The following is a 61,303-nucleotide window of genomic DNA, read 5'->3' on the forward strand; positions in this document are numbered from 1 at the left end:
TCCTGGGAACGTCACGACCTTTACTGTTAGTAGGGGACTGGAACGCTACCTTGGACACGCATATAGACTATGTGGGAGTGGATAGGAGTAGAAGGGGATGTAAGTGCCTCAAAGACCTGCTCAGACGTTTCCATTTGTCTGACAGGTTCCGACTCGACCATCCGAACGTGCCAACGTGGACTTGGACAAACCGCGTCGGATCGTCGAGATCGTATCTAGATAGAGTTCTATGTAGGACAGCGGATAGAGATAGTGTAGGATGTCCACAATTTAAAATAGTCAGCTACACAGATCACAAGTTTGTGACGTGTACGCTCGACTTAGATAAGACACATAGGCAGGGTCCCGGTTACTGGAAACTGAACGCTTCGCTCTTAGCGCGGCAGGTTTACAGGAACCGGATTAGCGAATTAATTAAGAGGGCGTTAACAGGAGCCATCGTTAACAACCGCTGGTGGTTTGCCCTGAAAATGGCAATCAAATCGGAATCTATTAGGTTTAGTAAAGAACTAGCGATAGATCGAAATAGAGTAGAGGGAGACTTAGTTAAGAAACTAGAAGAGGCACTTACAACTGGCAGCGCAACCAACGTTTTGGCTACGAGGATGGCCCTCGACCAACACCTCAACGCCAAACACGAAGGTTGCGTCGTCAGAGCTAAAATGCGTGCCTTAAGGAACGAAGGGATCGAAGCTGCGCGAGAAGCCCGGGTGGCGGAGGCGCAACGCGGTAACAGAGCCACCATTCGGTCTCTAATCGATGAACAGGGATGTAGTCTGCTCGAACCCGAAAGGATGTGTGGGGCCTTTCAACAGCACTTTGCTCGACTGTTCGGTGCGAGCGGTGAGTCGGAACGCAGGATAGACTTCACTGCCTACCTGACCGGCCTGCCGCGGCTCTCGGCGGGAGAGGCAGAGTGTTGTGAGGGTCCCATCACAGCTGCTGAAGTAAGGGATGCTATGGCGGGCTGCGCGAGGGATAAGTCACCTGGATTGGATGGTCTACCCTACGAGCTGTATTGTCAAATGCCAGACTTGTTTGGCGACCTCTTGGCATCAGTCTATTGCAACTGGCAACAAAACGGGAGAATTCCCGGTTTCGTGAGCCGAGGTGCAGTGACATTGCTGAAGAAAGACCCAAACAAGGGGAATTTTATAGATAATTTCAGGCCCATCACTCTGCTCAACGCAGATTTGAAAATTTTGGCCAAAGTAATAGCCGAGAGGTTGGCGCTTGTCATCGATAAACTGGTCGACAGGGCGCAAACATGCGCCGTGCCGGGCAGAAGTATCCATGACAACCTCCACCTCATGCGCTACATCATGGACAGGGTAGTTAAGGATCCTGGCATGGGTGGGGCGCTGATCAATTTAGATCAATCTAAAGCCTTCGATAGGGTCGACCATCGATACCTAGCGGCCGTCCTCAGGGCAGCTGGCTTTGGTCCCGTCTTCCGCGGTTGGATCGCTGCCTTGTATAGCGGCATCCGATCGGTAATACGGGTAAACGGTCACCTGTCAAAACCGTTCGACATCACGCGTTCGGTCCGTCAGGGATGTCCCTTGTCGGCGCTTCTGTATGTATTGACGATCGAACCACTACTGCGGAAGCTGGCGACACTGAGGGGTATCCCACGAGAGCTGGGTTGCGGGACGAGCGTGTCTGCATATGCGGACGATGTCACCGTCATAGTGTCGAGTGAAAAGCACGTCGAGATGCTAGGCGAGACACTTAAAGAATACGAAACGGTGACAGGAGCAAAAATTAACCCGGAAAAGTCAGTGGGTTTGTTACTCGGCACCTGGAGAAGCAAGCCCATACCGTCCAACAGTGACTCCGTAGTGGGACGCTGGACGGACGGACCGGTTAAACTGCTCGGGGTCTGGTTCAGTCCGGACCTCCAAATGGATAAGAACTGGGACGAGATCACCAGTAGAGTGATCAAACTCAGCCAAACATGGGCTGAGAGAAAGTTATCTCTAAAAGGCCGGGCGGAGGTGGCTAATGTGTATATCGCCTCAGTCATCGATTACCGCCTGACCGTCGTGCCTTGTCCCGATGCCACCATCACGAAACTAGAACGCATACTTTTCCGCTTTCTGTGGAAGGGTGGCGTTCCGATGGTGAGGCGATCCATTTGCTGTCAACAACCGTTACGTGGAGGACTGGGGATGCCGTGGTTAATGATGCGCAGACATGCGCTGAGACTGCGGCATCTCTGGAACTTCATTGACGACGGTGAACAGGTGTGGGCGCCGTTTGTGAGGCACGCCTTCCCGCAGCTCGTCTCACTCACCGAACTGCAAACATGGATCAGGAAGAGACCGAAACTGGGCGAATGGCACCGCGAGTGTCGCCAAGCTCTACAACAGCTCTGCCGTCCGGGATCAAACTTGTGCAACTTCCAAACGACCAATGCGTTCTATAGAGGACTAGTGGAGGGGAGGTCTGACGACACTCTCGGGGCAAACCTGGGTGTCGACGAGAAATTCTTAACCCGCCTTTTCAAGACGACGTTCGGGCCGGGGCCTATGGATAATTTCCAGAGATCCCTGGCTTGGCAATGCTATCGAGACGCACTACCAGTTCGAGAGAAGATCTACAGACACGGTTCGAAAACCACCGGACCGACCTGCCCGAGATGCGGTCAGAGCGACGAAACCGTTCTGCACGCACTCGTGCAGTGTCCAGATATTTCAGAGCTGTGGACCTTCGTCGAACGGCTGTTGTCGCGTGTGGGACGAGCCCACTTATCAGCCGAGTCTATCGTGAATATTGTTCCGCCACCTTCCTTTAAACGGGAAGGAAAAACGGTTTTTGTAACACTGATAGCTATGGCAAAAGAATGCGTGTGGTGGACGCGTTTGAAAGGTCTACAAACAAACACTTTCCTCTCTGGTCAATCCCTCGTCAACTTTTTCAAGTACCACTTGAAAAGGAGGATGAGGATAGAGAGGAAGGTGTTGTCGAATGAAAGTTTCAATAAAAAATGGGTAAATGTGGCAAGAATGGTAAGAATGAAAGACGACACCATTTTAAGCATAGACTTGTAACAAAAAGAGACAAAAGAGAGAAGGTACTTACTTTCATGTACCTTTAAATAAAAAAGCCTGAGGTGACCGTGGTCTTTTCCGTAGGCTTTTCTCTCCACGGATAAACCTAATCTGTTCCCCGTTTTTTTTACATCGACTGTGATACACGATCCCTATTGATCGCCCCCTCCCCCCACGTTTTTTTTTTTTTTTTTTTTTTTTTTCCCCGCAATCCCTTTTGATCCAAATCACCCCCCCCCCAAAAGCTCTACTTTGTAATTTGTCCATTTTCTGTATTTAGCCCTGTGTGGCTATAATAAAAAGATATCTATATGTGTGTGTGTGTGTGACGGTAAAATTGCGGTGGTGTATAAATGTGTGTGAGTTTGTGTGTGTTTATGTATGTGCTTGAATATGTGCTTGTATGTGGCTATCTACACACATGTGTATGTGACTAATCTACATGTGTATGTGTATGCGTATTTACGTGTACAATTTTTATGCGTGTTTTATGTGTATGCGTGTTTACGTGTAGAATTTTTATAATGATGAATATCTATGGAAAACAATCAACGACATCCGTACAGTTAGATATGTAAGCACATATACACACACATATACACTCTCTCTCTCCGTCTTTCTGAAATTCTCATATATATATATATATTTGAAAAGCATTTATTTAAACGTGTGAGGTTTTTTTCTGAGTGTTATTTCCCATTTAATAATCGTTAAAGAGAATATATTTTAGTTTCTTGGCGAAAAGTATACTCTGAAGTATTTTGCTGAAACTCTAATGGAAATTCTTTTTATGCATTATTATTTTAGTGGAATCTAATTTAGTTTACAAAACCAAAACAGAAATAATATTAGCGTTAAATCGTTTGGCACTTGCAAAGGCAGCGGAATAAATGCACAAGCATATGTCATTCCCATATACATGAAAGAATAATAATGCTCATATATACTTATAGATAAAATATCTATCTATCTATCTATCTATCTATCTATCTATCTATCTATCTATCTATATCCAAATAACATTTTGGTTTTTACTCTCCGTCCTTCTGCACTGCTTTTTACTATGCACACACAAACAATGCACACGCATCTCTCACTATCTCTTTCTCTCTCTGTATGCTATGCATATATATATATATATATATATATATATATATATATATATATATATATATATATATATATATATATATATATATATATATGTATATATATATATATATATATATATATATATATATATATATGTATATATATATATATATATATATATATATATATATATATATATATATATATATATATATATATATATATATATATATATATATATATATATATATATATATATATATATATATATATATATATATATATATATATATATATACATACATACATATAGATAAATATATATATGTGTGTGTGTGTCGTATCCTAATAAATGCACATAGTTGCAGCTATTCACACTCCATTACATTAAAATTTAATTCCGGAAAAGCAATTCTGAAACTACTTCAGCAGTTGAAATTTTTCAAAATTTGTGACTTTTATTCTATATTTCACCCGAGTAGTCCTTTTGTGAACTTCCAGCTTTTCATGTTATTCACATACGTTTTGTTAATCGGATGTTATTTCTAGTTAAAGGAATAACTTATTTTTGTGGTTCCAATCTTTAGTTATTTCTATTTTACTTTCAAATTACTTTGTGATTTTATTTAGAATATAGTGATCATCAATTATGTCAATATTACACTTCATACGTTATCCCCACAGAGTCTGCTTCCTTCTTTAATTGATCATCTGGTGTTGAAATTATCGATACCGCCTATTTTCACTTGCTATATGTACCAACATAGGAGTTTAATTCGTTTTCCTTTGAACTTAAAGGTAAACTTGTGGCTTACGTAACGGATTTTCAAATTTCCTCCGCACATATGGATATGACGAAATGTTAGTTGTTGAAATTGTGGTTTTTGTTGGCTGGATATTCTATATTGACAAAACTGAAATTCCTGTATTTCTTTGGCAAAATCATTCCTTACGATGAATGTATGTTTATGTGTTGCAGAACTGGTTGTTGTTGATGTGCACTAACGATATTCACAGCTCTTTGCCTATAGGTTGTATACGACTTACAGATTTTAACTATTTTAAATTAGTCATTTTTGTGATGTTGAGTTTTCGCTGCTCATGTAGAAACTTATAAAGTGTGCGAAAAGGGAATTTCAAGCAGTGTTTACAACCCATGAAAATCATCAACTTACAACGGTGACACAGTAGTAGTGTTATAGTGAGGTCAGCAAATTATCTTAAAGATAAAAACAAATATTTGAGTAGCTATAAATATCTAAAAATATCTAAAAGACGATTTATTAAAGAGTTGAAATTTTCAAAATAAGAACAATCGGCACAATCAACTGTAACACTATCCATACTATCATGAATAAAAGGAAATCTCTGCCTTTCAAAACGGAATCGGCATTGCTTAAAAATGCAATGCATTTTTTGATGTCAATATGTCGACCAAAACATACATACATGCATACATACACACACACATACATACATACATACATACATACATACATACATACATACATACATGTATGTATGTATGTATGTATGTATGTATGCATGTATATAAGTAGTCACTTATATAATAAATAGCTAATATTTCAGACATCGCATTATACTTAGAGATCGAAAGACATCCTTTACTGCTAACGATGTGTACTTTTATGAGTGATATCATGGTTATTGAGCATGTAAGAAGCAAAGTGCTACCTAATTTAGTTGTACGAGCTTATGGAGCAAAAATGACGCACCCGAGAGAAACCAAAGAAATTATTTCGAAATTGGAGGTATTCAAACATCATTTTTGGCTGTGTCTAGGATGTAGACTTCAATAATGTTAATTAAAAAACTTTAGATCGAAACTAATTTGACAGAGACGAACAATTGTTTTAGAAAGATGATTAATTTTGGAAGATCTTATTGTTGCTCCAAGTGGCAAAGGTACCGGCAACATTGACAGCTGTTTGAGTGAATGAAGTGCCCTCAGTAATAGAAGGGCATCTTTTTCATGCTGCTTTTTAAATCCATGTGAAACTGGTATCAGTTGTTTTCAAGAAAGACTAAAAGTAAAACGCAATGCAGAAGCATTTGCTAAGTAGATAAGACCCATAGCACGAATCCAATATTTCCAGTGGGAACGGAATGTCGTGTGCTTATTGCTTGGACCATCATACTATTTATCTCGGTTCGTACTTAAAGGAAAAGACCGGGTAAGCAATGTACGGGAACAAATCATCAGCATAAGGCACATCTCCACCACCAAATAATACAAGAACATAATCGCTGTGTTGACATTTGCTCTTGTATGGTAAGGCGGCGAGCTGGCAGAATCGTTAGCACGCCGGGCGAAATGCTTAGCGGTATTTCGTTTGTCTTTGTGTTCTGAATTCAATTTCCACTGAGGTCGACTTAGCATTTCATCCTTTCGGAGTCGATAAATTACGTACTGGAGTCAATGTAATCGACTTAATATCTTTGTTTCTCCTTGTTTGTCCCCTCTATGTTAAGCCCCTGTGGGCAATAAAGAAATAAGATAGTTGCTTGGATAAAAGGAGAGAACGAGCTACGGTATCAAGCAGATGTTGATCAGTAGTGATGGATAAGGTGATAGAGATGGAAATTGTCAAAATTGCTTTTAGGTGAAGGGAGTGAAGAAAGTGAAAGATTCTCGTGTTCCAATATGTCAAAAGCAAACCGTAGAATCCGTAGAATCCTATCGAAATCGTTCAGTTTTTTACATCAAAAATTTACTTTACGACAAAAGTTTTACACTGGAAAGATATTTATCATTTGAGCAGCTTGCATTGAAACTAATAATACTGAGTCGAACTACGTGCAATATTCTTGTTTAATTAAGCTATTATTGCAACTATAGCAGCGTTTTGTGTTATAAATTTATTCTGATATCATTGTAAATCATCTTTGAAAGGCGTTTCGGTAACATTATCTGAATATTTTACCGTCTTTCGGTTTATGCTAACATTTTTATTAAATCCGCAAAATATGTTGAAATTTGTTTAAGGAATTTTTTTTTCTCTATTAGTATGATAATATTCAAGAACAATATTCGTATGCCAGTATTGACTATGCAAGCATACAGATATACACACACACACGCACATATATGTGTGTATGTATATATATTTACATCTCTCTCTCTCTCTCTCTCACTCTCTCTCTCACTCTCTCTCTCACTCTCTCTCTCACTCTCTCACTCCCTCTCTCTTTCTCTCTCTCTCTCTCTCTCTCTCTCTCTCTCTCTCTCTCTCTCTCTCTATATATATATATATATATATATATATATATATATATATATACACATGTCTGTGTGTATCTATGTCTATGTGAATGTATTTTGTACAATGAATGTCAACTAAATTCTAAGACAAATATTTTTAGCTATTTAATTTTCTTTAGTTTTGATACTTGTTCGAATATTATCTCTGTATTATTCAAACAAGAAATGGTGAGCTTAATTAAAAAAAGTTTTTACTTTAAATATCATCGTTATTTAAATTCAACTAACGCTTTTATTAAAGTGAGCAAATATGTAAAGATACGAAAGAATTGTTCATTATAAAACAATTAGTAGCAAGAGAAGCAATAGAAATATTTATCCCCACTTAAAAGTGGATATTGTATTAGAACAATGAATAATGTGATAGTTACCATGACAGAACCTCTCGTATGGCCTTTGGATGCGTATAAGCACTGTTGTATACATCACTAGCGGAGGTAAATCACCGCTTTCGCCGCCGCCGAGACAACCAGATCATGTGATTTTGGTCTTCCCCATACTTGTCAATGGTAGACACTCGACTGCTGGAGATAGTAGCGATAGCGCACCTAGAGGTACACAAAGAATCACAGGGATTAAACAGGCGCTGATGTCGCGAAAGTCAGTGAGCTTACCAAAAATAAAATGTTCAACATATTTCTGAGGTTCTTGAACAGAGGAATATTTTTAAAATGTTAATTTTTACTTTTAAGATTTCTTACATTCTTATATTATATTATATTATATTATATTATATTAAAGAAGAACGACAGTAATAAATTCTTATAATGTACGATAGTAACTTAACGGATGTAATCTAGTATATTATTAGGTTACATATTCTTTTCTACTTTAGGCACAAAGTCCGAAATTTTTGGAGAGGGGGGCCAGTCGATTAGATCCACCCCAGTACGCAACTGGTACTTAATTTATCGACCTCGAAAGGATGAAAAGCAAAGTCGACCTCGGCGGTATTTGAACTCAGAACGTACAGACAGACGAAACGAGGCTAGGCATTTCGCCCGGCGTATTAACGTTTCTGCCAGCTCGCCGCCATTTAGGTTATATACTATATCACTCACAAATAAATATAAAACAGGCAAATCTTCACAATACGGAGAAAATGATTAAAAATTGTAAAATAAGCAATGCTCTTTCACTTCTTTCTATTGAACCGTTCCAGTGTAGCATCCAAATGCACTTCGAACTTCTAATGCAGGGTTCTAGGGAACCATAATTGTAAAACGTACGTAGGAACTAATAATATAAATTTGTGTTTATCGTAATATATTTTACACAAACACACACACTCACACACACACTCACACACACACACACTCACACACACACACTTACATACTTCTCACACACACACACATATATGTATGTATGAATATATTTATATGTATATATTCATGTATATTTGTGCATATATATAGTCATCTGATAAAATCGGCTGAAATGGATGCGTAATGCTGTATATATGTATTCATATAGACATATATACAAACATACATATATACATACATATATACACACAGGCACACTTACATACACACACACACTCACACACGCACACACTATTTACTATACTATTTCTAATGCACACAACAGTAATGAAATTAACAAAGAACGACAAGCACCAAATCCAGTCCGAGCAGAACTAAATGAAGATGATTGTGATTGTTCATAAATTGTCATTATAAAGGGGGAAAAAATGGCAGAGACATATTTCATAGAAATTGAAGATGTGCCAAAGTTATCGGACGGAAGAAGTAGATACATAATGAAACAAAAGAAGAAAAATTCAAAGCAGACAAATATAGAATTAATAGGAGAAATGTATAAAAAAAAAAGATACATAAAGAAACTATGCTATGTAATATGCTCACCAGGCTATAATTCTAGAAGATATGGCAAGGTAAATTTTCTTCACCAGGAAAAAAAAAATGAGGAACAGAAATTTCCTGCAGAAAACTAACTCTAAAGCATATTAGATAAGGAGAAATTATATAGAGAAAATATATTATGAATGTAAATATAAAATTTTTAGCGAAAGAAATTGCTATATGAAATATACAGTTTATGTAATGCTATTTAATAACATATTACGCTGGTTTTAGGAAAAAGAATGAAAACGAAATCAAAACAACGAAGAATAAATATTTCGAGAAAAAAAATACGGTGAATCGAATGATAAACGTATGAAAATAGAGAATTCTTTACAGAAAAAAGACAAATAAGGCAGTTGCAGAAAACTACAGAAAATGTATAAAAAAAAGCAACAGCTTAAACCATTATTGCTCAAACAAATCAAAAGAAAACGAAGTCACGTGCTAAAATTAATGGATAACTATTATGTGAGACGATACAATGCAGGCTGTAGCAAATATTGTATGAGAATATTGCAATGGTTGCAAAGATAAATATTATGGTCAGATTCTATAATAGAATACACAAAATGTATTTTTCCCGATTATGCATTATAAATCTGTACAAGTATAGGCAAATGAAATTTAGTTGTGATAACTCCCGAAATAGAATCCTGAAAAATGATAAAAATTACATAACATAAGTGATACCCGAATCTAGTACCCATATATAATGCCCACCATTTTAAGTAAATAATGAATAAGGCAACCTCAAATACAAACATTTAATAACCACCCATGAGATGCGACTAATCAAATTTTGAAAAACTCAAATATCTGCTATCATGGAAATTACGGAGATGCTCAATTCGCTAGAATTAGCCGTCAGATCTTTCTGAATGCACGCCCCACCATGTTAGAAAAAATGTCATATCTGACAATGCGCAATACATAAAGAAATATATAAATAAAAATATACTAATGGAAGGACAAACGTTGATGATACTGATTGACTAAACAACAACAACAACAACAACAACAGCAATAATCAACGGTGAATATTAAACACGAAAGCATGATATACCAATGTGCAAAATTCATGTGTAGAAAAGGACAATTGTATATTATAGAGATCGACATGAAAAAGGATTTTGGAACATATACATACATAATTACTGTTGTTATTATTCATTTTACTAATGACAATAATTAATAATAATATCTTTACAAATATTTTCGAATATTTATTCATTTAGTAATTTTATACATTGACACCGTTTTTGAATTTGGCGCTAGCTTTTCAACGGTTACCAGGCACAGCGAAACGAGCAAAGTTTTTAATACTAGGTATACAGAGAGACCTGCTAATGACAATTAAGGGAGGTAAGCTCTCAAAATTTGAAATCAACTGATCCAGGGATATTTATTTCCTCATTCTACGGCTTTCTGCCAAGATAGTAGGTTAAATTCTTTGTTCGTAGCTCGATTTCTTTTGTGCTTCTTGCATTTCCGCTAATTGGTGTTTTTTTACAGGATTTTCGACTCTGATTTTCATAGCAATGCTGGCATCTAGTATGCCCTGTTATAATTATAAATTTGGATTTGCCATTTATCCGCATCTTGCTTGCTTGCCAATTATTTGTGGTTATTATTCATTATCCTTATGATAACGATTAAGAATAATATCTGTATAAATATTCTTGGATATTTATTCATTTAGTATATATATATATATATATATATATATATATATATATATATATATATATATATATATATATAAATATATATATAAAAAGAGAGAGAGAGAGAGAGAGAAAAATAAATAAATAAATAAATATATATATATATATATATATATATATATATATATATATATATATATATATATATATATACATATATGCATGTATGTATGTATGTATTTATAGTTGAAATTTACAGAAAAACAAGACGAAGACAGATGTATGAACAACAAACAGGTGTTAGTTTGTATTAGTATGACAAAATAAACAGACAGAATTAAAAAGAAAAACTTGTGGATTTAGCGATCGATCATGGTAGTATATACATAACCACATATATATTCCGAAGGCGAAATGGTCGCAGAGCAACCTGAAATGAAGTGTTCAAGAACACAACGCAATGCTTTCACACACACACGCACACACACATACGCACGCGCACACACGCACACGTATATATAATCATTTCTACTATAGGCACAATTTGCGGGGAGGGGGCCAGTCGATTAGATGGACTCCACTCTACAACTGGTACTTAATTTATATGTATATATATGTATATATATATATATATATATATATATATATATATATATATATATATATATATATATATATATATATATATATGTATATATATATAGATGTATGTATGTATGTATGTATGTATGTATGTATGTATGCATATACTCTTTATTCTTTTACTTGTTTCAGTCATTTCACTGCGGCCATGCTGGAGCACCGCCTTTAGTCGAGCAAATCGACACCAGGACTTATTCTTTGTAAGCCTACTACTTATTCTATCCGTCTCTTTTGCCGAACCGCTAAGTTACGGGGACGTAAAACACACCAGCACCAGTTCTTAAGCGATGTTGGGGGGGGGGACAAACACAGACACACACACACACACATATATATATATATATATATATATATATATATATATATATATATATATATATACATATACATATATACGACGGGCTTCTTTTAGTTTCCGTCTACCAAATCCACTCACAAGGCTTTGGTCGGCCCGAGGCAATAGTAGAAGACACTTGCCCTGTGGGACTGAACCCGAAACCATGTAGTTCGCAAGCAAGCTACTTAACACACAACCACAGCTGCGCCTATATATGTGTGTGTGTGTGTGTGTGTGTGTGTGCGCGCGTGTGTGTGTGCGTGTGTTTGTGTGTGTGTGTGTGTGTGCGCGTGTGCGCGCGCGTACATATGTACACATATGCCTATATACGTATGTATAGTTTCTAATGGCCTGATACCACTGCGTGCTACCCTGAGCATTTATCTTTTACAGGAGTCCGGAAACTGAGTGTTGAATTCAGTAGAGAGTAGTTTGCATAGGCTTGTCATATACATTTAGAAAAAACACATATATGGATATGCACGTGTTGCTCCGGTTATTACGCACTCATTGTTATATATCTATGTACACACTGATACACGCTGACACAGACACACGCGCGCAAGTATATGTAAGGGAAGCAATCAGAAATGAGTAAACGATTATCTTATAACCATTAACTTAAATCTGTTTCCACTATAACGTGTGATATTATAGCTGAGTGCCTGAGCAAGAACCTACTGTTTTATCAGAGCTTCAAATATGAAATGCAATTTACTTTGAAAAGCAAACATAGGAAAGCATTGCGAGTATACACACACACACACACACGTGTGTATATATATGTACTATGTATGTGTGTGTGTGTATATTTATATGTATGTGTATATGTATGTTTAAATATTTTTTCGATTTATATCGACAAATAAGACTAGAAGAAAAGATAGACTAACATTCTTTGTACTTTGTACGAGATTCTTTGTGATATTTATTCCACAAGGAGTTACATAGACTCCCTTGTTACATTCATGGTTAGAAATCCATGAAACCAGTTAGTGTATTGATATAAACATTTGATAAACGAGGCAACATTTTCCCATTGGCGATAATATTTAAAGAAATAATTATAGCAATGAATTCCTAGGGTGTTCACCTCCAAATTACTATCGATTTACAATTTTCAAGATGCATTTATTTGCATCACAGTTGCTTATCGTCTAATTACGTTCCTCAATTAATGAGGGTATGGAAGAATTTACGAAAGGAACAACCTATTTACTCTACGTGGATGACTAAATGCTTTGAGGCATTTCCCAAATTATGAGGAGCTATAATAGTTCTGAAAGTGATATGCGGTTAGTTTAGAGTTGTGAAATGTTTTAAGACCACCTTTATATACATATGTAACACTTTACGGGAATACACGACCACAAATAGTTACATATGTATCCCCTGGAAACAAAGCTCTGCATCTACAACGCGTCGGTCCTCTCTGTTTTTCTCTTCGTGGGCTCTCACGAAGACCCTGGCATGAGGATCAACAGCTTCGATAGCAGAGTCCTAAGAACTCATTGAGAACATTAGATGATAACATTACGTTTCCAACGAAGAACTGAGTAGCTATATGAAAGAACTGAATGCACACACGCATCAGTCCGCAGCTTCTCGTCTTGTAGCTACCTACCGTAATCGCTGGTACGGACATGCCCTCCGCCTCCCTCCAGGTCATTCTACCAAGGCCTTACTCTCATTCGACACAGCAGCGGTGGTCTTGAAGAAGCCCTGAGTCAGTCCCCACTCTAGTTGACTGGACGTGATTAAGGGTCACCTCCAAATGCTTAACATCATGGAGGATGCAGACAGGCTGACACAGCAGGACCTCCAGCGATAGGGAGTACTGGTGGGCCTGGTTGTCTCCATTTACGATGACACTTTTGGGACCACTAACGTGGGATGACCCCAGCCCCATCAATCATGAGCATGAAGCGAACTATTTTTGGGGTACCAAAACCTAAACAAATACTTGCTTGGGTTTGTTTCACGATTCTTCGAGAGTTAAACGATTTTTCCAATCCACTATACTTAATAGTAATAACAGCAACAGTAATGATGATGATGATAATAATAATAATAATAATAATAATAATAATAATAATAATAATAATAATAATAATAATAATAATAATAATAATAATAATAATAATAATAATAAATCATATTATCTCTGGCTGCCCAGTCCTGGCTAAGAAGGAATATATTCACAGACACGACAGAGCTGGGACCTATATACACTGGAAGCTATGCCAACATTATGGAATAGCAACAGAAAAAAGATGGTATAAACACACGCCAGAAAAGGTCACAGAAAACGAGAAAGCAACCATACTCTGGGATATGCCAATACACACAGATAGAGAAATTAAGGCAAATAGACCAGATATAGTTGTCAAAGATCATGAAGGAAAAAAATGCCTTCTAATTGATGTTTCAATACCAGCAGATGACAACGTTTCTCTAAAAGAAATGGAAAAACTTTCAAAATACAAAGACCTGGAAATAGAGATAACTCGAATGTGGAATCTAAAAACAGAAACAATTCCTATCATAGTAGGTGCCTTAGGTATAATAAAAAAATATTCAGACAAATACATAACAAAAACACCAGGACTTACAAATATATATAACATACAGAAAATTGCACTACTGGGTACTGCACACATTCTACGCAAAACACTTTCAATACAGTAAACATAAGAGCACCACAGCAAACCACAGCACATACCCAAGGCGCACAGAGCTGCGCTCGGTAGTGAAGTGAAAGCACGTTATAAAAATAAAACTACTGAATAATAATAATAATAATAATAATAATAATAATAATAATAATAATAATAATAATAATAATAATAATTATAATAATGATAATAATAACAACAACAATAACAATAGCAGCATCAATGAAGAGGAAACTATAAAATATACGTAAAAACTTTTTTTCACTTAGAAAAACAAAAAATATTAGGAACAAATGAGAGATAAAGAAAATCCAGCTGTAACAAAAACAGAAATGAAAAAATCATGAGTGAAGTCGTGCTTTATTAGATACTTCAAATACCAGAAACGCTTCCATGAGACTACATTATCTGAAACAGATGCCGGAACATTCCACCGTGGAATAAGCTGAGGAGCATAATTCTCGATAGCAACCATTACCAAAAGGAATCAAATGTAATCGAAGAAAATATACAAGGGAAGCCTTCAACACAATTAAACGCCACATCAGAGGAATACAATAATAGTACCGTAGTCATGTTCTATGATATACAGCGAGGAATCTATCAGTGCAATAAAATCTGTTAACAATTACGAAGCTGTTAGTATTGATAAATTCACGATTTCTGACAAAGAGCACAATTGTTATGAAGCTGTGGCAACAGCATCCGATAAATTGCCGAACGAATCGGAAGGAAAAGACAATATTGATTCCCCCAAACAACCACCTACAGATCTATGAAACAGCATCTATAGATCTATAACGTTTTGTAAAGAATATAAAACCGTTGTGTATAATACTCGAAAGGCTGAGGATTTGAAATAGGAAGAAAATGGTGCGAGCATCAGCCAGAAAAGGTAATAGAGAACAACCAGTATAAGGTTTTATGAGATTTTAATATACAGAATGACTGCGAGATTAATGCCAGACGACCAAATAACTATGGTTTTTGACAAGGGGAAAAGGTGCATTATAACATATAGGGTTATATTTGTGGATAGGAATGTAGCAGTCAAAGAGGAGGAGAAAATTTAAAAAAATACTAGGATTTGGTTAGAGAAATACGACAACGACGACGACGACGACGACTATGGAGGGTTTCTGCAACAGTAATCGCAGTTCTTATAGGTACCCTTGGTACTGTCACTAACAGACTTAACAGTTCCCTAACTGAGATTGGTGCAAGCATCGGTGTTGCATTAATTCAGAAATCTGCGAAACTTGGAGCGAGACTGTAGCACACATTGTAGCAGAATGACCCAAGTTAACACAAGAGGAATATTAAAAAAAAAAAAAAGGCACGACCGGATTGTAAACGTTTTACACTGGAACACTGTGCCAAAAACGATGATTTGAAGCTGGAAACACATGGTACAATCACCGAGTCGAAGAAACGTAAGATTTTGTTGAACTTTCCTATTCAAACGGACATGGAGTTAGAAAAGAATAGATCGGACATAACAATTATATATGAAGAAAAGCAAAGTTACTTACTGATCAACCTATCATGTCCGTTTGATTCCAGGATCGTAAAGAAAGAGGAAGAAAAAAAAAAAGAAACAACCCCATAAAATTTTAAATTGGAAGAATTTGGAACATAAGAACAGTAAAAGTTGTGCCTATAATAATTATTATAATAATTATAATTGGTGCGTTGGGAACAGTAAGCAAAGATATAGACAAATAGCTGGATGAGATTGAAATAGAATGCCCGATAGAGCTCCTAGAGAAAGTTTGTCTTTTAGGGATAGCAAGGATTATGAAAAGGGATCTAAGCACTTGAAATACAGCTGAAAACTTGTGGATACCTAAAGTTAAACGTAGTACCCGCTACCTACATAAATCCTAGCAGGAATAAGACCGAGCCTAACCCAAACCAAAATAATAATAAAAGTTAAACAGAAAAGAAATAGACAGAGCAAAATCCCAACAATGGCTGAGAAGCTCAGGACTCGAAGTAGAGACTGAACGATTTTAATTGCAGCACAAGACCAAAGCCTTCCCACCAGAAATTACCAAACACACGTAATGAAAACAAAAACAAGTAACTGCTTCTGGCTGTCTAGTTCTGGCTAAGAAGGAATATATTCACAGATACGATAGAGTTGGGACCTTTATGAACTGGAAGGTGTGCCAACACTATGGAATAACAATTAAAAAAAAAAAGATGGTACAGGCACACAACAGAAAAGGTCATAGAAAATGAGGATGTAGCCATACTCTGAGATAAGCCGATACACACAGATAGAGAAATTAAGGTCAAAAGACCGGATATAGTTGTCAAAGATCATGAAGAAAAAAGGAAATCCCAAAATGGCAGAATTTTTTTAAAAGGGTGCTCATGGGAACTGCTCATATCCTACGTAAAATATTGTCATTGTAATCCCCAAAATATTATCATCCGTAAACAGTGTCAAAATACTTTTAAATGTACATAACCGCAAACACCTTTTATTGTCATCTTAACATCAGACTGTCATCTTATATTCAAATTACCTTTAAAACAAACTTCTAATTTACTTATATTTTGACAGACATTTTCCAGAGCAATACTCTGTGCAAAACCAACTATATGGCACCCTAGTCATAACACTAACTTGAACTTCTAAGTTGTCTCTTGAAGTCTGTGTGTGAGACTTGGAGATAACTTGTTCAAAAACAAAGCAAAAACCAAACATATAATAATAATAATAATAATGATAATAATAATAACAACAACAACAATAATAATAATAATAATAATAATAATAATGAGATCCCAGCGACTAACAAACATGACGGACGTGTACGAGCGAGCTCCGTACGAAGTTGGATACAATCTGTGATCATCGGCAAACAGGATTTAAGAAACAGCAAAAATATGAAAGGAAATTGTTTCTTAATGTAAATCATTTCAGGATGACGAAATATTTCTCTCATATATGAAACAGTTGCTGTCAGGCACGTTGTCACATAAAGACAAGTGTGTGAAAATGTAAACAACACGCAGAGATGCGATTTGCCTATACAAGAATTGAAGCAATACGTTAGAATGCGATGCCGCTACAGAAAAATACTGTGAGTACAAATAATAATCGTATATGCAGTCTCATTTCTACACAAATACACATAGATGTAATGTTTATGATACAAACATGCACCCGTACATTTTGTACATAAACAAGACAACGTTATTGTCGGCACTCTGTCGCTTACGACGTCGAGGGTTCCAGTTGATCCGGTCAATGGAACAGCCTGCTCGTGAAATTAACGTGCAAGTAGCTGAGCACTCCACAGGCACGTGTACCCTTAACGTAGTTCTCGGGGATATTCAGCGTGACACAGTGTGACAAGGCTGACCCTTTGAATTACAGGCAGAACAGAAACAGGAAGCAAGAGTGAGAGAAAGTTGTGGTAGAAGAGTACAGCAGGGTTCGCCACCATCCCCTGCCGGAGCCTCGTGGAGCTTTAGGTGTTTTCGCCCAATAAACACTCACAACGCCCGGTCTGGGAATCGAAACCTCGATCCTATGACCGCGAGTCCGCTGCCCTAACTACTGGGCCGTTGCGCCTCCACACAAGAAAACGTAGAACGTAGTGTTTAAACAAATTAAAAGAGACACATAATAATAACAATAAATATAAAATGTAACACTTCTCATTTTCAATAGAGAAAAAATAAAACAGATATGCTCGGAAATAAAACTCCGAAAACAAATAAATTAAAATTATGAGCATGAGGCGCTCAAGATACGAGAACAAAAATAGCGTACTATTAGAGACGGTGGTCTGCCAAATTAACTCTGTCAGGTAGACCCTTCTCCTTATGTCACTGCCCAAGCGAAAAACCAAACCAAGAGAGAAGGGTGGACAGATGATGTCAGTAGCTAGAGCAAAAATAGCATCTCATGGCGGTTACAAAACCAGTGATTGTAGGAACACTTGAAATGACCAGTGAAAGAACTGAAAATTATTTGAGAATGAACCATGGATTACCATTCATACAAGAAGCGTAAAGGATTGTCACACGTATTGAGAAGAGTGTTGTGGCTGTGAATTTACTTTCCTTTTTTTCCCTTTAATTTCTTTGTTTACTGTTATATTTTACATTCTTTATTTTTTCTCTGTCTTTCCTCCACTTCTTTCTGTCACATGACTTTGTAAATGAACAATCTGGTGTGATTGTTTTAATGGCCTACAAATGTATACAGTGCATGTTCTTCCCTAGGTGTCAGGAAGGCACTCGGCAAGAAAAGGAAAGAGAATTGAAAGAAGATGATAATGAAAGTGATAATAATAATAATAATAATTAACGGAACCCATAACAATACCAAGCAAAAGAATGGCGGACGGATAAGCATAAATACTAAAAACTAATTGATTTAGGAGTTACACACACACACACACACACACACACACATACTACTATGCAACACGCTTCCAAAATCATTCAAGAATAAACTCATTCTGTAAATACCCAACAAAATGAATAAAACCCACATGTGTCATAGCAGGCCGATACCCGAAAGAAGTACACAAAAAGCACACAAGATAAAAACTAATACAACCGAAGACTCAAAGAAAATCCCATTGGAAAACGTACTGATACAATACAATATCCCTCACCCCGCCTCCAAACATGCAGCACGCATCAGCACGCCAGCACAAAGCTGCAGCATATTAAGCAATAGAAACTTGTTTAAAACTTTCAGATGTCGAGATATAATAGTCGTGATGAAGATGGTGACTAACGTTATCTTACCTCAGTTTCCGAAAAACTCTGCTTGTAACAGCGAAAATGAAGCTGAACCATTGAGGGAAGGCCTCTCGCTCGGCAGTGAATCAGTAAAGATACAGACGTGAACCAAAGAACCCCATCTTGGTGCCATGTATTCGCGATCGTATACTTTCGGTCATTACCCAAGACTTATGACCATAGCTAAAAGTAGGCATGAACAACGAAATGAAGATAGTAAGTTTGGCTACATCTACCGCCTAATGACCTTCCGATGACCAAATGCTAAGGCTAGCACATCACAGCACCACTTCATACAATTCCTTAATTCAGCTTCCTGCTTTTCATCACTCGTGAGACCGGCCCTGAGATGCTTGCACCTCTCCACCTGCTTCGGTGTAACTCCACTCACATGTAGAGTGCATTGCATAAGCCTGTTGAGAGGGCGTGTGTCTCAGTCTTCGTAGTATTGATTTTCATCTGATAGGTTTCCTGCCGAGTGCCGAGTTCGGCAAGAATGAAAATCAGTGCTGCAAAGACTGAGACTCGTCCTCAAGAACGCTTGAGATATGCACTTTATATATGAACAGGGTTTCACTGCAAAATAAATATAGTATGCAAATATATAAATACAGTCCTCTCACAACTGTTGTTCTAGGAACTACAGGCGCTCCCCTAATCTAGATCTGTGCACTGTAACTATTTTCGCCAGTCATTGAATTTTCATATTATTCCTCCTTCAGATGAGTAATCTCTCAGTAGATTAATTGATGTAGCGCTTGAGATTCAGGGGTTAAAATATTGAGAAAGTAATTAGAATTTATAATACTCAATATTGGATATGACTAACGTTCGTCCATCCTGAAACTAAAGTAACTCCTATTTTTTATATGGTAAAATCACTTTGCGTTTTCTTTTGAATTCCAATATTGCTGGGATTAACATTACGTTGCATCGATTTGTCATCCGTATATATATATATACACAAGCACACACACGCACATATATAATATACACACATATATATATATATACATATACATATATATAGATATATATCTACATTTACATATATATATTTACATTTACACACATACATATATATATATATATATATATATATATATATATATATTAACTTAGATAACTTAGAGATGTTTCGACTAAAGTTTATGGTACACGCACTCACATACACACACAAACATGTATATATATTCCCGAGCGTCATACTAATATATACTTTTGTTATTTACACCACCTGTCCTCGTCTGTTGTTATTATTTGTATATTCTCCCATATATATATATATATGCATGTAATTATGTATGTATACGTACCTGCGAAGTACGTCTCATTGACGTGTGTCTCATTGGCAATACACTGCTCTAAAATATGTAGACGTGTGCCTATATCAGAAATCGATGTCAAAATGTGACTTGCTCTATAGTTCACATTTTTTCTTAGGAACTGTAACATTTTTATCTTCATAGCCTGTCAATGCGTCATAATGCAAGCAACAGCCAAGCGCAGAAAATTATTTCACATAAGAACAAAAAATATTTCTAATGTAATACTACGGCTGCATTCAATAATTCAAATGGAAGCTTTCATTAACTAGAATATTAGTGTTTAAATTTTATCTTTATTTCTATTCACCATTATTTGTTCGGCAAATAGGATGCTCATAATTCCCTTTATCACTGACAGAAACACATCCATATTCATAATTCTATGCCTGAATATAGCCACCTGAGCGGATTTCTATTTCTGACATCTTTGCATTTGCCAACCATTTCGATGTCATTAGAATACAATTCACACTGAACACCTTACTACATGCTCATACACATAAACACATGGGTATAATAAATGATTATTGGGAAAACATTCACGCCAACCCTTAACTCTACACACACTTCCGTAACATTATTAGCAATGATATGGGCGCGAGGCAGCGAGTTGGTAAAAGCGTTAGAACGTAAAGACGTAAATCTGTTGGCCATGTGCCTAAAATTTGAAGCCAATTATGATATACACATACACAAATGTTTATACGTGCGTTCACACACACAAACAACGCATATGTCTATAATTACATATATCTCTTCCTCCCCCTCTCTCTATACATATACGTACATACATAAATACACGCGTATAAACACATCTATGTATCAATCAATGTATCCATCTGTCTGTCTGTCTGTCTGTTTGTCTGTCTGTTTGTCTGTCTGTTTGTCTGTCTGTTTGTCTGTCTGTTTGTCTGTCTGTTTGTCTGTCTGTCTCTGTCTGTCTGTCTATGTATCTATCTATCTGTCTATTTATCTTCATATACATCTATCTATCTATCTATCTATCTATCTATCTATCTATCTATCTATCTATCTATCTATCTATCTATCTATCTGTGTTTATTGACTACCTTCAAACGGGTCACAGCATCAATGGACAGTAGTATACCAACTTGCTGAGGCATTTTTGAAAGGCTATCAAGACCAAAGTACAGGAAAGCGAAAGCGGCCGTGTTTCATCAGCACACAAGTCCTTGGTTTTAATTGCTGCTTTGCATGACTGCAGCTTCGAACTGGTTGATCACCTTCCCTATTCTCATGATTTGGCCTCCTTTAACTTTCATCTTTTCCCCTATATGACAAAAACACTTGCCTGGGAAGCAGTGTTGTATTGACAATGACGTGATATCTGCTCTTTTTGACTTTTTTAGACAAACAGGATGAAAGCTTCTTCACTAATGGGATCCAAGCACTGCTACACCAGTAGAAGAAGTGTGTGGACTGCAAGATGGACTATGCTGAAAACTAAACTTCATTTGGTTACATTCCCTGAGAATATCTTGATCAGCCTATGAACTTTTCAGCCAACCTCGTATTTCAATATTTGTCGCTGCAAAATAATGCCAATCATGAATTATATAGCTTTCATATTGTTGTGTTAAACGCTATCAGCTAATGCCACCTACATACAACTCTACAGAATAGGAATTTAAATGTTAGATTAATTAGCAGTATTGCCAAGGATGCATCATAGAGGCAATATCGTGCGTTGACTACTGACCGACGGACTAATTTTGTAAATATCTCGCTGGGACAATTTCTCAACAGAAGAATAAATAAGTGTTAATATTTGAATGGATGCAGCTAATAAGATATCGGAATATTCAATTGCTATACTAATGTACGTGTATGAGTGGGAATATCACTGTTTAATGAAGTGTGACTTTACGATGATCTGTTTTCAGCAATTACGATTCAAACAGAGCTTGAATCAAATTCTGTTTGTCCTTAAGCAATCGTAAACATTTCGTACAATGAATTATAGATTACATAATATACTTGATTGAGAGAGTAAACTGGAATGCATCCGAGGATTAAAACAAATCAGCACATAATGGGGCTGTACAAAGATATGTTTACACTTTTAAATGCCTACAGACGTATCTATACATGCAGGTGTGTAAATGCACGCATTCATACACTCTTCCCACAAGGGAACGTATTGAAAATAGGGTTGCTGTGAGTGTCGTACGAGATTACTATATGCCGGATAAATGAATAGAATTGTTTCTGGTTGTTGGGTTGTTGAAACACAATAGGAGTGGTGGAAATTAAGAAAGATAAGTGTGTGGGTGTATCTAGCAAGATAGTTAAGAATACAAGTAGAACAACAGTTGTTATTCTACGCGCTATACAAGATAGTCTCTAGGAATGTTTTCATTTTTAAATGAAATTGAATTCCTACACGATTACAAAATCTAATCTTTTTATTTTAAGTGCATCTACTTAATAATTAAGTTCTAGATCTTTCAAACGTTAATCACTCTCAACTATTTCAAACCAATTTCACAAAAGTACGTAGGTTTCAAACTCGTTAAGAAGGTCTGTATGCTATGAAGCGTGCAGCAAATCAAAACTTGTATGACAGTACACAAAATACATTATAATGCGTTTCGTTGTTAACAAACTATTGTAAAATATATGAAGATATTTAACAAAACACTCCTGCTCAAAATGTCAACAGCTCTAAGTGTCAAAAAATGTTTAAAATAAACAATGCGACAGTTTATAATAAGAAAACAGAGAATCTTTGGTAGAGGAGTTCATCCACCGACATGAAGTCAGACGGTGGAGAGCAGAATTTTGCCGAAAAAATAATTTCTTCTCTATTTATAACCTGAGGTAGACTTTAAATGTAATCTTCATTTGTAATGCAGAACGTTGTTTACTATCTTTTTCCTATAGCTATTTTTAACCACTCAATATCATGTAATGCGAGAAGTGAATGATATGTAGAGAGTCAAATTTTGAGAATAAAATTTCGAGATCATGGGGGGTGCGTAAGACAGAGTCATTGTAATAGCGATAGATATCGTTGAGGGATGATGTAGTGCCTTTGGTGATTAGGCTGAATTATGATATTGTAGAATATTTCAATATCCTTCATTTCAATGCGGTCAAGAAATGTTAGTTTATGCGGTAGCGGCACCACCTGGTAAATATGAGCAGCATTCAATGTATTGGAATGAGCTGTATAAAAATATTTTCCGCACCTAAAGAGAATCCTAATATTTGTGAGACCGTTTTTAGAGTTTCATATGAGTTCTCCATGAAATTCACAAAAGATTGTGCAGCTTTTTATTTATACTGGTCTTCAAGACTTTAATCCATGATGAGAGAGTTGCACGAAGTTATCCTTAATATGTAATGACTGATAATGTTGTGCGCAGTTAAAAGAGAAATTAAAGAGAGAAACGCGTTTGAGACTTGTACTAGACCTGTGTCAGTGTATATACAAACAATATACACATGCACAAATATATATATATATATATATATATGTACATAAATAAAAACACATACGCAAAAACGCACACATATGTTTATACGTTACATATATTGATTATTATAATATTCAATTCAACTAATTATATAGAGACTAAAACACTGATATCATTCACTACTAATTTATCAGTTTTCTGCAATGAAGTTTACATTAAATAGAATCTGACAATATTGGTAATCTCTGTCTCTGCCGACTCACTGACTTCTGAGATATTTCCATCATACTTTTATATTTCTCTGTTTATTTGTATTTGTTTAATTATTTCACTGATTTCTAACGTTTTAGCATCATTGTAACTTTATACTAAATCACTTTCTGATATTTACACTTGACATTTAAAACTTGTAACAGCCGTATGTATTTCATATTACGTACATTCATAATTTAATAAACTCCTCTTTTCAAATGTCGTTAACATTAATTTGAATGTTCGTTCGTTTCATCCGACCGCAGCAGATAAGTTCTGCACTACTAACTAGATTAAATACTAACAAATGCAATAATAACTACACTAAAAAGATTATAAAGAGTATTGTGGTAAGATAAAATCCAGAATCGGGAGCCAACATTGTGCTATGTATCCTGGTGAATGATCTGAATCCGAAACCGCGATATTCTTCCTTTTGCACGTGTGAATTATATTTACTTAATGTTTTTTTCTTTTTGCCATATTTGCTTTCAGTTGTTATGGCTCTGACATTTTCCTTTGAATTTCCTAGAAGTTTTGATTACTCCACATCATCAAATAATATTCTTTGCGATATTTTGATCAAAATTTCCATCTCCCGAGTTCAAATCTTGATGATATAAGTATGCATTCTGTAGTCTAGATTTAAAATCATTTCCGTTCTACTCTACCATTTTATTCGATTCAAATGCAATGCCATCATCAGGATATCATTTTCTCTACAATAAAAAGCAATAGCTTCATTTTGTATATTTCAGCAAACCTAGAAATGTAGTCATTGTCTCAAATTATTCTTAAATATACTTATAAAACGGGCCAACGAGGCAGGGGCAGGGACAACAAGGAGAGCGTTATGCATTCATCTAATCTAACCTGCTTGAAATAGCAGTCAAATATTTTTTGGAAGCATACTATATCTTGCATAAAGAATTTATTCGATGTTATAGTCATAAATATACAGATATTGCGTAACTTTAAATAAAGTACCCTCGATAATAGCTCCTCTACTTTCGTAGGAACGCGGTATTTCGTTATGCAATCATAATATACTGTAAAGTATTATTAAACGCTTTTATAAGTCAGTACTGTGTTCTACTCTTGAGTCGATGTGGAGGTAAAATACAACAACAACAAAAGTACCGAGAACTGAAAACATTCATGCGAACATATGCACTGAGACAAACGAATATGTAGAAGCATGTGCACATATTTTTAAATTAGAGAAACTGACAATTGGAATATACTATACAATATGCCAATTACAAATTAATTCAATTTACTACATGATAAAACGATCAATATCGGTACACAAGTGACTCATTGGATGTCTGCTTCAATAAATGTATGATTGAGAAAGAAAGAGAGAGAAAGAGTGAGATAGAGAGGGAGAGAGAGAGAGATAGAGAGGGAGAGGGAGAGAGAGAGAGAGAGAGAGAGAGAGAGAGAGAGAGAGAGAGAGAGAGAGAAGCGTAGTTAACAGCATATTGGTGAAGATACGTACATAATTTATATTGCTAAATAGTGCCAGCTTCATATAAAATATGAAGGCTGTAAAAATACGTCCACAGACATTTCATTTCTTAATTCAGTGATTGGAGTACAGCCATGCAGGGGCAATGCCTTGGAGGCTTCAGTCGAACAGATCGATGGAAGTACTTATTTTGTTTTAAGTCTGGTACTTATTCTTTAGCCGAATCACTAAGATATGGGACGTAAACGAACCAACACAGTTACTCAAGCAGCGATTCCTATACAATATCTATCTATCTATCTGTCTATCTATCTATCTATCTATCTATCTATCTATCTATATATATATATATATATATATATATATATATATATATATATATATATATATAAACAGTTTGGTTGCTTGTTTCTCTGGAGATTGTCAAAATGATGTGGACGCCTTTGATGAGAACCCAACAAGGTTAGAAAATCGATTAAGTTTGTTCGTCGTTTTTCAGTCTCCGGAGAAATGGCTAAAATTTGCTCTGTTTGTAATTATACCATATGTCACGTATATATTATATCATACCTTGATACTGTTTGGATTAAGATCCCCATTGACAGGCCGCTGGTATTTATAGAGTGTTAAACACTTTTGGTATGCAAATTAGGAAATCCTTCATAAAGTAACTGCTGCTTTTGTTCAGTATATAACCAGTTTGGTTGCTTGTTTCTCTGGAGATTGTCAAAATGATATGGATACCTCTGATGTGAACCCATTCAGCTTCGAAAGTCGGTTAAGTTTGTTCATTTTCTTTTTTCAGTCTGCGAAGAAATGGTTACAATTTGCCCTGTTTGTAATTATACCATATGTTACGTATATATATAGATTCTTATTTTAATTTTTCTGACTCTGTATTTGAACTGGTGCACGACACCGTTACATTTTTACAAAAAATTATTTATCGGACAATCTCGTAAGTCGAACAGTTCCATCCAGTCCGTTCCAAAAGGGTTACTTGTATTTTTTTAATACATAAGCTTTTGCTTTAATAGTCTTACAGCAAAATATAACCTCATCAATAATTACGCCTTTAAAATTTAATTTTATACCCGCGACACCACGGACAATTTTCGATGTTTTCTGTAATGTAGATGTCCATCCGTGAGGGAAGATGATGGGCTGGCTCGCCTATGTAGATTTGGAGATACTTTCAAAATGTGTCGACTGCCATGATGGCGCTAGATCATGCATGCACATTTGCCAGTATCGTCGAATTTACAACAGGAATATCATACCGATGAGGTAATGAAGAGTTTTTCTTCTTCTAAACCGGAAACATGTCTATGATTAACTATGGCTAGTTTAGTTCATTATTTTTCTTCTTGTTTTGCCTATGTGAGTTGCGGGTAACTGCTATCTGTTGGAGTTTCAGCCTTTTTAGCTGCTATTTCTGAACTTCGGTATGTGGTGAAGCAACCTGTTGCTGATCCCTTAATTTTGTTTATTATATATATATATATATATATATATATATATATATATATATATATATATATATATATATATATATATATATATATATATATATATATATATATAAGTATATATATATATATGTAATTTAATCATGTCAAGGAACTATAATTCTTTAAGGGATGCTTGCAACCTAGTTCTCCGGTTTATACCAGTGTTCAGTGAAAAACTAAATATGTTACATCTTCATTGATGGATATGGGTATTTAAAATATTTACGAATGAGAAATAGAAGAATATTGACATATGAACATCAGTTTATTCAAAGATATTCAAATCAATATATGAAATTCTTATCTCTACAGCTGTTTCCATATTCAGTTGATTCAATTAGAGAAATCAAATTAAATTAATAAAAAATTTCATATTGAAATTAGTTAGTTAGATATTTCATCAGGAGAAAATTTACCAGAAAGGAGTTACATTCCAAAGTGTCGGTCGAGCCCTTGACAAACTCAGGTGTGGGCGTTTTCGTAATGTATATATTAAAAAAAATACCTTTATGAGTATATATATATACATATATACAAATATGCATGATATAGTTGTGAACGTGTGTTTGTAAAACAATAGTATTTATTGGTAATGATGGTGTTTCAGTTAGGGTGAACTAGGTGTTATATATATATATATATATATATATATATATATATATATATATATATATATATATATGGAGAGACATAGGTAGAGAAGGAGAGAGAGAATAGAGGGACCGAGGGAGAGAGAGCGATAATATTTATTGCGTAACTGTGCATGTGTTTATTAAAAAATGGAAGCCACTTATTTATTTATTCATTTATTTTCTTTTTTCGAAGATACTCCAGTTTACATCTGGATTGATCCTACTGCCGTCCCACAGGCTTCATTGCAGTTGTTTTCTGTTTCGAAAGGAAGACTTTGTTGTGTAAATAATCCTTTGAACGCATTGCCTGTTAATCTAATCTAAGTTTTTAATGTACTGTCGACATCGGGAATGATAGGTTTGCACATCAGCATTTCCTCGATGCACTTCTGTTTAGTGGACAGTGGTCGGGGATTTAACGTTACATAATCGTTGCTGTTGGAAAATGTACTAATGTGTTTGCAGCTAAGTATATGCAAACTGTTTAGGAGAGGCAAATATAACTAACTTTTACAGTGCTGCAATTGAATATTTTATGACATATGGTGGTGGGAGGTAGATATTGATGGGAGTGAGAAGTTGTCTACTACATTTATTACTTCATTCATATTACACGTGCGTGTACGTGTGATTGTCTGTGTGTGTGCGTATGAGTGTCTGTGCGAGAGTGTGTGTGTATGTGAATGTGAATGTGTGTATGTGTGTGTGTGTGTGCGTGTGGGCGTGCGTGCGTATGTGTGTGTGTGTGTGTGTGTGTGTGTGCAATATGTACTGACATAAATGCAATTGTAGATTCAAGCACATAATCTTGCGTGCATAAACGGGTATTTTGTATGTAGATACGAAATATCAAATATAGGCGAAATTTTCAAAACATCCATGAATATAGTGTCTAATAACTTCCGTTAAACAACCAATAAGAACATGTAACCTTTATTATTGAATATACATTTTATTTCCGATACATTATGCGGCATCAGGTTTTGTATATTGTGTCAATTGGAAGGAATTACATGTACATCAAAATATTTCGGAAATAAAATGTTCAAGACATTGCAGGAACATAACATTTCAGTATTATTCGATACTTGTTGAGGCTGAAGCCAAACTCAAACGTTTACTCGGAATAAAACTGACTTCCAGAGAGATAATCTCACCTAATTTCAAAGACAAGTGTTAGACATTGAGTTAAAAAATGAAATGTATAGAATGCTGAATGTTGACATCCATAATGTGGCTATAATTTTGTGTTGGTCAAACTGGTTATATTCGGTGCATTGAGTCTGCATCTCACTTAAAATTTAACGGTCACCATAAACAATTCAAGCAGAGTATTGTTGATCAAAATGATAAAGAACTTTTAATCGATAACATATACCAATGATCTACACAATGCACTAACATTGTATTATATAGTAGTCAGCAATAACTTGTCAGAAAATACTAGAGAATTAAAATTTCATGCCACTACATATCGAATTAAAAATTCAATATGTTTTATTTCCCATCGTGCCTTTACTCAGGGTAGATTCAATCATTGTCTTCTGTAACATAATAGGGTTTATCCCAAGTTAAATATAACGCTTCGAAATACAAACAACTTTAACACAATTCCACTAATACCCTTGAACATGTTCCTGTGCAAGATATTTTCAGTGCTGAGGAATGTAAATTAGTATAAAAATATTAACCTGTTTCTTGCTCTTAGTTTTTCTTTATCTGAAATCCAGTGTTTTGTTCTTAGTCGAGAATAATAATTAATCATCTATTATTTTGATTAAATTGGATTAACAGAAAAATTCTCGAGATGCAGATATTGCAATGCAAATTCAATTGTTATAGAATGGTATACACAATGCTAATGATGATATTTTCAAATGCATTAATATTAGAAATTCAACCCTATTCCAAACGATAGTGCAAATTTCAAGATTAAAAACAAAAGGATCAACTTGATACAGCAATCTACTGGCTAAGAAGGGCATACACTTTCCCTCTGGCTACATTTCTTCTTTAGTTTTTCTCGTCATTATTTTACCAAACGATTTTGTAGCCTCCTTTTAGCTCATATTTCAGCCTTTCCACACTTTTTGTTTTTCTATAAATTTTCGTCATACCTGTGTCTCATTGCAACCTATTTATAAATATATATATATATGTATTTTTTTTTTTTGCTTTCCTGAACAGAGAAAACAGTCATTTACTTGATTCTTGTAGCGCATTGTAATAGTCTTCTTTGATATTTAGTAGATATTTTGTAGCCTTAGAGTAGATATTAAACGATTTATAGTTTTCTAATTGCATTACACCACTCCCAAACTGTAATCGTGGTGAATATAATCTTTATCAGATTCTGTGTTATATTCTAAAGTGGCATCTAACGTCGCTTGCGTTCTCTTTTAAAGGCAATATTTTTGTCATAGAATTAATGTTCTGCTACTTTCCCTGCTACAGTGCGAAAAGATTAATAATAAGAAATGTTAAGGTCAACCTAGGAATAAAACGTTTAGTCTCCGTTTAGCGTCAACTGGAGATAATTGCCTGAAGTAGAAAGTAATGATTGAACAAGAATCATATTTTAAGGACTGCTCGTTTGCGGTATAATCAATAAAATTACTATTTGGTTTATCGTACGAAATATTTTACGCAATGAATTTACATGCCCGCATCGTCGATGGCATTTAATTTGCTGGATGTTTCATCAGCATCTCTATGGAAAAATATGATTTACAGTCATAAACAAGAATTACGTAAGATTATACGACTTTGACTCTGGGTCTGCTGGACAAGGGGCTACCTTAGGTCAAAAACATTTCCCTGCTAAAGAAAGAAAATTAAATTAAAAATGTTCTCTGTGTGATTTTTATATTATTCTTGAATTTATGTCACTAAAAATTTAACGAAACTTCATAAAAAAAAAGAATACTGAATAATATTAAAAAGTGAAATAATAGGAAAACAGAAGATAAAAATCAATAATGCATTATTACGTAAGTCTATTCAAGCCATCTATTTGAAATTGTATTACCACTGGAGTCTATTGAGAACGTAATGCAAAGCTTCACAAGTACTTAAGCAGGAACATTCATACGGAAGTTGTTAATTATGTGCATATAATAAGATTAACTTTCATATAGTTCTGCAAAATAAAGAAATGAATATATAAATCGATACAGTCAGACAGAAAAATAGTTAGATACGAATATATATATATATATATATATATATATATATATATATATATATATATATATATATGTATGTATGTATTGAGAGACAACAAAGGAAAATACATAGCATAGACGTTTATTCTTCTTATTACTTTGTGTCCTTGGAGAATTCTTGATTCCTCACAGTATCTCCCGCTCCTTTTCGGAGATGTTACACATTTCCACTCAGTAGACGGTCTATCTACTTTAAAAGCGGATATAATTTCACTAAATCTAGAATTTATCGTCAATGTTATTTAATATAACCTTACTCGTCCTTTGTTGTTCAAATACAAGCCCTTGGCCACTTGTAGTTATTCTCTTAACTTATTTCCGTGTTATATGTCTATATGTCTGTGTATCCATATGCACATGCATGTGTGCATACAGTATGATTATATGCATATACATATATATATATATATATATATATATATATATATATATATATATATATATATATATATAAATATAAATATATATATATATATATATATAGAGAGAGAGAGAAACACACACACACATATATACAAGTATATATACTTACATGTATACATACATGTATATCTATATATATACACACACACACACACATACATATGCATATCATTACTGTATGTGTGCGTGTGTGTGTAACATACCTGCCTATAAATATGAAGATATTGCAGAAATGGACACTCAGTTTCTAAAAGCAGATAAGTACCTCGGGCAGAAAGAAAATTATTGAAAATTTCGACTAAAAGGGAATAAATGTTTCTTATATTATGGAATCGAGTGATGTATAATGATTGAGACGAATGGAATGTGCTAATATATGTATTCACTCTTAACCTAATCATAGACATCACACCTGCTTCAGCTAGACGGATCGGAGACATGTGAATGAACAAGACTTATATATTCACCATATTCAGAGAAAATTGGCTACTTTATGTTGAATTCTCTATGAACAGAGTCACTTTGTTGCTATAGAACTACAGAAAATTTAATGTGCATCGGGAATCTAACTTACTCGCCAAATATATCAAAGTAATTAATAATAATCAAATACATTGGAGTGAGAAATTTTGAAATTACTTTAATAGAATACTGACAGCGAAGTAGTTTAGTAGGAGTTGAAACAGCAGATAATACAAAATTTAACTGCAACAGTCTGTTTTTATAGTAAAGCCTAAAAATAAATCTAGTAGAGGTGTAACGTGTTGGGTATGTATGAAAATTTGTCGAAACTTTAACTACTAAGTATCGAAGAGAGTATTTCTATATCTGTCACTAAATACCTCCTTCTAAACATACGTACACATACGCACATGCACCCCCACACACCCGCACGCACACACACTCACACACGCATACTCACACGCACTCATGTATATATACATATATATATATATAGATGTAGGTATGCACCAGCATGACCGCAGCCACTTGGCTGAAACACATAAATAAATAAATAAATAAATTTGTATGGATATATGCATATATTTATATATTATTTATATTATTATATGCATATATATATTAGGCTGTTTCACATGAAATGTCGCATTTTTAATTACTTGTTATTTCAGTCATTTAAAAACTCAATTATGTACACCTTGCATTTAATCTGAACTCCTTTTATTTCCAAACAATATCCGTATACAAAATTCGTACCGATAGACCTTTTGAAAATTATAACAACCAAACTATGCTGAGTGATTTTCTCGTATGAGTAGAAACTGGGTCACTCTGCCGCAGAATCTCTACGGAATATCAAGCGGGCCTTTGGTATTGGTTTTGTTGACATCGGAACTGTGCAGAGATGGTTCCAAATCTCTCGTTCAAGATAAAATAAACCAAGGTGTAGGCCAAAATCAGTTATTCAGCATGATGGATTAAATGCTTTGGTTGAACAAACTCCGAGAACAAAGGTTCGAAAATTTTCATTAGAACTCCAAACATCTCGTGCAACTGTTTTTGGACACCTGTGAAAAATTGGAAAAGTCAAGAAAACAGACAGGTTTGTTCCACATAAACTGAACGAGATTTTAATAAAACAGACACCTCAAAGTGTGCTCCTTATTGCTTTCACGACTGGAAGAAGACCATTTTTGTATCAACTCATTACTTTTGATGAGAAATCGATACTCTTTGACAACAGCTGGAGAACAGGACAGCAATTACATGCACGAGAGTCGTCTAAACACTACCCAAACCCACCATTGAACCCTAAAATGTTAGTGGTAACTGTATGGTAGTCTGCGAAGGGAGTTATTCATTATTCATTTTTGAAACAAGCAAAACACGGTAACAGCAACAACGCATTGCCAGAAAATTGATTCTATGCATGGGAATTTGAAAAAAGAAGCAACCCAGACTATGAACGTCCTTACACTCCCCAAGCTACGGTCCAAACGTTGCAAGCCTGAATTATAAGATTTTGCAACATCCTCCCTATTCCCCTAATATGTCTCCTACTGATCGCTTATTTAAGCGGTTTGAGCTTTTCATAAGCAATAAGACATTCTTAAATAGAGAAGAGGTAATTGAAGCATTCGGACAGTTTATCACAACAAAACAGGATTTTTTAAAAAAGAAACTTTAGATAAACGTCATAAATGAACATGAATCATACTTTGATTAAATTAATCAGTTCTCACACACTTCTGAAACATTTTATTGTTTATATATATATATATATATATATATATATATATATATATATATATATATATATATATATATATATATATATATATAGGGAGAATTCACAAAGTAAAAAAAAAACAGACGAAAACAGGTGGTATAGAAAACAAAGAGATGCATTAGTATAACGCTCGGGAATTGAAAAAGTTTTTAACGTGTCGAGCTTACGCTCTCCCACAGAAACGAACACAGTAAGAAACAAGGAGAGAAAAAAAAAGGAGAGAAAAAATGTGTGTAGTGGTCAGCGATCTATCATGGCGAATATATATATATGACTCTCTTATTCTTTCATTCTTTCTTTCTTTCTATCAGCCTCTTCACACTTACTTCGTTCTTTCCACTCTTCTTTCGTTCCCCTCTCTCACATTTCCTGGTTTTCTCTTCATTATCACCTTCTCTCCTCTTTCACTTCACTCTGTCCCTTTTCATTTTCTCTCGTCCCTCCTTAATTCTTCTATACCTCTGCCTCTACCACTCTCCTCTCTCTCCGCGTTTCCGGTGTTCGGCCAAGTCTAACCTTTGTTTCTTGGTTCGACTACCATGCGTGCAACATCTATATTCCTCCGCATGCCTGTCATTTCTTATGTCTCAGCCGTAAGGCGTCACTTCCATACGCACCAGCTTAATTTAATTCGTCCTTAGTCGAATGGCACCTGTTATTAATGTTCTATTATATGCATTTGTATTTGTGTGCCATTTCTCCCCTTTTTCCGTCCATGTTTTCGTATACATTCGCTGCTTTCTTCCGAGGAATCAAGTGCTCTTAGTTTAGTTCTTCCTTGCGGCTGGCCAGATTGGAGCAATCTCAAGTATAACCAGCCGAAATTGCAAAGATAATCTGGAACTCGACAGAGGAAAGAAAACTCCGAATGACCCGTTCTTGTTTTTTCTTGTCCCTTTTTTGTATCATCTGTCTGGATGGCTTGCGTTCTTGTCCCATTTTTTTTATTCCTTTATATATTTAAAGCAGTTGTATACTGCCAACTTAATGTGACAGTCCCGGTAAAGGAATCATACTGCTGCTAATTAGCCTTAGGAAGCTGGACCGCTTCCTGTCGGCCTTGACACATTTCCTGTGTCCCTATGTTTGTGAGGGGGAGACAAGCAAGCACCTCCACCTAGCCAAGCCTGCATTCAGGGACATGTTTCTGAGGACAGGCATCTTTTCGGAGAAAGTACTAGGTCCCTATTTTTTCGGGTTTTACGTTATGAGTTCAAATTCCACCAAGGCCATGTTTATTATTCATTCCTTCAGGGTCAATAAAATGGAAACCAATTGAAAAATAGGGTCTATGTAAGCCCCTACTCCCGCCCAAATTGCAGGCCTTGCGCCAGTAGTGGAAAGGTGATTTTTACATTAATTATCGGTAGCTAAAAGGGAAAACTTTTGAGATTTTTACCAAGAACGCAAAACTAGAAAGAAATACATGGCATTCTCTTTTTTACTTCAACATAATCGCACAGACAAAAATCGCACAGACAAAAATCGCACTACACTATGTGAATACATACATTAGTGCTTTTGATCTTGTAAGTAAATGCCTAACTCTCAGTCTCGATAAGCTTGGCTTTTTAGAAAAAGAAATTAGCCGACTTACATTTACAAATACAGTCTTTAAGCAGAAAAGTAAAACTATGCAAGATGTTTCTCACGTTTAAAATGTCAAATTGTTTTCGTTATCTACTTTCCAGCGACGGAGGTTTGTATCTTCAAAGGAAGAATTTAAAGACTTGAAAACAGAAAAAGATCATACATACATAACATGTAAATACATATATGTAAGTATACACGTATGCACATATATATCCGTACATGTATATATATGTGTGTGTGCGCGCGTGGACATGTTTCTGTTTGTGTATACACATGTATGTATATATATGTACATGTGTGTGGATATGTATATGTGTATACTCACAAACACATATCCACATAAATATATGCTTACATATGCGCGTGTGACATTCGTCTTTAAATTGTAGCCCGTTATATCCTAATTTAATAGTGCTCTATTTTGGCTGTATAACCGCAAGAAATTTTTCCTCACTTGTATTGTTGCAGTATTAAAATATATCACGTTGATATTTATTGCTGCGTTTTAGGGAAGGGTATAAAGGATAAAACTGGTTAATGCTTCTACACTGTCAATGCTATATTTTGTATCTTCGATATAAATCATCATTGAAGAGTATCAACCCTTTTAGAAAATAAAAGCCACCCAGGAAGTAAAATATTTCATCGGAATTCCTTTCTTCTTAGTAAAGTATTTTACTCTATTTACGACGCACATGTGCCAGGTAAAGTTATTGAAGACATAAAATTTCCTCACCCTTGTGTATAGATTATAGCATGTGACGCTATATAAGTTAGCAGGAATTTTTGAAGTTAACAGAGGTACAGAGACAGACAGCATGCACCTATTTCAAACAACACCACCTGCAGTTCACCGCAGTGTTCTTTCTGTTCATCATTCATGTATACACATCTCAACCAAGTTCTGCTAAAGTTCTGTCCGATAGATTAGATTTGTGCACCAAAACAAAGGCGAAGTTTGAAGTAAAAGAAAATGCCATACAGGTATTTAAACCAAAACGAACTGTACCTTTTGTTGTAGCGTTATAAAAGATAAATTTAGAGTTAGAGAGACGAGAAAAAAACTGGAGTTATTCCAAAAGTCAAATATAGTCAATGGGCATCACCAACTGTGTACGTAAAAAAAAAAAAAAAGAATAATAAAATCAGAGTGTGTGCTGATTTTTTGACTGGCTGAAACGAATGTCTTCAAGTGTTCAACTATCTGCTTCTGCGGAGGACATATTTGAGAAATTCAACGGAGGCAAGGTATTTTCTAAATTGGATCTCTCTGACGCGTACCTACAGATTAGTGTAGACGATGCACGTTCTAAATACCTAACAATTGACACATATAAGTTATCATTTGGCTTAAAAGTCGCCTGGCGATTTTTCAACAGATTATCGCTGCAATTTTAGCGGACTGTGAATTCGCAATTCCATATCTGGATGATTTACTCATAAACAGTGAATCCCGAGACCAACAGGTAGATAACGTAAAATATGTGTTCAAAAAAATTAGGGACTATGAGTGAAGGAAAGTGTGATTTTTTCTTATTGAAAATAAAATATGTAGGAAAAATCATTGGCAGAAATGAACGTTGACAAGAGCCATCGAAGACAGATGCAATTAAAAATATGCTAAAGGCCGAAAAATATAACGACCTTACAAGCATTTTTGAGACGAAAATTATATTCCAAATATGCACACCGTATGAGCTCTATTGAATAATCTGCTAAGACAAGATATAAGGTGGACCAGGTCTGAAAATTATCAGGTGTTCAAGGAAATTAAAAAAAAAAGATTAACATCTGATTTGGTTTCAGCACACTTCGTTTCTGCAGTGGAGATTATTGTAACTTTAGATGCCTCTGAGTATGGGATGGGAGCAGTAATGCTATATGAATATAAAGATGGTAAAATGAAGGCGGGGTGGAGGCGCAATGGTCTAATGGTTAGGGCAGCGGACTCGCGGGCGGAGATTCGCAGTTTCGATTCCCAGACCGAGCATTGTGTGTGTTTATTGAGCGAAAACACCTAAAGCTCCACGAGGTTCCGGCAGTGGGTGGCGGCGACCCCTGTTGTACTCTTTCGCCCCAACTTTCTCTCCACTCTTTCTTCTTGTTTCTTGAGTAACGCTGCGGTGGACTGGCGTCCCGTCAAGCTAGAGGAAAATATTCACCATAGAAACCGGGAAACCGGGCCCATGAGCCTGGCTAGGCTTGAAAAGGGCGCATAAAAAAAGATAAATAAAAATGAGGGCGGTAGTTCATGCCTCACTTACACTGATATCAGCAGAAAAAAAAAAACTTACTGCTAAATCGTAAAAGAGGGTTTAGCGATTATTTTTGCCGCAAAAAAGTTTCATAGATTTTTACACGGTAGGAATTTTCGACTACAGACTCATCATTGTTCGTTATTATTTATATATGGGTCGAAGAAAGGAATCCCTACCCATACTGCTAATAGGCTGCCACTCTGGTGTACTATATTATGGAACTATGATTTTAAGATTGAGTATATACAATCTAAGAAATTAAGTCATGCTGATTGTTTATCAAGACTGATTTCAAAAAGTGCTGAAGCATTTGAAGATGACGTGATTGCTGCGTTGCGAACGGAAAATGAAATTAATGATGTTTTGTGTAACATCATACGTGAACTGCCAGTTACGTTACAAGATATAAAATTAAAATCGGAAAACGATAAATTCATTAAAAAATAAAAGAGCTGCTGCGGACTAAAAGAGATAAAAATATGAGCAACACCAATGCGAACCCATTCTTAATGTGTGACAATGTGTTGATGTAAGCACAAAGTGTCGTAGTACCAGCTACACTACAGAAGCGATTGTTATAAGAATTTCACATTGGTTACCCAGGGATTTCGAGAATGAAATCGTTTAATTGAAAGTTATGTATATTGGCCAACATTGGACCGTGACATTGAAGAACTAGTGAAAGCATGCAGAAGGTGTGCCCAAGCTGCAAAAGTACCTCCCACTAAATGGCAACCGCTGCCAAAAACAAATATTCCATGGTCCAGACTGCATGTTGATTACGCAGGTCCACTTAAGGGTTTATATTAACTTTTTATGGTGGACAGTTTTTCAAAGTGGCCTGAAGTGCATAAGTATAAAATGCCAACATCTGCGGTTACAGTACGTATTTTACACGAATTGTTCGCCAGATATGGTGTTCCTGATAACATTGTGTCTGATAATGGAACCTAATTTACCTTAGACAAGTTCAGAAAATTTACCGTTACATATACATACCAGGGCCTTGTAAATGATGGTGAGCAAGATTTTTCAAATATTGGAGAACATAACAAGGTCATTGCTGGGATTTATCCAATGGCTTAAAATTTTTAAAAGTTTTTTCATAAAATCCTTCCTTCCATCATTTCCAATAAACGAAAAAGCAGGAAAAAAAAACAAAAAAAAACAAGAGAAAAGATTTGTCATAGTTTAAAAGTTCTGAATTATCTCCCTTGAAGACTGCCATATACAGGCAGAGAATGAGTTTCTAAAGAGATTAGAATAATTAAATTTCTAAAATCTAGGTAAATAAAGTAAATTAAGTAAGTAGTATGTAACGAAAATGTTTTAATTAATTATATAAGTAAAATAAAATGAGAGTTATTTTGTTTTTGAGATGTATAAATAAATTAATTGTAAATGTTGTTGCTATAAGATCATCGAATGTATTGAATAGTAAAGGGATATATAGAAATTGTCCACGAGGAAAAGCATACTTACCTGGCACAGGGGTAAACCGTGATCAGCAAGGTGGTTCTTCCAGAGTGAGGCCCTTCCATTGCACTCCGGTTGGGTTGACCTTTGCGATCGTCCCTAATGTGGGCGATTCGGGTGCGCTATTTCTAAGTGTGGGGTCTGCGTTCGCGCTCACCCCGTAAATCAAACAAAGAATAGACTATCGCTAATGAATTTTTATGGTAGATAGTTTTTCAAAGTGGCCTGAAGTGCGTAAGTATAAAAAGCCAACATCTGCGGTTACAGTTCGTATTTTACACGAATTGTTAGCCAGATATGGTGTTCCTGATACCATTGTGTCTGATAATGGAACCTAATTTACCTTAGACAAGTTCAGAAAATTTTGTAAAAGTTCGTTGTCGAACACGTGACCACTCCACCGTATCATCCTTGGTCAAATGGACAAGCGGTTCGCTTTGTTGACAATTCTAAGAGGGCGTTGAAAAAGGCGAACAATGAAGTAATGGACAACCGTGCGTTCAACAATTTCTATGAGTGTACCGAGTAGCACCTAATACGAATACCCCACCTGGAATGTCCGCCGCAGAAGCATCAGATCCGTTTTAGATAAGATGATACCGAGTGAAAATAGAAAACAGGAGAATAGCAAAAACATTCTATCACATCTTTCTTTCGCATGCTCTCGGATGTTATAACCTGCCCGTCGAGGTATGGTATTTTTCAACATAACGGTATATAAATACTTTCTTAAAACTTTATGCATTGTTCATCTTTCGCATCTTACAACATGCAATTATAACAACAAATTTTTATCGTTACAACTGCTGTCTCGCATATTACATATTATTGTGTACCTAATCAATCTTACCATTACAATTGGTAACTACACTAATTAAAACCCGACCGTTACATATACATACCAGGGCCTTGTAAATGATGGCGAGCAAGCTTTTTAAAATATTGGAGAACATGACAAGGTCCTTGCTGGGATTTATCCAGTGGCTGAAAATTTTCAAAAGTTTTTTCTTAAAAACCTTCCTTCCATCATTTCCAATAAACGAATAAGCAGAAAAAAAAAACAAGAGAAAAGATTTGTCGTAATTTAAGTTATGAATTATCTCCCTTGAAGACTGCCATATACAAGCAGAGAATGAGTTTTTAAAGAGATTAGAATAATTAAATTTCTAAAATCTAGGTAAATAAAGTAAATTAAGTAAGTAGTATGTAACGAAAATGTTATAATTAATTGTATAAGTAAAATAAAATGAGAGTTATTTTGTTTTTGAGATGTATAAATAAATTAATTGTAAATGTTGTTGCTATAAGATCATCGAATGTATTGAATAGTAAAGGGATATATAGAAATTGTCCATGTGAAAAAGCATACTTACCTGGCACAGGGGTAAACCGTGATCAGCAAGGTGGTTCTCCCAGAGTGAGGCCCTTCCATTGCACTCGGTTGGGTTGACCTTTGCGATCGCCTCAAATGTGGGCGATTCGGGTGCGCTATTTCTAAGTGTGGGGTCTGCGTTCGCGCTTACCCCGAAAATCAAACAAAGAATAGACTATCGCTAATGAATTCTCCAATGGTCATACATTGGAGAAGCATTGTATTGTACATGCATAGTTATTTTTCGCTGCTATTTCAAGCAAGTCATTATCTACGGAATACTATTACGGACATTTTTTCTTGCGGACGAATGTGTATTTCGTATCCTATGTACATGTGCAGATTTTAGGCTGCTGTTTCTAGCAAGTCGATCCTTTATCTAATGGATTTAAATAAATTATCATATTCATATTTGATATATTTAGGTTCATATTTGATGATACCGAGTGAAAATAGAAAACAGGCGAATAGCAAAAATGTTTCAAAATTCTTCAAGTTAGGTGAAGTTAAAAATATGGTAAAGAAAGCTGTGAGGACGGTGTAATTGTTAAACAAAATGGAAGAATGTTATTCCTGTAAAAAGAGGAACTGTCGAACATAAAAGATAAATTAACCAACTTAAAAACGATTCACAGAAAGAAAAAAAAAAAAAACAATCACAAGAAAACAAACCTCCATGGAAGTTTTTGCAAGACACGTTTGAGATACCAACACCCAAACAATGGAGAAGTTAGGGGAGACTAATTCTAAAAAGAAGAGATGTTGTGGAAGAATTCCGACTACGCCACAAGTGACTAAAAGTGGATTGGAATATTGCTATAAAATAAAGAACTATCAGCACATCAGAGTAAGCAGTTCACAGTAATGAATACGTTCTTTGCCCCTGCTTCGTTAAATTATTTATCCAACACCATGATAATATATATATATATATATATATATATATATATATACTGAATCCAAACATGAACGAGCAAGAAAAGACACGGAAAAGCAACAACGCGAGGACGTAGAATAAGTACAGTGTTATTGGACGCTCGTGCAGTTACTGTTTATACCTCGTTCAGAGATTTAACACACACACACACACACACACACATATATATATATATATATGTATATGTATATATATAATTTAAGAGATGAGGAATTATGTACATTATTTACATTATTCACATTTGACGGCGTAGTGGTTAAGAGCGCGGGCTATTAACTCCAAGATTCCGAGTTCGATTCCAGGCAGTGACCTCAATAGTAGTAGTAATAATAATAATTATTATTATTATAATAAGAGCAACATGGAAAAATACATTTGGGATGAGAACCCAGGTTAGAAATTTCCCCAAGACACCTGATGAAGGCTGGAGGGTATTTCAGCCGAAACGTTGTTCACAACAAACAAGATGAGGACAAATATCCGTCAAATGTAAATATGTAAATAATGTATATATATATATATATATATATATATATATATATATGTATACATATTGTCCTTTTTGCTATGTATTTCATACTATGTTTTCTACTGATTCTCTTCCTAATTTATGATGACAATGCGGCTGTTATATCTATCATGGTTAATACCTATGCAATTGTCTTGCCTTATTGATTCTCAGCAAACTATCTGTGTTGTGTATTCACAGATAAGTTGTAGTCGAAAAAAAAAAACTATGAGTTTCATTTGTGATAATTCCATCATTTGCATATAAGAAATTAAATGTTTCGATATAGAGTTATTATAAATGGTCTGGCGTAATTTTTAGAGATTTAGCTGCTACGTTTTGCAGGTTAAACGACCTTGTGTCAGCTTCCTATCAAACCATATTGGCTGGTTCTTCCCAGCTCCTTATATCTGAATCTTTCTATTTCGTATTTTCAGATATGATGAGTGTTTGCCTCTAGACATAATGTTTTGATGTGACATCATTATAGTTAAATTTCACTTGTCTTTTGGCTTACAATGCACAAATCTAGTTTCCAATTCAATGTTAAGGCTTCAAAGATAAGATTAAATCAGAAATCCATATTAGTTTTCTTACTTCAATAGGATAAATCAATGAGATGTCAAGATCTTTTGACAAAAATTTAGCTTACAATATTGTGTGATCTCCTTATCGATTACGTATAGATTACTATCTTGCCGAACGTCTTAGTTTGATAAACTAAGTTCAAGCAGAACAAACCACACTGAAGCTACGTATTTTTCAACACCCCCGATACCTATGTAAAATATTAATACTAGCATTTACAAGTATTTAACTAACGCTATAATAAAAAAAAAATTCAGACACACAAGTATCTGGAGATTTATCCAGCATAAATTCATGGCAGCATTTCTCGGTTTCTGTAAAGAAAAACAGTCTCTGTTTCATTGATATATAAATGAGATGTATTTAGAAAAGGCAAGGTATAAACAAGTTTTAGATGTTTGAAGATACAGCATGTATTGACGTCATATAATTTAAACTAATAAGATTTTTGTATTCGTCAAGTTGTCGTATTTTTTTTTTATAAAGTAATGCTCCAAGCACTAGATATTTAACTTCCCTGCTATGCCCTTCATTAATTTCATTTCTGTTCCAGAAACAGCATGCAAATTCTAATATAGAGGTATGTGGCATAAAAATATCCTTCTTCGTATCCAATAAGAAAGCTAAATATCTTCAGTTTACTAATAGCAGTAGGTTATCTGTAAATATCTCTGGAGATGAACTGCCAATTAGCATCGTAAATGACCTACAGCAGATTTACTTGCAGTCATGCACGTTAAGCTAAGAGAAAACTGATAACAGAAAAAAAAATTACAATAAAACTGACCCCTACTTACGAGGCGATATGGATTAAAATGAATTCTCCCTCACCGTCATTATAATAAAATGAAAAATACTGCACATTCCCTATATTTGTGCCCTTTGTGCAGTGGAAATATGTTGTTTCTTTAGGTTCTAGAAACTATTCAGGTAACAGTCTACCAGGCGTTAGTTCGTGTCCGACTTAAATGGTAATTTTTTTTCTCTAAAATGAGTTGAGATGGAATATTGAACTATAAGTCTTTTAAATGATTACAAGCAGAAGTAAAACGACTTGGCAAGAAGCAATATAGATATAGCTACAGGGGTTAAGCAATTTAGTAGAGTGTTCATCAGAAAGTGTTGCTGCAGCAGCGAATTTTCCCAAAATACACTTCTATTTATAGTTAAAACGCTACATGACCTATTTTACTTTACTATTAATTTTATAGTGATCAGAATTCCGTTATGACGATTTACTTACAGATTCAATGTATATGTTCAATACCAAGCCAAAAGTTAAATCTCGAGTTCAGATTTTATCTGTTCAACATTTATGTAATATATTCTACACCACTACTTTATTTCCACAACGACGCTGTTGATTCAGACTGGTTTCTCATTCGGAGCTGCCTAATCTAGCGCGCATTTTCACCTCTATTTTTCCCTATCCGACACTCAGTCTATATAGCTGATTAATATTTTATTCATCCTAAGGCGGCGAGCTAGCAGAAACGTTAGCACGCCGGGCGAAATGCTTAGCGGCATTTCGTCTGCCGTTACGTTCTGACTTCAATTTCTACCGCGGTCGACTTTGCCTTTCATCTTTCGGGGTCGATAAACCAAGAACCAGTTACGCACTGGGGTCGATGTAATCGACTTAATCCCTTTGTCTGTTCTTCTTTGTTCCTTCTGTTTTTAGCCTCTGGTGGGCAATAACGAAATATGAAACGTAAGCACGCCGAGCGAAATACTTAGCTGCATTTCGTCTCTCTTTACGTTCTGAGTTCAAATTCCGCCATGGTAGACTTAGCCTTTCATCCTTTCGAGGTCGATAAATTAAGTACCAGTTGCGTACTGGGGTCGATCTAATCGACTGGCTCCCCTCTCCCCAAATTTCGATCTTTGTGCCTAGAGTAGAAAAGAATATTTTATTCATCTTTTTAATCACTGAAATATAGATCAGACACTCCTATTGCACAGTACTCTGTGATTATATTAAAGTAAACGATTGTATCTTTAATACAAATATTCATGCTAGCGAACTTACAATATTTCTAAGCCTCGAAACAGCAAACAACAGAATTGAAATAGTGTCAGGTGTAGTAATTTATACTCTAATAGCAGGCAAAACATACTTCCATTAGCTAGGTGAACTTAAGGATTGCGTATTAGGAGAATATCTTGCTCGAGGACATCTAAAATACTTTTGGAATGTTTCAAATCAATAACCGTGACCTGGTAATATAATATTTTCCATAATAATATTATCTGAGGTGTGTCATAGTTGTAAGTCAATATTTTCGTTCTATTTTATTCAGTTAATCATATTTGAATATTGCGAATATAATTACACGTTAACACGCTGAAATGCTGATACGATATTGATAAATTATAGTATGGATAACAATGATAATAATTAACACTCGTACAGCTATTACTGATGATGACGACGGTGATGATGATGATGATGATAATGTAAACGTTAGACTATTAATTTTGAGGGGAGTAGTGATGTCGAATACGTTGGCATCATTTCTAGATTGGTACTTTATTTTATCGACCTCAAAAAGTTAAAAGAGAATGTTGACCTATGTGAGATTTGATTTTAAAATGAAAAGAAAGTGGAGAAATACGGCATTTTGTCCGATATTCTACTAGTTCTGTCAAAATACACTAAAATTCAAACATCAGTAATGTAAAATTGTACTCATCCCAATAATAATTGGGACAGAAGAAACAGCTGTAAGAATTTCAAAACGAACGGTTGAAAACATAGGATCGAAATGAATTATTGAACTCTACAGGATACTTGTTTGTTTGGAACAGCAGGAACTATAAGAAAAGTGTTAGAAAGCTAAGTTTGTAAGACGAAAATCAGTATGTAACAAACCAAAACCAACAGAACAATAACTAAATACTGAATGAAAGAAAGATAAAAACTAGTAAAGAGCTCGTAGAGCGCAGACCTCCGCCAAGCAGCTCATTGCCACCCATATCCACGCATGCTAAAAATCGCCCACCATTACCCCCATCTCCTCAGCATCACACATTCACACAGCTCATGTCACCATTATAACCACCGAAACTATTTTATCCTCCTCCCATACTTATCTCGACCATCGTCATCATAAACACTGTCTCTGCTTTCACCACAATCACCGTCAAAACTACAATCACCACAATCAGTTTCTTTACATAATTGAAAATCCATTATCCGATATTCATGGGATCGAGATTGTTGCAGATGTTTGATTTTTCTCATTTCGGAGTGCTTTATAACAACAAAAAAAAAAAAAATTGCATCTACAAAGCGGAACAGCTTGAGGATAGAAACCAGGTCTAAACACAATACTCTGAATGTAGTTCTATATAAATCTTTAATGATTTTTTATACTTAAGACCATCAGAAATGTTAAGATATCAGCCTCTACCCACGTTGTTATGGTTTGATTAGAAGGTTACAGCATAGATTAGATTACTTAAATAAGTTTCGGCCAAAGTTGACTCAGGCCATGTCTAATTTAATAGCACCACCTGGAAGAGATACACAGTCAGCTCTGGGGAACCATAACCCATTCAAGGAAAGGGTTATTGTTTTCAGAGACATATCTGAGTGTGGGTGGTTATCTAGGGATCGTTTGAATGCCGTGAAGTCACGCGAGTAAAATTACTAATAGAAAAACGAAAATAAACTTTGGAAATAGCAACGCCACCATAGGTTACGTAGGGACGATGAACACGTTTTCAAGGGAGATAATCAAAGAATGTAACATTTAATACTTCATGTAAAGTAAATATAACAAATGAAAAATCTTTCAAGAATCCATAATTATTTCCGGATCACTACCGAAATTTCATCATCTGGTCCTTGCGTTATTAACAACTTTTTCTGCAAATTTCATCAAATACCGTTCACAACGTTTTGAGTTATTTTGCACAGAGACAGACAAACCAACGCCGATGAAAACATAACCTCCTTCCTTGGCGGGGGTAATAATATTACTGATAAAAACAAACAGCAGCAACGATGATTAAAACAACGCTATCATAAAAATAACCATGATAAAATAACACAACTACTACTAATACTACTACTACTACTGCTGCTACTGCTGCTGCTGCTGATGATGATGATGATGATGGTGATGATGATGATGATGAGGATATCTTAAACAATAATATTAACAATAAAAAAGTTCCGGCCGGTGCTTAATAGCATCATGGAGAGTTGTAAAGGTGACCTTCTTCATGTCTGAAATAAATTATTTAGACTCTGTAAAAACTATATCAATTTTAATACAATGTTATATAGAGACTATTGGCTAAGTCTTTTATGCATTTAATTGCAATTATCATGTTAAATATATTTTTGGAGTAAAATACGTGTGAGTTTGATCTGCATGATGAAGAAAGAAACAGATCGTAATAAACTAAAACAACATAAAATAGAACGAATCTAGTAAACACAGCTAAGGCCTACATACTGCACGTATGATTCACGCACACAGAAAATTTACTGTTTAAATTGCATGCACACCCAGTATCTCTCAAACACATGCAGGAAAAGAGAATTCGTAAAAACACCTAACAGAAATGATAGAGAATGGAATGAATTTTTAAACGAAACAATATTGCTTTCAAGCTTTGGAATAAGGCCAGAAATTTCGTGGGAGGGACAGGTGAACCTCAGTACTCAACTGGGTGGTACTTACTTTATTGACCCTGAAGGATGAAAGGTAAAGTTGACCTCGGAGGAATTTGAACTCAAGAACTGAAGACGAACTAAATGCCGCTAAGCATTTTACCCGGCGTGCTAAAGATTCTGCTAGCTCACCGATTTTAAACGAAGCAATATTAAAATAACATATTCTGCTTAAAAATAAAATAAAACAGCAAACAAGAAATTTAAAGGTTGAGAGGTTTGCGATCGGTATAGAAAAAGACTGCCATTCATCAACTATGCTGTCATTTAATATCCACCCTTAGTACAGAAATAACATTATAAGAAACGCGAATATAATAAAAATTATATAGAAGACTACTTTCTTTTCTTCTAGGTGGAAACTTAGATTCGGCTTCTCCAGACCTGCAATCTCTCCAACATGCATTAACCGTCTTTTTTCTTCTGCTCTTTTCTAGAATAACCGGCCCAGATCTGAAGAACTAAAACGGAAAGTAAAGCCAAAATCTGCCAAAATAAAGAAATACAAAGAACGGAAGACAAAACGGTATAATTAAAATCCACTTTTTCAATCAAACTGGAAACATGTATTGGATATTCTAGAAGAAAATGAAAGAAAGAATAACATAAAACCGAATGCAAAAGTGAGAAAGCTATTTGGGGGAGAATTTCGTAAGAATATCCAAATAGAGTACCAAATACAAGCCCAATGAATAAAGCAAGTGGAGAATTAAAGTGAAAATGTTGAGACACGCAAAAATGTCCACCTCCTTCTCCTTCTATTCCTCCTTCTTATCACTACCACCACCACCACCACCACCACCACCATCATCATCATCATCATCATCCTCAGCATCATCATCATCATCATCATCATCATCATCATCACTATTATGGCTATTATATCAAGAAAAATGTCAGCTTTACTTTGTAACGGAAAGTGCCAGCTGCCTCCAGCCAGCAGAAAAATGTGACACATGTTTACTGATTATGCTTCAAAAACCCGAAGAGGGCTCTTCTAATTCCAAGCAAAGATGATGTTTGCAGGTGTTCGAATCTATCTGAGCACTCGTTCCCATCCAGTCGAGCACTGGTACGCCATTTGCATCTACAGAAATACTTCTGTATTAAAACTCCATAACCATCATGTTTACTTGTTTCACCTTTATCTTGCAGTATGGCTAGTAGTTGCTGGACCACGACCTGACCCACCCTGCTGCAAAATGGGACACTTGCCGAGGGCGTCACATTCACCATTGACTTAAGTCCCGTTCAAGCTGTTAGAATTAGCTGTTTTATGTGAAATTTTCATTCATGAGGTCACCACCAATCGATTGGTGTTGTTCTTGTTATCATCATCATCATCATCATCATCATCATCATCATCATCATCATCATCATCATCATCATCATCATCATCATCATCATCATTTTCTCTTTATTTGTTGGAACTCCTGGAGTCTTGCATGCATAGGGGCTTATTATCTACAACCTTACGGTACCATGCTATTCGTTCTTTTCAGCTATCTAATAGATTCCTGATCATTCTGTTCGTGCCAAGACGGCAAACCTTTTGTAACAGTTCTACTGGGCACTCTATTCCAATTTCCTTCATATTCTTTTTGATGCATTCTGAGACTGTCCCCAGGGATCCAACAATAATTGGCATTATCTTCACCATAGCCGAGTTATTTTGTACTTAAGGGGGTTGTATCTCTCTATCCATCTTTTCGCCTTCCTACTTGACTATTCGTTGACCAAAGGGGCATGCAACTTCAACTATGTAGCATATGTGGCATTCCTTGTCCACCACCACTAGGTTCGTCCTGTTATACTCTAACACCTGATCTGTTTGGATTGGGAAATCCCAGAGGATTTTTCTAGTCTCCGACTCCGTCACTCTCTGCGGTGTGTACTCATATCACGTCTTGCCTCTCTCGAGCCCCCACTTTACGCAGTTTCCGAGTTAGCACTTTCACTAACTGGTCCTGTCGTCACAACTTGTAGTAGTTTGGGACAAATCTTGGGCATTCGTTCGTGATATGAGAAATGGTTTCATCCACTCTGTTGCAGACGCGTCACAGTGGAGACACTTGTTCATTCCTAAGGTTGACCCTCCAGTTCATGGCGAAAGTTTAGTCCTGCGCAGCCAGTATAGTGATCTCGATCTCTTTTATTAGTTTTCTTTTCATTAGCTAATGTCATCTATTTTTTTCAGCAACTTCTGTTATGGCTGCATGGAATTAATTGTGTAGTACTTTCTTGCTTAATTCTTCTTGTCCTTTTTGTACTTTTTCCTTTGTTTCCTTTTATCCTCTGCTCTCAATACTCCCGCATTCCTAATTGTCATTTGCAAGATTTGCTTACTTTGGTTTAGGTATCTTATTAATCTCTTGAGATACGCACGCAGTCTTGTGGATTTATCAGTCCCATTCCTCCATTTTTCTCTTCATGTGTAGACGATTAGTGGATGATGGGCTCCATGAATCGTTAGGAGATTTCTTGACTTCCTGTCCATCCCCTTTAATTCCTCCTCTGTCCACTTCAGCATTCTAACGCCATACCCAACTACTGCGACTGCGCGCGAATTTATTGCCAAAATTATGTTTCTGGCATTTAGCTTTGAAGTCAATATTTTTCTCACTCACCACAGGCGCTCTCTTTTAATCTTTCCTTTCTCTTTTATGCTTTCCGTCGTGTAGAAAGAAATATTATTATTATTATTATTATTATTATTATTATTATTATTATTATTATTATTATTATTATTATTATTATTATTATTATTTTGTCAGCAGTGTAATTGGAAAATGCAGGGGAGTATTTAGTTATCTATCAAGTCTCAACAAAGATCTCAGACAAATGATACATTCCTTAAAACTAGCAAAAGATAATTTTTGCATGACAGCATTCTTGCATGATATTCGCAACCGCTTTAAGAAGGCTTAAAGTTTCAATAGAAGTGATCCTAATGCCCCCATCATAAGCTGATAGCACTTTTACATTAACCTCTGTCATTCTAAACAGTCTTGCCATTTCCAGTTTCAGTTCAAAGTACTTGGTGATCTTTTCGACCCCTTTACTCGCAATATTCATGTAATTTAGTGTGGCTACGTGAATGATATACCTCTATTATTATTATTATTATTATTATTATTATTATTATTATTATTATTATTATTATTATTATTATCGTTGTTGTTATTCTTGTTGTCTTATCAAAGCGTGGTGTTGGCAGAAACTTTAGATCACGTTTCAATAAAATAAGATTTCAATCTTATTCATTAAACTTTGAAACATTTTCAACAATAGGGTACGAATGCTTACACAGAAGTTGAAAACTATTGGTTTCAGTTCATTAAAACTAATCAGGATCTGATTCGCGCTGGATTATACAGTGGGTTGGTTGATTACTTGTATAAAAGTCGGAAAGTTATCTACGTTGTGTTTCAATACCGAGACAGCACTAGAGATACAGTACTAAATTATTAAACCACTGTGTTAGTTGTTTCCATATTTCCCAATATGAATCACTGTCCAGAAATTGTCTATAATTTAAGTGTTATTAAACGAACTGAGCATAAAGCTGATCTAGTTATCCGTGTATATCGTTGTATTAAAATTAGTTGTTTACCGGCATGAAAGCGTGCTATACATTTTAGAACCAACTGCTTCTTATTGAAATTTAAAACCAGGAAATCCATTTGAGCACAAGCTTATTTTTTGGTGGTGTTGGAGTGAAACAGTAAATGTTTCAACAGTAAATGTTTAAAAGAATACCCTTTCAGCATAAACCTCTGGCTAAATATCATTATCATTTGAAGATTCAAAACATCGCCTGTGGAAAGTACTAAATATATTATTAAAATATTTGTACGTCAGCAAAATGTAGGATTACGCAAATGCGGTGCGAAAAAATGAGGCACTAGAAACCATGATAGCAAGCAGGTGGAAGTGCTAACTAGAAATCTGTTTGGTTATTGTTTTACGTTCTGATACCTGGTTAGGGAGTGCATTTACAATCTCGAAGCGGATGTAGGTATTCTGTATATTTATCACAAGAATAAAGTGCGTATATTCAAGCACGTTCGGCTGAAAAGGCATTCCAGAGAACTTGGGGATTTGATACACAATTAGCTTATTCAAATTTCACCTTAGAGGCCTCCAGTATTCGCCAATAACTCTATCCTGAATTTTTTTGTCATAACGATTTCCGTTCAGGAAAGTAGAGAGCATACAATGATCTCATAGCGCCATCAGTAAAATATAGAAATTATTTTTAAAGTCTCAGGCAAATTATATTTGAGTTTTCCCATCCTTTTACGTTCCAGGTGTTAGAAATTTTCAATATTTTATAGAAATGGAATTTTTACGAAACCATTCAAAATTGATTGCCTGATGTGTTTCTCTTAGGCAATAATGCGAACGTATTGAGTAAAGAATCTGTGTTTCAGTTTCAAATACCTCGAGACTTGTTTACAATATTTACCAGCATATGCACTTAATTTCAACAAATCAATGTATATCAACTCCCCTTGAATTATAAATATGCAAAGAAAGAAATTACTCGAAGAAGATGAAGAAAGATTGGAAATGGAGGATGTATAGCTAATTAATAATTTTCTTGTTTGAAAATGGAAACAGATTTTCATAACGTGGCTTATAATTCAACAATTTGGAGATATAAATGAGATGAACATTTTCTTCAGGTAACCAAGACTTAGAAAGAAGAAGTGATTGCAATTATAAACTTTATCTGTAACTCGCAACTAAATTGTATTTATGTTGATGCCTCCTGGTGGATTCTGGGCAGTGTCGACTGGAATTTCTGCCACTCTGTTCTCAAGGATATAGACATCAAATATTTATTTGGACAACTAGTCGTTATAATTGATGCAAGTGTTTGCTACTTGGTCTCTACCTCCAATTACGCATTCTCTATGAGAAATCATAATCTTTTCATTATTAACGAAGCTTACATATTTTCAATTCACGTTCGCAGTGGTATGGATACAACAGGTTTTGGAACTGCATTTGGAGATATTTACATCATGTTTTATAAGGTCTACCAAAACATACTGCACTACTTGAAATTTATATGAGAAAAACTCTGTCGACTTCTCTAAATACATGCGTAAATGCAAGTTAAATCAATGGTAATTATAGTACGTTTGCTTTATTTTGAAGAAGAGATGCTAATGATAAAAGCTACGCTTCTGAATTTGTCGTCATCAATGCTCCAAATCGGATTGTAATTCAAAAATACTCTTTGCTATAGAACACTGGATAGGTAACAGTGCACTGCGCAATAATACAAGTTTCAAAATTATTCTTTCCCACGAGTATACCTCAAATACTGCTTATATGAGATCTTCGCATTATCTCAAGGGCCAACACTTCAGAAAAATACAATTTCAAATGAAATTATATACTTTAGGATTCTCTTTAAAATTGATTTTTTCCTGTTTAAGGAGTTAAATATTTTGTTGGATTGTGGCTATAAAGAACTGAATTGAAGTCATTATATTGTCTGTAGCATTGGTGAATTACTTGTGCTTAATTCACCAATACTACATTATTGCCGTCCATATGAGGCAATGCTGAACATTAAAGAAAATAGCTATTTGCTGTTTCATTTGATGGGCCATATTTCACCCCTGGGATATACAGCAAAAGTATAAATTTTACCGGTTGTCGAAGTACAATCATAAAAATCATTTTAACAAATTCTATGAGACCGAAATATCTGAGATACATACTAATAATTACTAATATTTCAGTCGATTCAGTTTAGCCGTTCGAAGAAGATATTGGCCATATTGAAAACGGGGAAAAAAAGTCCAATAAATTGTAACTGATCAGTTTTATATGGACTTCCAATGTGTGTTAAGCCGCAAAAGTCTGTTTGCTGAATAACAAAATAAACAATTAAATAAATGAAAAATTGAAAAAGAGACTAAACAAAGCAAGTGACAGTAGATTATTTCAAGTAACTGACGTCCCTTCTATAATTAAGCACGCCATTTTAGCAATGAAATGGAAATGATAATATTGTAACGAAGCGAGAAACCTTCTCATCACGAGCGCTGTCTGTGTTTTTCTATTTGATTATTGATCTGTTTCTTTTTCTAGTGTGTGTTGCTCTTTGCCTCTTGCACACAGTTCTTGATGACAGAAAAGAGATTCGCTTTCGAACATTCATAGCGTGCATTGTTAATTGTTGTGAACGTATTCTCTGAAAAGAGTTGTAACTCATCTTAGAGATTTAAAACCATCAGAAGACTGATATGTTTCATATGGAACAAAAAAGAGGCTCATATTCAAATAGTTTCTAATATATATATATGTGTATATATATATATATATATATATATATATATATATATATATATATATATATATATATATATATATATATATATATATATATATATGTATATACATTTATATCAATCTATCTATCTATCTATCTATCTATCTATCTATCTATCTGTATGTATGTATATATGTATAGAAGTATCCATTATACTACCGTTATATTACCTATGTTTAACCATGGGCATACATATGCAGGCAAAAAGAAGGATAAACCTGAATTTTTCAAGAATCCAAATACAAAGAAAACTGAAAATGGAGAAATATGGATGAACAACAATTGACTTACATGTTTCAGCCATTTAGGCTGCGGTCATACTGGAACGTCTTTTACATTTCGAGCCTATGCGACTGGCTGGACATATATATATATATATATATATATATATATATACATATATATATATATATATATATATATATATATATATATATATATATATATGTATATATATATATATATATATATATATATATATATATATATATATATATATATGTATATATATACAAGCAACGGGATTCTTTCAGTTTCCGTCTATCAAATCCACTCAAACTTTGGTCGGCCCGAGGCGATAGTAGACGTCACTTGCTCAAAGTGGAGCGCACTGGGACTGAATCTCTAACCATGTGGTTGTAAAGCAAACATCTTATCACACAAACACGCCCAAAGGGAGTCAAATATAGATCGTATGTCTATCAAATGTTGGTAATGTCGATATATTCTCTTCAATCACTAAAACAAGAAACAAGGCTTCCTGGATTCCTTGCCTTCCGTTACACAATAAGCGCTTAGGCGTACATACTTATTGAAAAGTACGACTCGTAGTAAAACATCCACGGAAATAAATTAAGTATTCATCGCATTGAAATATTCTTAGTGTGAAAAAGTAATTGTTGTACGGATATAATTCAGAAATAATTCTACAGGCTGATTCATTGAATCACTGGCGCACGTAAATCATACGGACACATAGCACAAGTATAATAACGCAAGTATGCGCATGCACGTACGCACGAACACACGTACACACACAGACACACATGCATATACATACATATATATACATACATATACATATACATATATCTATATATATATGCCTACACTTGCGTGTGTATGTGTGTGTGTGTGGACACACATAGTTACATATGTTGTGCGTGTGTGTATATATATATATATATATATATATATATATATATATATATATATATATATATATACCTATACACATTTATATACTATATATGTATATACACAACATGTTTGTGTATGTGTGTGAGTGTGTGTGTTTGTGTGTGTATGCATGCATACATGTGCGTATTTATTATGTAAGTATGTATGTATGTATGCGTGAGTGCGTGTGTGCATGTGTGCACGTGTGAGTGCGTCTCAGTGTATGTATGTTTATGTGTGTTTTTGTACACATGTACATATAAACAAAAGCTATATATATATATATACACGAGAGCACTACATGAACACCTACATCACTGCAAATAGAAGTCAAAAATATTTCTTGCCACAGAATAGTCACAAATCTACTACAGGCATGGTAGGAATATATTCCAGTTAACATTAAAAATAGTTTACCTCTGCTAAGTCAGCACAGGTAATACTGGTCAACTTGTTACCAGTTCCGAAATTAGACTTGAGATTATTCAGTGGCACAGAATTATTTTTTACTTCTATTTTTAGCAATGTATGTGCTTATGTAGTGCCCTCGTGTATATATATATATATATATATATATATATATATATATGTGTGTGTGTGTGTGTGTGTGTGTGTGTGTGTATGTACATATCTTATATTGTATTAATTTGCTTGTACGGCTGATTATTCGCTTGCCACACGTGATGGTATTTTAATAATACCATCCCTCCTTATATATATTTATAAATAATTTTAACTATTTAGTTACTCATTCAATTTTAGTTAATCATTCAGGTATGTATAGATACCTGTACATGTCTTTATGCATGTATGTGCGCGCGCCTGCGTGTGTACGATATGATATATTAAAAGTGCAGAGATCATTTTAATATATCACATCGTATATTTCATATAACCTCATTCATCTCAGTTGCTCACATACCTACTGCTTGTCACTTTCAGTTTTCCCTTTGCTGATTGTAGCTTCCATTATATTATGTGTACACAGACACTTCCCCTCTTAACACAAACAAACCTATTAATGCCAGAAAAATTTATTGCCATAAAACTACTTCTGAATACACTGGCTGTTGCCAAAATTTTATTATCGGCATTGCTGTCCAATATACTCCACAGAATTAATACTCCCTGATAACAATACGTTGATATATGGATATTCTGACACTAACTCATCCGCTATGATCAAATTGAAGGATATCGAAATTCGGACGCTTCCGTTGTAACTTCACATTACCACCTAGATTAGGGGCTCTCAACCACATTTTATCTATGGACTCCTTTGATTGCTATTTCATTATGGCGGATTCCCATAGCTTTTCGGTGCTTAAAAGGTAGTTTCATAGAAACTTGTTTCAAAATTCCTATCTAATTTTTCACTTGTGTAGGTTGAACTTAGTAAAATGTTAGAGAAAGAAACCTAGTTGTAGGTTTTGAAATAATATCGTGGATCCCCAATTAACTATTTTGTTGAGTGGATCCCCAGAAATCTTATATGGACTCTCAGGTGCCACATGCACCTCGATTGAGAACCACTGACAAACTAAGCGTATATTTAATGTGGAATTTAGAAGACATTGTGATATTGCCTCAGCCTAATCTATGGAATTATTATAATAGCTCATCAGCATCCAAGAAAAAAATTATCATACTTAATAAAATTGTTTCCTACGCACGTAAAATATGCATACCTATATGCATGTATTCATACTTCAAGTATTAATGGAGTCATTCGGCTTTCTTTTCTCATGAAACTCTAGAAAAAGAAATACAGATGTGTATTCGTAGCTTCAGCTTCGGCAAAGAAATCGATATTAATAAATTTCAGGAAGAAAATAGTCAGAATAAAATAGTAGCAAACGCATATGTATTTTTGTTCTAATCAGATATTACTTTCGTCAGATTTAGCCAATTTCTTACCACTTTCAAACAATCAGTTGGAAATATTGCATAGCTGAACTTTTGTTCGCGATAGAATTTTCAAAGTAGAGAAATCATAATAATCTATAATATGCAGAAAGACGAATATAGGCGATCAAATGCATCGGAAAAACAAAAACCTAATTAAGAGAAAAGAATTAATATTTATGGGAAGTTTGATATTTAATGTTTGGAGTAATTGGCGCTATAGGGAAAAAACTCACCTAAAATGAATAATGCAATAATACCAAGAAATTTACACTTTATATACATATAATTTCAGCTCAAGAAATATCATATATCTAAATGTAATATATATTGTTTTTTTTTTGTCAAGAAAAAACAGAAGTGCTCATAATCGTTTGCGCAGCTTCCTGGACTGGTGGGAAGAAGTAGTATATTCCCAAATTAAAAGCCGGGCGAAATGCTTAGCGGTATTTCATCTGTCTACGTTCTGAGTTCAAATTCCACCGCGGTCGACTTTGCCTTTCATCCTTCCGGGTTCGATAAATTAAGTACCAGTTGCGTACTGGAATCGATCTAATCGACTGCCGACTGCCCCACTTCCCTCAAAAATTCGGGGCCTTGCGCCTAGGGTAGAAAAGCATTCCCAAGTCAAGGCTCCAGCTCAAATGCCCACCACATCATGGACTCTGCTTCTTGCATCCAATGTAACTGGTTTTGGTGTGAAACTACTCAATAAACAGAGTCTGCCGCAAATGAAGGCAACCATGCCAGTATTAACTCAGTTTGCAGGAATCAGACCAAGTAGCACAAAGCAATTAATTCGACATCCTAATGAATCTGCTAATCCATCTACACACACACACATATACGCGCGCGCACACACACACACACACACACACACACACATGCATGCACGCACACACATACATGCACGCATCCCACACACAAACACACAAACACATACACACACGTACGCACACACACACACATGTACGCGCTCACACGCAAGCACGCACACACACTCGCCATACACACACACACACACGCACAGTGGTTAAATAGATGACAAGGAACAAGAAATTATGTAACGAACTTCATTAGCTCACGGCTTTTTCGGCTATATGATGCAGTGCATTCATAGTTGAATGCTTGTGTATCACCTTATGGCTTCTATGGAACTGAAAAAAATTAAGAACTAGACTTCATTTTGGAAGCTCCCGACGAATCTATATGGTGATACACAAGCACTGAACTATGAATGCATTGCATCTTATAGCGGAAATGCTGTAGGCTAATGAAGTTCGTTACATAATTTCTTTTTCCCTTGTTATCTGTTTAATATTTTATTACGTCTTGTACATGGCTAATGCTTTGCTACGAACAATACGTATAGTGAGTTCTAATACCAGGTACCACTGTCTCCAATCTAAATACGTGTGTGTGCATGTATGTATGTGTGTGTATCCATATATCCATCACTGTTTCTCTATTTGGTTCTCTTTTAAAATCTCTTGTACCCTTATGCACGCGTAACAGGCGCGCATTCACAAGTTTGTTAACAGCTAGTCCGAATTGCTTCCACAGTTGATTGCGCAAAATATTCAGCATTTATACAAAGATGTCAGAAATTTATATATAATGCTGGTGGATATTGTAATATGCATATTCATATTTTTATGACTTCTCAGTAATTACACAATGTATATTTTATACACACAAAAACATGAAACAGATGGGCTGTAATAAACTAAAATGTAAGAAAGTCTTAACCATGGGAAGAAATGATAGGAATATAAACATACTTCTTGGATGTTTTTAATGTAAGAAAGTTTCTTGCATAGTTAGTAGGCGATTTCTTTCTCTAATTCTGCTTAAACGTTTATATATGCAAATTAAGATATCCAATCTAGAACCCCCCCCCCCCTGATATATTTCAAGTCTTGTACAGAAGGGACAGTCATGTTTATGGGTCAGAAGCCTGATTTTTAGCCACGGCACATTCCCGTGGATAAATGTCTTCTACTGTATCATCTGGTCGACCAATGACTTGAGAGTGAATTTCGTAAACCTATATAAAAGTCAATCGTAATCATATTTGCGTTTATCTCCTTCCAACTTTTGACAACCGCTGTTGGTTTGTGTCTGTCCCCGTAACTTACTAGTTCGACAAAAAGAACCAGGAGAATATATGCCAAACTTAAATCGATGCTTCATCACAGCTTCAGTGCCGTAATTGAAAGAGGTAAAACATAAAAAAAAGAACACAAGTAGATGGTAAAATATTCTCTGCGGTATAATATTCTCTTCTACCAGTTAGGGAAGAATATTGGACGCCTATCATCTGACGAACAGCAAACAAAGTGCAAAATATTCTTCGGACGCTCCCTATTCTTTTTTAAGCACATTGCAATAATAGAAACTATGTACTTACATTCTTATAATTTCCTGTTAAAATTATTTTAGAAATATAAATTTATGTATCAGTTCTTCTGCTTTACTCGCTTGAGCACAATTCATACATAAATACATACATACATACATACATATATATACACACACGCACTTACATCGCCAACTGGTAACTTTTATCCGTCTTCTAAGGGTAAATACCCAAACTTTTTCTGCTATTTTCCCAGCTACACTGTGTTCGAAATTTTCTTTCCTCTCTGTAAAATACCAACACATGTAGAGCTTCAAACATTTGTTTGTAATACGTTCTCATGCATATAATTACGTATGTGTGTGTGCATGTGTGTATGTGTCTATATATATATGCATACATATTTATACACATCCCCCACACACAAACACAGGTATATACAGTACGCGTATATACAGTACGCGTGCACACAACTCACGTACACTTTTCTATATCTCTCTGTGTGTATGTGGGTGTGTGTGCATGTTTATGCACGTACATGAATATATCAACAGCATTGTTTTACTAGATCTCCCTTTGAAAAGATTTTCTGAGTAAGTCTAAGATCTGAAGTATCAATAAATTTATAACCTGTTACTGGTACAGTCAAGGTTCAAAGACCTAACTCTCACTTAAGTTAGCTAGCCTAGTGAATATGCAGTTGACGGCATCAAATATCTTTAGTCATAAGATCAAGGTTGCTCAAGTAGAGCTCTTATCAAAAATGTTCATGCCGTAATCGTATTCTATGTTTATCAGGTATTACATTAAATAATATCAACGTATTGACGCGAGACTGCGATTTGCCAATGATTTGGTTTATATACAGTTGTCTAGAATAACATTATGACCAGTGTAATAAAACGCAACGTTAATTAACTTCATGAAAATGTAATCCAAATTCAATGAAATTCTGTCTTAGTATTTTGTAGGCTCTTCTTAATTTAAAATATAAACTATCACCTAATTAAACTTGAGTTTGATCAAATTTGCAATGACAGTCGTAATTTTTTAAACCAATCTTTTTGCAGTGCTGCTTTTAGCTCTGTAATTGTAAAAATCCGCTCGAAACCTTCACTGGAGATGTTCCAATCAATGTTCTACAGGATTGAAATCAGAGATTTTAACCACTCCAGAATCTGTCAATTTTTTAACAATAAACCCTTAAAAATTGGGTTTTTTTTTTTACAATACGTTGGTTCATTTATATGATTTAAAACAAGACTGAAATCTATTTCTGTTGTTCTAACTGCCCTCAATTCTATAAATACAGAATCTTAACGTTTAACAGTTCCTTGCAAATGAATCGGCTCCCATGTCTCATTTTTGTTAGCTCATACATATGCCTGCTTGAATAGGAAGATCCGCAGTATTTGGTTTCGCCAAATCATATTATTGATGACCAAACTTCATGTTCCTTTCACACAAATCTGTCTTGTCCAGATAAAACTTCTTTTTGGGCTTTGTCGTTTCAAATTTATTATTACCAACTCAAAGCAGAATATATAAATCGATATTGCAAATTGATATAACATCGTTACATAGCAGAGGTGTGGAATGTTAATCTATAAAAAGTATTTTATTCATTCATGATGTAAACAGATTCTATTAACAGCATACTAATTGAAAGCACAATATTGCTTCGAATTTTGGCTCTGTAATTGTAAAAACCTGCTCAAAACCTTCACTGGATATGTTCTAATCAATGTTCTACAGGATTGAAATCGGAGATTTTAACCACTCCAGTATCTAGACTCGGTGAATAAAATCTTTCCTGCAACTCCTAGTTCATTTCCAGTTCTATGAATATTCTTCAGTAAATCAACATATCCACAGAATTTGCAACGCTTTAAGCATTCCAGTCAACGTTTAATAATTTCCCACCTAGCTGTAGTCTTTAAACTTCCATAATCTTTTTGCAGATTTCCGGATCATTATCTCACTTGGAAATGTGTTTCTTTATTCTAGCTCTTGATTATGTTATTCAATATTTGATGATTAAAAAAAAGAAAAAAAAAATTAGATATTTGTTTGAGCTTTTCCTCGTTTGAACTTTCCATATTGATAATAGTCGATGACTTGCTTGCGTGTAAATCATCGATATCTCTTTTCATTAGTCTTCATTGTTGCG

The 61,303-nt window shown here is 35.1% G+C and overlaps 2 non-coding genes across 2 annotated transcripts; both read left to right on the plus strand.

Annotated features, from left to right (window-relative positions):
- Window positions 1-39,247: 39,247 nt before the first annotated feature.
- LOC128248954 (U1 spliceosomal RNA) lies at window positions 39,248-39,411 on the plus strand. Its single transcript, XR_008265104.1, has one exon. It is a non-coding gene; the product is annotated as a U1 spliceosomal RNA (small nuclear RNA).
- A 1,203-nt stretch (window positions 39,412-40,614) lies between these two features.
- Window positions 40,615-40,777, plus strand: LOC128248955 (U1 spliceosomal RNA). The gene has a single exon (XR_008265105.1). It is a non-coding gene; the product is annotated as a U1 spliceosomal RNA (small nuclear RNA).
- The last annotated feature ends 20,526 nt before the right edge of the window (window positions 40,778-61,303 follow it).

Source organism: Octopus bimaculoides, chromosome 10, assembly GCF_046866305.1.
Source record: "Octopus bimaculoides isolate indiv1 chromosome 10, ASM4686630v1, whole genome shotgun sequence".
Lineage (NCBI taxonomy): Eukaryota > Metazoa > Mollusca > Cephalopoda > Octopoda > Octopodidae > Octopus > Octopus bimaculoides.